This window comes from Vigna radiata, chromosome 8 (genome assembly GCF_000741045.1).
Source record: "Vigna radiata var. radiata cultivar VC1973A chromosome 8, Vradiata_ver6, whole genome shotgun sequence".
Taxonomy (NCBI): Eukaryota; Viridiplantae; Streptophyta; class Magnoliopsida; order Fabales; family Fabaceae; genus Vigna; species Vigna radiata.
The window spans coordinates 30,923,454-30,982,949 of record NC_028358.1 but is presented as its reverse complement, the minus strand read 5'-3'; the positions used below and the strand labels follow the sequence as shown (position 1 = coordinate 30,982,949).

At 32.0% G+C, this 59,496-nt stretch overlaps 5 protein-coding genes, 1 non-coding gene and 1 pseudogene across 14 annotated transcripts; 4 read left to right on the top strand and 3 right to left on the bottom strand.

The window, feature by feature from the left end:
• The first annotated feature begins 2,545 nt into the window (after nt 1–2,545).
• On the top strand, nt 2,546–6,564 carry LOC106769807 (nuclear envelope-associated protein 2). Of its 3 annotated transcripts, none has more exons than XM_014655575.2 (6): nt 2,546–2,735; nt 3,314–3,574; nt 3,803–3,910; nt 5,083–5,544; nt 5,693–5,794; nt 6,049–6,562. In XM_014655575.2, exons 2-6 carry the CDS (start codon nt 3,380–3,382, stop codon nt 6,220–6,222), a joined length of 1,041 nt encoding a protein of 346 aa, XP_014511061.1. In that variant the 5' UTR covers nt 2,546–2,735; nt 3,314–3,379; the 3' UTR covers nt 6,223–6,562. The 3 variants fall into 3 exon arrangements, with proteins under 3 accessions (XP_014511061.1, XP_014511059.1, XP_022640834.1); XM_014655573.2 differs by having other exon boundaries at nt 2,547–2,735; nt 3,284–3,574; nt 6,049–6,561; XM_022785113.1 differs by lacking the exon at nt 2,546–2,735 and having other exon boundaries at nt 3,439–3,574; nt 3,789–3,910; nt 6,049–6,564.
• Nucleotides 6,565–8,779: 2,215 nt separating this feature from the next.
• On the bottom strand, nt 8,780–11,821 carry LOC106772809 (actin cytoskeleton-regulatory complex protein pan1). The gene is made up of 4 exons (XM_014659406.2): nt 11,448–11,821; nt 9,709–11,154; nt 9,320–9,491; nt 8,780–9,225 (listed from the first exon to the last, which is right to left on the bottom strand). Exons 1-4 carry the CDS (start codon nt 11,506–11,508, stop codon nt 9,036–9,038), a joined length of 1,869 nt encoding a protein of 622 aa, XP_014514892.1. The 5' UTR covers nt 11,509–11,821; the 3' UTR covers nt 8,780–9,035.
• A 21,884-nt stretch (nt 11,822–33,705) lies between these two features.
• On the top strand, nt 33,706–38,946 carry LOC106772304 (probable receptor-like protein kinase At5g18500). Its single transcript, XM_014658629.2, has 9 exons — nt 33,706–34,209; nt 34,491–35,178; nt 35,286–35,390; nt 35,591–35,713; nt 35,813–35,983; nt 36,101–36,230; nt 38,047–38,259; nt 38,508–38,617; nt 38,711–38,946. The coding sequence occupies exons 2-9, from the start codon at nt 34,511–34,513 to the stop codon at nt 38,751–38,753; spliced, it is 1,563 nt and encodes a 520-aa protein (XP_014514115.1). The 5' UTR covers nt 33,706–34,209; nt 34,491–34,510; the 3' UTR covers nt 38,754–38,946.
• A 136-nt stretch (nt 38,947–39,082) lies between these two features.
• LOC106770514 lies at nt 39,083–41,280 on the bottom strand (annotated as a pseudogene).
• A 675-nt stretch (nt 41,281–41,955) lies between these two features.
• TRNAI-UAU lies at nt 41,956–42,029 on the bottom strand. The gene has a single exon. It is a non-coding gene; the product is annotated as a tRNA-Ile (tRNA).
• Nucleotides 42,030–42,884: 855 nt separating this feature from the next.
• Nucleotides 42,885–54,221, top strand: LOC106772111 (protein transport protein Sec24-like At3g07100). 4 transcript variants are annotated; one of them, XR_001376554.2, is made up of 15 exons: nt 42,885–43,287; nt 43,522–44,538; nt 44,626–44,764; nt 45,328–45,518; nt 46,449–46,556; nt 46,655–46,858; nt 47,494–47,725; nt 48,176–48,325; nt 48,447–48,603; nt 51,377–51,504; nt 51,601–51,923; nt 52,011–52,187; nt 52,777–53,020; nt 53,680–53,723; nt 53,805–53,955. XR_001376554.2 is itself a non-coding variant. In XM_014658288.2 (14 exons), the coding sequence occupies exons 2-13, from the start codon at nt 43,591–43,593 to the stop codon at nt 53,011–53,013; spliced, it is 2,994 nt and encodes a 997-aa protein (XP_014513774.1). In that variant the 5' UTR covers nt 42,885–43,287; nt 43,522–43,590; the 3' UTR covers nt 53,014–53,020; nt 54,069–54,221. The 4 variants fall into 4 exon arrangements, 2 of the variants coding, with proteins under 2 accessions (XP_014513774.1, XP_014513771.1); XR_002669183.1 differs by having other exon boundaries at nt 43,470–44,538; XM_014658288.2 differs by lacking the exons at nt 53,680–53,723; nt 53,805–53,955 and adding an exon at nt 54,069–54,221.
• A 1,248-nt stretch (nt 54,222–55,469) lies between these two features.
• On the top strand, nt 55,470–59,195 carry LOC106771043. 4 transcript variants are annotated; one of them, XM_014656926.2, is made up of 4 exons: nt 55,473–55,879; nt 57,272–57,369; nt 58,632–58,791; nt 58,991–59,195. In XM_014656926.2, exons 3-4 carry the CDS (start codon nt 58,644–58,646, stop codon nt 59,131–59,133), a joined length of 291 nt encoding a protein of 96 aa, XP_014512412.1. In that variant the 5' UTR covers nt 55,473–55,879; nt 57,272–57,369; nt 58,632–58,643; the 3' UTR covers nt 59,134–59,195. The 4 variants fall into 4 exon arrangements, with proteins under 4 accessions (XP_014512413.1, XP_014512412.1, XP_022640832.1 ...); XM_022785111.1 differs by having other exon boundaries at nt 57,269–57,369; XM_022785110.1 differs by having other exon boundaries at nt 57,259–57,369.
• Nucleotides 59,196–59,496: the final 301 nt, after the last annotated feature.

Here is a 59,496-nt window from a genome sequence, read left to right as displayed (position 1 = left end):
GTTCCCTTGAGTTTTTGCTTGTTTTCCTCCACTAGAATGACTTCCTATTCATTTATTTCACACACTCAAACATAGAGATTAGAGGTAAAAACAAACATATACTAAATAAAACACAAGAAAACTATAAAACACACTAAACGTGAGGATAAAACAAGGTAAAAACTATGAAGGAGTTGATTTGTTCTCAAAACATACATACACAAACATGTTAAATCAATCGTTATCAGCTGTGAAGGAAGAGAACCCAAAATTGGAACAAAGAAGGAGAAAGATTGTGATTAGGGTTCTCTGAATCTTCCATGGGAATTAACTAAAGCTTGGAGAAGAAATTAGGTGTTTTGATTTCATTAATTTTTTTTTTAAAATACATAAATAAAACAAATCCAACTGAGCACGTTACCTCAGTAAAAGTTGATAATCTCACCCAGTCATGCACACTCAATTTTAACGCCGTCCACCTAATTTAACGGTAAGCCCTTAATTGATCCAATTTTTCATATTTAAGGACTTAATCAGGATATTTTACAAAACGAAGACCTGATTGAGAAAACTACATAAATAGAGATATTCTAAATGATTAAACCTATTTATTAGAGAATAATGGATACATCTTACAACAATTTAATAATTATTAGATCACATAATTATAATCTAAAATATTTAAAGTTAAATTACCCATAATTTTAAATATAGGTTATAAACCATTTATATTTTTAAACACTTGTTTAAACTATCCACAAATTAAAAAAATTGTGATTTAAACTATTCACATTTTAATAAAGATGGTCTATATTTATCTATATTTTCTATCTTTTTTAAACAAACAATATTTTTATCATACATTATTTGTAAGTATATATATATATATATATATATATATATATATATATATATATATATATATATATAATGTTATATAAACTCTAGGAATGAATTACTTCCTCCCCTTCCATAAACCCTAAAAAACACTCACAAAGATATAAAACATAAACAAAGTTGATGACACATAATTATAATGATAAAATGATGGTTTATTTTCACAAATTTAGAGTAAATCTCGCAAATTCATTTTCACCCTCTCTCAAATAAGCACATTGTAACACAATTTACAATTTATACAATAACTAAATAACTAATAAATTTCTTTGTGTAAACACAAGTAAAGTAAAAAGATAAATTAATTCTGAAACTTAATTAAGTAAAATTTTAAAACATATAATTAAGCATTGTATGATAGATTTTTTTTCTTTTGAAAAAAATTATATCTAAAAAAAGAAGATGAGGAAAATAAAAAAAGAAAAGAAAAAAAGTAAAAATAGAAGCAAAAAGAGAGAAAAAAGAAAAAAAAAATTCAAGACTTAACCACTTTTCATCATCTATATTTTTATATTAACAAAATTCTTAAATTTAAGATTCAAATTATATTAAAGAAAATTTATATTCACAACAAAATAATAAAATATAATAGAGATATCAAAATTAAAAATTGATTTTCACAAAAGAAAAGCTAAAAATTAAATTAAAATTTAAGTAATGAGAATTAAGAAATAAGTAAAAGATTATAGAAAAGTATAATTTTTTCACTTAATGGCAGAATAAAATTTATGAAAGTAGTGACTTAAAAATAATGTCTTTTTATAGTTATTTAAAATAAGATATCATGTATATCTTTTTGATGAAATTCTTATCAATGCTACTGTATCTTATTTCATTTTATGTGGTTCTATTACACTAATTGATCTTAATGAAAATCTTAGCATTTTAAAATTTTGTAATTACATCTCAATTTTTCAAAATTTTAAAAATGATTTTTGTTTTTATTCAAAGTTTTATTGAAAAACAAAAATCTTAAATTTCACTATACATTCCCAACAAAATCACCTACAATATTAAATTCTTGAACTCATCAACCTGTCACACACTGCTAAAAATACGAGTTTGAATTTGAAAATTCAAAACCTTTAAATGCAGTTTCATAGTTTAGCGTGCATTCCCGTACAAGTAAAATCTATGTACAATAAAGCTCACACACATCCACGCGTTTCAAAACCCTAAAATTCGTATTTGCCGCGCTCACCCTCTCAGGTCAACACAATCAATTATCCATCCCAGCTTTAGCTTCGGAATTTGTCAGCACCCCAAACCTCACCTTCGGAAACTCGAACCTAATGTCTAGAAACACAAATACATTTATTAAACATTTTATTTATTAAATTAAATAATTAATAATTCAGTACTACTATTTACTAATGATTAATTATTTAATATATCCTTTAATATTTTGTAACATATCAATTAATATGTATGAAATACTTAATCTAATATAACTACTCTAAATATCATCATTCCTATACTTTTTTATTTGTAAAATTCATTGAATAACCTGAGTTTTTCTTCTTTGGCCCCTTTTCCCAATTCCTATTATTTATTTACATTTACATATAATAATAAAGAAAATCCAAATCCGATCCTAAGATGTTTCATGCGTAAGACGGAGACATGTCGCGAAAACCCAGCCAACTATTACTCGCAGATGAGACAAGAAACAATTTAAAAAAAATTATTAAAATATAAAAATAGTGAAGTTGCGAGATGACTCTTTGATTCCATTACTCAAATCGTTGCTCAACTCATTCATCTCCTCGTTCTGTTTCTCCAGCTTTTACTATTTCGTCCCAGATCAGAACCAGATACAGTTTCTGCACAAGCAGACCAAAGATTGAACTCAGAATCTGGTAAGTTCGTGTTTTCTTCTTGAGTATACCAGTTCGTTAAATTTCTCTTTGTGCTGAGAGCTGCTGTTTAATTGGATATGATGGTTTTAGGATTTGATTCAAATTATTGTGAAACTTTGTTAGGAGTAGCAGACACAACAATTAATTTCGATCACGTCTCTTCCCTGATCCTATTTATTATTATTACAATTATTATTTTTTGGACAATGACAGATAGACCCATGGCGGGTCACTGCTTCTTCTTCTCTCTCTCTTCTCAATTATGGAGGGAGGAGATGCCTGGTGCAACCACTGTCAGAAAAAAAAACAAATTTCTCGAAATTTCACTGGAACCAAGTTTTAGAGCATTGCATTGAATTTGAATCTTGTGACCTTTTCGTGAAAAACAGATCCAGTGCTTTCTAAACCACTTTTTATTACTGTTTATTTTATTTATTGACCTGTGTCATTTATTTTCTTTTCTTCCTTGTGTATGGTTCTTATTAAATTAAATGTTCAACTACCATGTTCACATGGAGGAATGAAGTTTTAATTGCTTTCATTTCAAGGACTTTGAAGTGCTTGTCCCTGGTCCATAGGATCTGATTTGGGCATACTACGTAGCACCCTTTCATTGCCAGAAACTTTAAAAATATTGAGCTTCCATGTCGGAGAAACCATCTTCATCGTCGACATCATCTAAAGCTGTTCGAGAAGTTGATCCGTCCTTACAGGATTTGAATGAAAAGAAGCAGAGTTTTAGACGCAACGTGGTATCCTTAGCGGCAGAGTTGAAAGAGCTTCGTAGTCGTCTTTCGTCGCAGGAACAATCGTATGCCAGAGAAACTCTAACAAGACAGGTACAATATTTTTGTCTTTTTGGATTATTTCATCTGTCTTTTTACTTATCTTCAGTATAACCATTTTTTTCTTGTTTTTTTTTTCTCTCTTTTTGGCCGTGCTAGAAAAATTAGAACTTTGATATCAATTATTTTTACTCTTTTTTTAGTGTTTGAGGTCGTGGGGTCCGGGAGAAATCATTGAATTTCTTTTGGTCCAGCTATTTTTTAATAGATTTTCTTTCACAGGAAGCAGAGACAAATGCCAAGAATATGGAATTGGAAATTGGCAGGTTGCAGAAGAGTTTGGAACAAAAAGACCAGCAGCTTCAAGCTTCAGCTTCCTCTACTGAGAAGGTTTTACACTTTCTCTAATGTTTACCTTTCATTATTATTATTTACCATTATTAAGTAGCATATCTTTTGATTTTATTTAGTGGCCTGATCAGGATTGTTATCTTTTGCTGCTTATTTTCTTTAAATATTTTCACCATTCGCTAAGTGTGTCATTTGCTTGCCTTTATGGCCGAATTGGTGTTAATTTTGCTAGATTTAATGTTTTCCTCATTAAACAGTATACACATGATGTCCATCTTTTAGGATTTTTTTTACTGGTTGACTTCTTTAGTTTTAGCCTATCTCACCGAACTATTATTATTATTATAGCCCCTTTCTGCCGTGGATTGTTCTTCAATATTTTTCATGCCACATTTTTCTGCAGTAAGACGTATGTTTGTACCTTGATTTGAGTGAAAATTAGCCATAATCACTTCTCTAACTAGTAATGACAACAATTTTATGATTTATAGTGAATGTTTGGCATAAATCACGATTGGTGTAGTTCAGCATCTCATTTTATATAAATTTAATTACTCCATAACTTCCTAAATTATTTGAAAATTTTAGTTAGGTCTTTATTTATTTTTAGTTGTAGCCTTAAACTTGTATTTTTCTTAATTGGGTCCTTCGGTGTCACTGTTGTTACATAAAATAAATTGCAATTACCTAACTATAGATCAGTCAGAGAACTTTTACTTCTAAAAGTGTGTTGTAAGCGCAATAGACTTTAAGAGTATTGTACATGGTTTCAATCTCTACAGATGAACCCAACCCAAGTATTCTTCCACGTAGTTCAACCCAACCCAGACTTCATCCAAAAACAACCTTGTAGAAAACTCTTATAATAACTCACATGAAAAGCAGTTATCATGGACAACACGAAAAGCACTGCATATTGATTATGCCTGAACCTCCGGTGTATTCTCTAACGAATCACTGATCATTAAAAGATGCTAAGTAACTTCATGGTTGGCACTCATTTTTTGACTGCTATCATACACCCTTTTTATATATCCTCAAGTATATCTCATGTCTCTGATTACTTTACAAGCTTGTGTGCTGTTTGATAAATATATTCTAAAATCCGTAGATTATGAGTGATTGCTTATCTCATAAATTTGAAAGTGAAACCATTCTGGATAGTAGGCTGAGTATCATTTACTCACAGCATATATGTAATCATGATACAGTATCTGAAGCAGTTGGATGACCTTAGATCACAGCTTGTAGCAACGAGGAAAACTGCTGATGCAAGCGCTGCATCAGCTCAATCAGCTCAGCTTCAATGTTCAGAACTTGTAAAAGAACTAGATGAGAAAAATGGTTCACTGAGAGAGCACGAGGCTCGTGTCCTAAGGCTAGGGAAGCAACTGGACAATTTACAGAAGGATCTTCAGGCAAGGGAATCTTCACAAAAGCAATTGAAAGATGAAGTTTTGAGAATTGAGCACGATATTATGGAGGCTCTTGCAAAAGCCGGAGAGAACAAGAACTGTGAACTGCGGAAAATCTTAGATGAGGTTTCTCCTAAAAATTTTGAGAAGATGAATAAGCTTCTAGTTGTTAAGGACGAAGAAATAGCAAAACTTAAGGATGAAATCAAGATCATGTCCGCTCACTGGAAGCTCAAGACTAAGGAATTAGAGTCACAGGTAACAACTATCTTGGTTTGCCGGTGTGATAGATACTCATTAATTTGTTCAGTGTTTCCTTGTTATTAGAGTACGTACTCTGATACTAGTCTTTTCTTGAGGTGCTTGGCTGATGTATTTAATGGCATTGATGTGTTTTAACTTACAGTTGGAGAAACAGCGGCGTACTGATCAGGAGCTGAAGAAGAAGGTGTTGAAGCTGGAATTCTGTCTACAGGAAGCTCGTTCCCAAACACGAAAACTCCAAAGGGTAAATTTATCTATTGCGCAAAGTGTGTTTGTCTCAACTTATTGAAGAAATAATTGCTTATTTTCTGCTTCGAGAGATACTTACTGTTCTTGTTTTGTACAATAAAACAAGTACTTGCACTGAACCATGAAAGAGCTAAACGGGATATCGAAGGAGATATGATTTTTTATATACTAGTGGACCATTATTCACGACTTTTAATGATCTAATATTCTGTTCAGATCTCATGTTTCATTTTATGGGTTTGTGAACAGATGGGTGAACGACGGGACAAAGCTATTAAAGAACTGAGAGATCAATTAGCGGCAAAGCAACAAAGAGAAATTGTGGGTGCAGATAAGCAGAATCAGAATTTCTGGGACACGTCTGGATTCAAAATCGTGGTCTCTATGTCCATGTTGGTCTTGGTGGTATTTTCAAGGCGTTGAATCCAAAACAATTCTTGTGTATAGAGTTACCTATATACTTTAGCAGACTAGAGAACTTGTAGAAGCCTTTTTGGGTTGTAGAAATGCAGTTTTATAGATAAACTAGTTTTAGCTTTAGCTTGTGCAGTATGTACTTGTAGCATTAGCATTAGCATCACAATTTTTCCAGTGCTCCAGAAAATACATCGCAGACAGTAGTTGCGTTTTCTCATATATTTATGGCCCCATTACTACTATTGTTGTGCTGATTGAGCTTAGTTCATGCATTTCTCAGAAAAGAAAGTGATGTGATGGTTCTTTAACGTGATCATAATGTTACCATGCTGATGATGGTGGTTCACACTCATTTCTATAGAAAAGAAAATTATGTAAAAAAGCAACTTAATAATGCGCTTTAGGTATTGCCCTGCTGGCAAATGTCTACTCTGCTTTGGATATTAGAAAAGTGGCTCACATGCGTCGGTTTAAAAGTCAATGCGTTTGTAAGATTTGCCTCATTGCTGTTTTGGTGTTTACTCATTATTTTCTTGAACGTTAGAATTGGTATCCAATGGAATCATGATATTTTAACAATTATTTTTAATAATTTTTTGTCAGTAGGATACGTTTTATTATTTTATTAGTATTTTTGAATTTATTTTTAAAAAATATTTTAAATGGATTAATTACGTATTATGAAGTTGTCAAAATATTATTAAAAAAAATTGCTAAAAGAAATTCCTTCTCTTAGATGTCTTTGACTTAATGGCTGACTTAATTTTCATTTGGGATTCAAGTTCAATCTGTGCTTTCGGTGTAAGTTATTTTCAAACCGATTTGAATGTATATGTTGTTCAGTATAATTAAGTTATATATATATATATATATATATATATATATATATATATATATATATATATATATATATATATATATATATAACTTTGAAATACATAAATATTACATTAAAATATGGTGTAACAATGGTAACATAGAGTTGCATAATATTTATTTTATAATTCTTTCTTTGGGGTTCAATTAGTTAATGAATTATGTTTCAATAAACTCTAGGTATAGGACGTTTCAAGTATTATGATACTTTTATTTGTTTAACATTGTTCAAAATATTATATTAAAAATTAAAAATGTTATTTAATATTTTAATTGACTTAATAAGTTTTAAGTTGTTGATAAATTTGGATATTTTTAATTAAGTGTATTAAATTATTTTGGTTTGTTAAGTATTAAAGTTTATTCCTAGTTTAATTTTTTTAATTAGGTGACGTGATTATTATCTTATCTTTGTTGTCTTTGTTAGTTGTCTTTCTATACTTTTTTATGTTAATATTTAGTAGTTTAGTTTTATAGTTAACCTAACACGTGACTTTTATTGTTAGATGAGTATAAATCGAAAGAAAGAGAAAAGTAAAATGAAAATCTAAATACGATGGTGGTGAAAGTTCGATTAAAGAATTGTTTCTTACTAGATAACCTTCTTTGATTGTTATGTTTGTTTGAAAATCAAAGTTGTCATTTGCATTGACTGATGTATTATCTTGGATTGAGATGGATAATTTTATTTTTTAAGAAAATGTTTTTTTAATAATTCTTTTACAATTGTTAATGTGATAGTTTATAATTGATCCGTTTTAAATATACGAATCATTAAAATAGTAATACAAATTCTCTTATTAAAAAATTATTAATATATCACAGTTTTTTTTTGTAATTATTGTATTGTGAGTCGATTCAAGTCTACAACTTATCTTGTCAAATGAGTAGTATTTTGAAGTGTCCATAACTTCACACAATTTGAGTTCTTGATTTTATGTAAGACAACCTCTCCTCCAATTTTCAACCTTGATTTTATAAAGTTCACATGCAACTCCAATCCCACAATTATTTCATAGTCTCCCAACATAGTATTTAAGTTTTCATTTTGTTTTTTTTTTTCCTTTGTTTTCATTTATCATTATCCAACAATAAAAGTCACAAATTACATTAACTACAAAATTATGTCGTTTAATATTAATACAAAATAAAATATGAAGAAAATTAAGAAATGTAACTTAACAATGTAATCAATCACATCAATTAAAACCCACGAACTCAATTGAAAAATATAAAGTTTTTTAATACTCAATAATAAAGCAAATAAACTTAATAAGAACACCTAAATTTATCATAAATTTGAAATTTAACTAATTTAAACTTTTAAATTTTCAAAAGTTCCAATTCAGTTTGTTTAGTAAAATGTTTCAACAACTGATATGTGTTCAATTTTTAAATTTAAAAAAACCTTCAACTACAACTATAAAAAAAAATCAATGAGCTGCCTAGTTTAAAAAATAGTAATTAACTTTTTCTCATTAGTAGTTAATAGTATATGAACTTACTAATATGCCATTTTTTAGGTTAGTAATATCGTAATTTTACAAATGTACAGCAATGACTAGTTGTGTGATAGAAATGATTAATTTTATTTATTTATTCTTAATCACTCAAACAGTACCCCATTTACGAAGACCAATTTCAAAAACAACTAAGCAATTTACACAGGACTACAAACTGCATACAATGAAAAGAACTACAAGCTTTTAAAAACTATGTACATGACTAATATTACTTATAGTTTGTTGTACAACCTAGATACCATAAAGCAGCAATTATTTTCCCTATTAAAATTTCCCTCACCTAAGCTAAATTCACTACATCACTCATAATCACTTAACCTTATTTTGTTCCGTTCTTACTCTAACATCTTTCTGCACCTATTATAGAATGCTACATTACAACTCCAACGTACAGCTACAGATACTATTGAGCATTTCATTCTATGGATGCATAGCAAGTCTCATAGTGACATATGATACCATCAGAAGAATGTAGCCAGCAGAAGGTCTCAAGCTCATAGAATGCGAGGCTGATGTTGTATTTACAACAGGAGGGCTTTCAGATCCAAAATCTGGCATTGTACCTGACGCGGGGTTGCTTGAATTTAACACTGAAGGTGGGGTGCCATACCTGCAAAAGGGCAGTGTTATAAAGGATCATTACTAGTGCGCTTAATGGAGCATTAGAGTTATTGGAACCATGAAAAACGTGCTATCTCCCTTACCCAAATGGGCCTGTTACTGATGTTGTTGGTGGTGCTGTTGGAATTGATGTAGGTGTTACTGGACTTGGTGGTGGTAGTGTTGGACTTGATTGTGTAGGTGGTGTTGGGGGTGATGACTTTGGAGTTGCTGTTGTTGATGACGATGAGGATAGGAAAACGCATGAACCCGAACCTATTCACAGTTCAGAAGAGCTTATTGAAGTAATATGGAAATAGCTATATGCATTTCGTAAGCTTTTTTTGCTCATAAGCTCTCTCAAATACTAGTGTAAATGATTTCGTTATAAGACTAAGTTTCTGTCTGGATAAATTTCTATGTGGTCTTCCAAAAGGATCTTGGAATAATAAGAAAAAGGGTTGCTAAAACTATTAAGAATTTAAGATCTTACTTGGATTTGTGTTAACTAAGGTGGCAGTCCCTCCAAAGTCGCAGCTTGTTGGAGCTGGATTCTTTTGATAGTAGCTGTTGAAGGCAAAAGAGGCATGGTTCTGCAATGTAACTGGGCTGTAACAATTCCCACCCTGCTGAATTTGAGAACAATCTGACCCACCCATTCCACAAGCATAGTCTAGTGCTGCTTGAAGAGAAGCTTCAGGAGCTCCTTGCTTTGCCACACACCAACTCTGTCCCTGAATGACTGGAGCATTAGTGTTTGCAGGAGGTGGTTGAGGTTGGGGATTTGTGACAGGAACATTTCCTGATGAAGGTGGAGAAGTCACAGGGTTGGTTGTTGGGGGTGGTATCCCTACAGGAGTTGTTGTAGCCGGATTGCTCACTGGTACTGGTGTATTGGCTGGATTTGTGGGAGGAAAAGTCACAGGTGTGGTAGAAGGAACTGTGACAGGCACTCCAGCAGGATTGGAAGGGGAAATTGTGACAGGATTTGTGGCAGGAACTGTGATGATGGTTGGTGTATCTGGGGGTGTGATTATTGGAGTGGATGATGCTGGATTTGTGGGGAAAACTACGTTTGTTGGACTGGTTGTATCATCTAATAGACTTCTCCTTTTGTGGGATTCACTTAGCATCTCTCTGCGGGAGACAGGAAACAGTTCTTCCTCTTCCCTTTTTAGTTCTTTACTTGCTAAATCTTCTGTTCTATGAACCTCTGCATATAATGCAGCTATTCTTTTTGTAATATGAGCTTTTGCTTCTAGATATTTGGATACCCTCTCACTGAATTGAGCTAATTCCATTGAAGTGGAGGCAACTATGCTCTTCATTGTTAAAACAATAGGAACATCTTTGCAAGGAAGAATGGAAGCAGCAAGAGTGGCTCGTTTGATTATAGCCTGATCAAAGTGACTCTCCATGCTTAATTCTCCATCAATGCTGTCTTCTACCATGACAAAGGATTTCATTTCCCTTATGAATGAAAGAATTCTGCGAATACTATTTTCATGCGATGTGTTCAACTTTTCTAAGTATGAAAGTGGAAATGCTACTGAGACTTTTACCTCCCTCCCTATATGAAGCTCTCTGAGAACTGAACTAATTGATTTCAAAGCACGTGAGAACAAAGGCATCTCATTTTGTGCTAAGCACTCATTGCCACAGCTAGCGATGATGCTTTTGATGCGTGAATGTTGGAGAAAGTTAAGTAGATGGGCTTTTAGTTCGGAGGGTTTTGAAGTAATTAAACTTTGAACTTGACTTCTATTCAAGTACAAATCAGTTGGCACGATGGAATTGCTGAGACTGCTCAAAATCCTATGATCTGTAACAAAAATTCGAATCTGAGACATGGAAACGTTCTTTTGCTGGAGGAACGATATGGTTTTAGCAGAAGTTGAAGTGTCTCCCCTCTCACGGTAGGAAAAACCCACCAGAGATCCTGCAAAGAGTGAAACAACAGAATCACGATATTATGAAAAAGTCCAATTTATTTCTCACTTGAACTTGAGCTCCCTCCACTGATTTTGCTACAAGAGCAAAGTGGAGCACTCCAAAAACTGAAGCCAAAAAATCCAACGTATTGGAATGAATATAGTCACTAAGTGTTGCAGATTCAGAAACCAGTTATCAAGCAAAGGAGAAAGGGCTAAGTTTGGATTTGTGCCATGAATACTTACAGGAATAAATACGATTACTATTCTGAGATATTATATATCAGTGTCGGTTACTCACCAGAACAGGAGATAATGAGGAAGAAGAGAAACAAGACGCACAGAGAAGCTTCCTTGGCCATTATCAGAGAGTGTAACTGGAAAGTGGAAGAACGATCTGGTTAGGATTTCAGTGTGATTCAAGCAGCACCAGTGCTTTAAAGACATGTAAGTATGTCAATGACATAAAACATGAATAAAAGCCCAGAGAGGCGGGGGTGTTGAAGATAAAGGTGATGAGTGAGAAGGGGAGAAAAAGGTGTCAAAAAAGAAGGACGACCAAAAAGAAAAAGATATCATAGTAAATTGGACTATGTTACTTTGTCTCGAAGGATTGAGTTGGAAATCTTTGGGTCTGATAACAGTGTGGAGAATCTATATATCTTTACCAAAGCCATTACATGAATGTGCATGGCCAAAGCTAGGACACCATACCCTTCAATTTAGATTATGATTTATGCACATGTTCCTCGGTAAGGGCTTGTGATATTGGATTCCATATTTCACAAAACCACGTGTTGGGAGCAGTGGATATTATATTCTGGCAAGAAAAAACCATGCTGCATAAAAGACTTAACTTTGCAACAAAACAAAACCCATACAGATTATTTTGGATCACTTGTACAAATTATGAAAGTATTGTTTAGAGGGTAACAAGAAAAAGAGAGACAAAAGAAAATGGTTTTGCTTTAATTCGGATGAGATCAAATATGGATTACTGTGAGCTTTTGATATTAAGGATTAAAAGTTGGTGCGGGCTGTATTTTTACCAAAATCATTCTTCGTCGGGTAGCAAAAGATGAAACTGCTAAGAATTTATTCAGAGGTGAGTAGGACCAAAAAAGTTTATTTTGGTTGCTGGTTTTGGAAATTTCTTTTTCACATAAAGTATATGCTATGTACCAGTGATATGCAACCCTGTTCAATTTTCCAATATTTAGACAACATGGGTGGGACAACCCATGTGGCATAGGATGGTCTTAATCGTAATCTGCCTTCTCTCCTTTCATGTTTGGACGTAATCAAAAGGTTTGTATGACTAGGTCTGCAGCCAAAAGCAAAGCACATTAGAGAGAGAAATAGAGTGGTTGCACAGTCACCATTGATAAGGCTGATGCAAAAGGCATCTCTTCTAAATCTTTAAAGCACAATAAAATACAATAAAATGGAAGAAAACGAATGCTAGGTGAGCTTTGAGCACTGCCTGATCATCTGGGGAATGTGTATTCAATTCATTCATGAATTAAAACTGCTGATAAGTGATAAGAGAAAGGTAAAGAAACAAAGAGTAGTGGTGTTTGTGCTGACAGTGCAATGAAAAGTGGTGTCTGCTATTACATGATAACGGAATCACGGGAGATTGGGATGAGTTGCAAGTATTCAGTTGAAAAGTGAAAACACATCTAAGCAAATTTTATCATGTCACAAACTCCAATGGTACTACTTGTAGTGACCTAATAATGAAAGAAACACTCACCAGAATAACAATTCTTTTGCTAATATTCTTAGATGTCATGTGGGAGAATACAAGTCTGGAGTGCTTCTCCATGCATCTCAAGGACTTCTTCTTAAACTTCTAACTCCGGAGGAGAATTTAGAAATTGATAAATGATAATTTAATATACATAAATTTTTTTATATTTATTTGATATTATTTTTTTATTATTTTTTATTCTCTTCCTTCTTAAAAAAAGTACAAAAATTTATTTTTTATGATTATTTTATTATTATGTTAAATGAATATAAAAAGATGTCATATTATTATTCCTAAAATTTAGAATTTTTTTTCATTCTCACATGCTTTTTTCAAAATGGAATTTTTTCAAAAATAAATAGAACTGATTCATAAATAATGATCAAGTTAACACCTCTTCTCGTCTTTCATTAAACTCACAGTTTAATATATAAAAATATTAGAATTAATTATACTTTCTCTTTTATTTCTATTATATGTTTTTAATATTGTCTCTTCAATTTTCGTTTCGATTAAAATATCATAAGGTTGACGTTATTTTGTTTCTTTGATGTTGACGGATTTCTCTTATCTTAGAACTGACGTGATTATGTTTTTGTTGTTATTATTAAAGTTTTTATTTGGTATATATATTAATGTTGTTTTTCTGTCAGTCAAGATTCTTCTGCTACTGATTTTGTTAATGTCTGTTTTTTTTTTGTCAAACACAATTTTTTCATTTGATATTAGAAAATTATTTTTGGTTGGGTTAACTTTTGTACTAATATATTGGTGAAGTTATCTTTTTTGTTTTTGGCTAAGTTTTTGTGTTTGGAACAATTTTATTGACAATAATAATAGATAAAAGTGGAAAATTACAAAAATGTTTTTATTATTGAAAGTTATAACGTTTTAAAAATATAGCATAATACTATATAAAAGAGTCAATATAAATAATATTGTAAGACAGTTACTTGAATTAAAATAAGATTTACAGATATTCTAAAATACCTAAGAATTTAAAACTTTACAAAAGATCATCAAGTTTGATAAAAACATAGGAATAAACCGAACGGTTCTACAACTACATTTAAACTGAACATTGGTATGAATGTATCACATACCGAACAGTTATACAACACTCTGTATAAACCGAGCGGTTTACAAAAGATATACTGAGTCTGATGTCCGAACGATCCTAAACTAAACTGCAGGGTTCTAGCCTTCCAATGCTTCCAATGAACACTCATCACCTTCTGCTCACATCCACAAGATGATAATTGCAAGAGAAAAGGTGACCGAACGGACAACATAAGACAAGACATGAAAGTAGGGTAAGTTGGTGTAATTTAATTAATCATAGAAACATACACAAGTTCATAATCATTTATTCACCCGAGCATTTATAACATACAACCATCATACATACATTTCAGGCAACGACCGAACATATCATACATGCAATGACCGACCACTTGACTTGACCATCCAGATTGTATAATATGTAACTTGTGGCTGTTCTTGCACCCGGGTGATGTAGTAACTAGGATGCCCACAATAGCTGTCACCCGATGTTAGTCCGTTATACCTCACCCAGATCTCCTCTGGACTAGGACCTCCTGCCATTCTCACACCATGACTTACCTATCTCTACTTGAGAATTAGTAATCATTAGAATTTCAGGATGAACGCCGTGAATTTCACTATCCATATTCATACTTTACCAATTCAATAACCATTCATCGAGACATTCCTATTTGAAATTCTCTTTCATACCACTTGAAATATAATACCAACGTATTTTCTTATCCATAATGTATTTAAATAAAATCAAATCGAACAGTAAAACAATCACAACCCTTGAATGCGACCGAACGCAAAAGCTTATCATAACCTATGAATAAGATCGAACGAAAAACTACTCCCTAAATGAGAACATGATCGAACGATCATGTAAAGAGTAAGACTCAAGCATGAGCCGAACGTCTTTGAAACCAAACACCATAACAACCGAATTCTAAAGCTAAACCGAAACTTGAATCTTAGGTCGAACTCTTATGATCTAGAACGAACACTATTGACTTAGACCGATCACTATTGGCTTAGACCGAACATTATTGGCTAGGGCTGAACACTATTAAATTGGACCAAACACTTTAGAGAAATCGAGTGCTAGTGTAAGATTAAGCACTACTAAGAAACGTAGTGTTAGTACAAGACCGAGCACTACTAAGAAATTGAGTGCTAGTGTAAGACCAAGCACTACTAAGAAACTGAGTGCCAGTACAAGACCGAGCACTACTAAGAAACCTAGTGTTAGTGCAAGACCGAACACTGCTAAGAAATCGAGTGCTAGTATAAGACCGAGCACTCTGAAATAATGGAACACTATTTACAAACTGAGAATAATTATAATATCGAAGACTTAAACTATATTAAATACCTAATCTAGGCTGACTACTGACTAAAAATAGAAAACTATACTTAGATCGAACACTATTTTCAATTATACACAATATAAGACCGATCGGTCATTAACTGAAAAAGTCTATAGAAGGAGAATTCAGTTAAGACCGAACACACTGAAAAGATAGAAAGGGTCACGAATGACTTTCGATGACATGTAAAAATTCTACATAATACTGCATAATTATGATCAAACCTTATTCTTACCAATTCACACCATTTATCAACATCAACACAACCAGATCAATATGCAGAAAACTTCAACATTTACAATATCAACCAAACATCCAAACATACCATAATTTAAAACATGCAACCATCCACACACAGAAGAATCATAATTAAATTACAAGTTTTTCTTACCTTTTTAACCGAACATCTACTCAACCAACAACAGAATACGTCCACCAAACACCAACGCTTTCTAGAATACTTATAACCCAGCGATCAAGAAGGAAAAATCAACCAAAAATCCAAAACATGATCAGGATTTGTGAAGATGAAATTGTTGAACACATGCAACCAGAAATTTGGCTTGCATGTGCCCGAAAACAGGTTTCTTAGGAAGAGAATGAACTTACCAACTCTAAACTTGAATTTGATCAGTGAAGGTGAAAGATTTAACACTCAACCACTATTGATTGATGATTAAAAGAAGAAGAAAGTGAGAATTTTTAAAGAGAAGGAAGATAATTGTAGAGATAAGAAGGAGAAAAGATCTTCAGAAAATTTGGAGAGAAATTACATACAAAAAGTGGCACGAGAATTTAAAACATTCATTTATATACTACCACTGAAAACTACTCGGTCCATTCAAATGCACACACCTATCTTCCACTTTCTCTGAATTTCTTGTTCGTGACAAAAGTAATACAAAATAAAAATTTGATTAGTTTAAATTAATTTAAAAAATATTGATGAATAGTTTTAAAACAAAAAAAAATTAATAAGTGTAATAAATAAAAAATACAATGCACTTGATATAAAAATAAATGTTAAATATTTGTGATTAGATATTGTTATGAATTCCTTTGTGATGTATTTACTTTATGCTTGCTTTAGTAAATGTCTTTGTATATATGTGAAGGCACAAAAGGAAAACCAATAACATGCAACACCATCATTATGCATAACAATAGCACATGTGCAACACACAAGAAAAGTTAAAAAAAAAAATGATATTATACTAGTTTCAAACTTCTTGCATATTAACAAAATATTTAGTCCATGACATTAAAATTAGTATATGAGTGCTTAAATTTGCATTTATAAAATAAATCTGGTTTTATTAGTAATGCAGTAATGAATTGGTAAATTGTGGGTAGTGAAAGGGTTTGAAATGGATGTTGGGGAGAAATGAAAAGTATCTGACAAAGAGGTCTTTTTCTATGACTGGGTAGAGATGGTGAACATATATGCGTTGTTGCTCCTTGCAAAGGGTGACAGGACTATGTGTATGTCAGAAAAAAAAAAGTGAACTTAGCCAATTCTGCATATATATTGGACTTAATATTCTTATATATTTTCTAAGTGCATATATTGCACTTATCTTTTAAACCATTTTATATTATTAAAAAATTCATTCTAAACTGTTTATATATCCTTTAATTTTATTATTTAGAAATCATTTTAAACTACTTTATATATACTTCTAAATTTGATTATTTAAAATGTTAAGACTTGAAACAATCTAGTCCATTACAAATACCATAAGTCTAGGAGATTTTGATATTGGGAAAATCTAAATAAATGTTGAATTAATGATCTTACATTGGTCTGTGTCTTAATTGTATAAGGTTTATATTATATTATATTATATTATATATATATATATATATATATATATATATATATAATTAGCAATATAAAGTTGTGACTTAGCAATATATAAAGTATTTCACAATTAAAGTAAATCTCACATTTAAAACAACAAATATCTCATTATCTACAAAGATAAAGTAAATCACAATAAACAAAATCCAAAAGTCTTATTACATATATTTGATAAAACACAATTTAATTTGAACTAAATAACGGCATAGAGTCCAACATATCTATATTATTTTATTAAATATTCAATAAATTCAACAATAATTATATACACCTTACATTGGAGAAATTCATATAAAATCAATTCAAATATTTATTTTTTATTTTTTTTGTGTGAGAAATCATTACTATATTGATAAATTAATTGCTTAATTTAATTTTTATCTATAAAAACATCATTAATAATTCAATGTTTTATCTTCATACATTTACTTAAAAAAATCATATTAAATATAATTTGTCATGTTTCATTATGTAATTTTTACAATGAATCAAATGTAGTCCTTATATTTATTTTTTTAATTTAATAAAATTTCATATGATAGAATATTATTAGTAAACGTTTAAGTATTAACATAATTAAAAATTAAAAAATTCATATTAATATGTAGCATAATTTTGAAAATACTAAAATAAATAAATGGAGACACAAAAATTATATATGTCATTGCAAATTATTTTAGTATTTATACTACACATGTGGAGAATGAAATATAACATTGTATAAGAAGACACAAGCAAACCAAAATAATTCTACACAAATTATCTTAAAGATTATATTATTAGAATTATGAAGAATATATGAAGAAAATACTGCTCAAATAAAATTCATTTCTAAGTATACTATGAATACAAAGACACTCATCAGCAAAGGGAAAATCAAGTTCATCAAATCTTACGTGTAGTATTTTCATTCTTTATATTGCATTTTTTTTATCTAATATTTATAAGGAGAATATGGTATATATTCTTAGTACTATAATGAGATTATAAATTAGTCAATTATGAGGAAGTAAATTGTATATTATTTAAGAGAGTAAGCTTCTTAAAACACATTATATAGATTTTAAGCTAAAAGTTACAATAAAGAACATTTGAATTGTTGATGACAGAAGAAATTTAAAATAGAGAAACATATATAACTCAATAATTGAGGTGATATTTAGGGTTAAATATGTTTTTGTCCCTTAATTTTTAGTGAAAATTGGAATTAGTCCCTTTTCAAAATTTTGGCCTAATTTACTTTTTCAATTTTAGAAATGTATGAATTTAGTTCTTTTAACTAAATTTTGTTAGATTTATTTGATGTTTCAAGCACGTTTCATGATAATATTTGGATTGTTTACACTGTTTGACACATTTTTGCTTTAATATTAACTGACAAACGCGTTTAAAATAGTAAATAAAGTTAACAAATTTTGGTTAAAAGGACTAAATTCATATATTTCTAAAGTTAGAGGACTAAATTAGGTCAAGTTTTGAAGAGGGACTAATTTTAATTTTCACTCAAAGTTAAGGGACCAAAAACATATTTAACCCTGATATTTACTATGCTTTCTTTTGACACATGTTTTTCCATAGTTAGTCTAATCTCTTGTAAAAAGAAAATTTTATGATATTTTTCAAACCCCTTTTTATATTTTATATCATAAACTTTATTTTAGACGACTTTAAAATTTTTTTAATTCATGAAAATGAATTTGGTAATGAAAACTTAAGAACAACCACATGAGAATAGACTTCTGAATGTTAAATATATATATTATGATGTGTAACTAAAATTCAGCTTGCATATATTATCTTTTTTTAATTTATTAACACTCCTTCATCTCTATCCTTGTTAGTAACTTTATATTTTTCGTAAGAGATTAAATCACCCTTTATTTAAGAATACGATTTTGTTCATGGTTTGCTTTATGGTATTTTTCTTAAAACAATAAATCTTATAAAATTCTCAAGAATTGACATTATCCTAGTTAAAGTTAGAATTTAATTACTAAAGAATCATAATTAATATTTTTTATCAATACCCCTGCTTATCTCCAGAAAATCTAAATGCTGAGCTGTCTGTGTAACCACATTTTTATTTAGTGTAATTTTTTTCATTTATTAAGTTAAATTTAATATTCTATAATTTTTTTTTTTTATAGAGTAGCATGTGTTAGTATTTGAATAAGGAAAAGAGATATAAAAAACAATGTATAATAATGGTAAAAAATTAATATAACAAATTAAAAAATTCTAACCACTTCGCAATGTCTTTAAAATTGTATAATTAATATATAAAACATTTTTTTGAATTAAAAATATCGAAATTATTTTATTTTCTAACAGGAATTTTTGCAACTAGTAAATAAATAAAATATACACTAACAAGGGGTATCTAACTTTATTGTGATGTATTATTTCTTACTATCTCATGAACAACTTCCATGATCACCTCTTTCTCCCTTTGTTTCTTCATTCATGTTTTACTTTTTCTCTCCATCTTTATATTTATGTTTTATCCTTCAGTGTAATTTTAGTGTAATTTTATTTGTAGGGTTAATATTTTTTCACTTTTACTTACTCCAATTTCCTACATATGCGATGGTCTGGTTTATGTTTCTTTCCATTGTTATATCTTTTGAATTTTTTGATTGTTGTATCTTTTGAACTTTCTGATTGTTTATCTTATCAACAACAACAATGTAGAAAGAGTTAAACAATCTCACATAAAAAAATGTTGATACATGAGGAAGAAATATATATTACAACGTGTCAAAAAAAATTGTAAAGGATAATTAATTTTTTATAAAAAAGTTGAAACATTTTATATAATCATTTAAATAAAAAATTAGAATATTGAAATTTTAAAACTTTAAAAGATGAATTTGATCATTTAAATTTAGAAAATTTTAAATCATTTAGAATTTTTTTATCAATGTCAATAAAATTATTTTTTTATGATGTTAGTCATTAAATATTCATTATTGTTAATAATGAAATATTCATTATTGTTTAAACTGCTGCACCGCCCGAATAATCACTACAAACATCATGCGTTGCCGCACCACGAAAAGCCACACTACCGCAATACGAAATCAAACGGATATGAAGAAGAAAAGTAAGAATTGAAAGATAAGAAGAAAAGAATCTGATGAGAGTTGGAAGGGATGGGAATCTGAAAAGAGAGAAGGTGAAACTTGAGAGAGTGGAGATTCATTGTTGTAAACTGCTCTGTAATTGTGGTGTTTCTTTTATGTTCAAAACAAATAGGATGTGAGTGGTTGGGTTGTTGGTTTAAAAAGGATGGATGAGTAAAAACAGGTTGGAATTTAGGGTTTTAGAATAAAGTAACTAAATAGAATTAAAAGTAAAAAAAATGTTATTTTTGTGATTAAAAAAAATTGTAGAGGGTTGGAGAGGTGGAGGGAGAAGTAGTGGTGGTGGAGGGAGCATCACCCAACACTAATTAATACCATACGTAAATGGCCCAAAAATGTCGACCTGAAAGAACTATTGCTTTCTGCACCCACAATTATTAATTGTAAGTCCAAATTATGGGGAAAAAAAATTCAAATACCCTTTATTACTATTGTTGTCACCACGACTGTCATCATTACCGCTATTACAAAAGAAGAGTGGAAGCACGTTCTAAGGGAAGAAGAAAGAAAATGGAGAAAAAAAATTCATTCCAAGAAGCCTTTTTTGGAATGCACATAACACATTATGAAAAGCTTATTTCGAAATATACTTCAACCATTCCAGAAAGTTTAAAATAAAAATTCTAAAATCCTCGTTCGAACAGTTTCAAAACATATAATCTTGAAGGAGTGTGCAAAGAAATTGGGAGGGTGCAGGAAGTAAAAGACCTTAAACTCTGTAATAGAGTGGGCCCTAAATTGTTAGCCCATACAAAGATTAATGTATCAGCACTTTTGAATAATTTGTATAAGTATGAAGTAGCACTCGCCAAATTACACTATTTTTTTTTTAATAAATTTGGATTGATAATGAAAATACATTATAAAACACCTTAAAACTAATTATTTTTATAATTATTTTATTTTTATATTTTATGTTAAATGAATGTAATAATATGTCATCCAATCTTTATTCAAATAATTAATTAACTTAAAAAAAATTAAATAAAGAAAAAATGGTACATATTAGGAGCATCAAGTGTTGCGGCTTGCGCCTAATGATTGCAATTTCTGTTATGAAAATGGGAATGCACCTTTTATTGGGGGCTCGTGACTCATCACTGTAGACCAAGATACATCATTAATTATTTATTGTAATAATTATGACCCATTACCATATTTAGGTAATTTCCATAATGTTCCTTTAACTCCCAAACAGCATTTGGTTTAGCAAAACCAAATAAAATTTTGTTTTAAAATAAATTGTGTTGGTTTTTTATGGAACGATTTACATTTTTTTTTGCTTTATGATTTTGGAATGAATGGGCTTATTTTGGTCTAAATTTGCTAACACAGTGCAAAAAAGACCGATTATCATATCAATCTAATTCATTCTTGTAGCTTTCTAAGTGGAAATATTCAGACCATTCAAGTCGCATCCTTTTGACTATCGAGTTCGATTCTTCATACCATAAAGTGTGAGATTAATATTTTACATGTCAAACAACTTTTGAAATTCATTATAATTAAACCTAAAATTAATTAAAATAATTCTTCAGTTTACATATATGAATCTCTACAATAATAAAATATTAAATCTTTACTGATATAAAACTCATGTTCATCTCTTATTTTATTCAATGTGAGACTTTATTTATATCTAACACACATAAAAAAAAATGACATGCTACTAAAATTCGAAAATCACGTAATACACATAGTTGTTGTTTATGTTTACGAGATATTGTTGATTGTGAAAGATGTTTTAAAAGATGTCTCTAGGTATAAGAAAAAATAAAAATATTTAAATTATTTAAAAATGGATTCAAATTATTAAATATAATAATAAGATGGATAGTGAATCCAAAAAATGTGGGTCCAAATGAACATTATATATGAAATGCAGGAGATGAGATGAAGCAATAATTCCAAATTGCCAGCAACCACTTCTTTGGTGTATAGAACACAGCATCTTGATTTTGTATTATTTTCCTTTTGTTTGAAAATGATTGTAGGTTGATTTGTCAGGTATTGCATTGTTAGAGAAGTGTTGTTTTCGCAGAGTATTATTTTATACTCTTTTTGACGTAATTATCGCTGAAAATGTAAGTAATTATTGAAAGTTGAAAAGAATGGGTAGAGTTGTGAAAGAGACCAGTTTTTAGGGAATAAATATATGGATAAGTTATGAGTCAGTGAGTGGCCAACTGTTCAATTATCCTTTTCGTAACTAATACGGATATTCATATTAATTAATTCTCTTTAATTAATATTAATTTCGTGGTTTTATGGAACTGAAACAACGTCTCAACCAAATTCAGAATCTCTCTTTCACGACAATTTCGATTTTGTAATGTATTTTAAGCTTACATTAGTTTTGAACTTTGTAATTGGTTAGGAGAGTCAAAGTTGTGGTATAATTTGTACATTAGGCAAATTATGTATTATGTAACTAAACTAGATTTCAAACTTGTTCGAGTAGTTAAATAGAAAAAAATTAGATTTGAAAAAATGTTTTATTTTTAATTTTTGCATATTTTTCTTTTTTTTATATCTTATTTAAAGATCGATATGTGTAATGAGAGTCTATTAACTTAAGTGTATACTACTTTTACTTGAATATTTGGTTGAAAACTCAAGCTTAAATATTTTTTACTTAAGTTGTAGTATACAAGTTAAGCTAGATAGACCACATTCATTCTCTTTCAATTAAGACCTACGTCAAGAGATCAAACTCCTATGTTTTAGTATTATTATGCTAAGCAATAAGACTTATAACTCATGCAATTTATGGTAGTTTAATATAGAGGACTAAAAAGAATTCTTTGTTTTGTTTGAAAATATCAATTAAGTGAGATTATCTCATTTGAACAACATTTTCTTACTTTCTAAAACATATGTAAACTTAATTAAAAGATATTTATATGTTTATTAATCATTGGTCGTATTATATTATATAACTTTTGTTTTGATTCAAATTCGTTGAGATATCACTAGGATCAATCATCGCATCTGAGGTATTGTCCCCTTTAAACATTGTAGCTCTGTTACAGTTTTGACCTCAAAAAAGTTACCTTAAAGCATTAAATAAGAAAGAGATATTTAAATTGTACTTGACCTCGACTCCTAACCGATGTGAAACTATTGGTGTACCGGAACAAGCCCCTAGTCAAGGCAAGGAGAGTTTTCGTTCCCACAAACGACTCTAATGCTACGATCCAAGTTTTTCGAGACATTATTGGGACTAATCACCACATCCGAAGTATTGTCCGCTTTGAAGACTGAAGTTTCATCACAATTTTATTCTTAAAAGATGCTTCAAATGGTGGAAGGAAGAAAAAATATTTAAATTACGATTGACCTTGACTGTCAAATAATGTGAGATTACTGAAAGTACCAGAACAATTTTGATTTTTTTTTTTAAAAAAAAATGATAAGTTACTTGTACATTTATACATTTATATATATTTGAAATTTTAATAACTTACCCTTCTGAAGTGATTTTTGCTACAATTGTATGTAATGCATAAGTAGATAACATTGCATGTTATGCATGTAGTTATAGTTAAACTTAAACACTTTTATCACCTATATTTATACAGTTACATTTTTTTGTAGTATTTTTTCTATAATATTTTGATTTCATAATTTTTTTATTAGATATTTGGAATTGAATTTTGTATACATACGTACACATATAGTTGAAACAATATGAATTGTTAGCATGTTATACATTTGAACACATCCCAATCATCCAAATATAAGTATTATATTAAATCTCCTAAATCGACATATATTTGGTCAAAATCAAGAAGAAATTACATGGATCATATTATTGAATTGATAAATTATGATTAAATTAATAGTAAAGAATTAAAGCAGGATTAATAAATAATTAAGTTATGTGATCCATAATCATCTAAATAATAACCCATAAATAGTAATATAAATAACATCTTTTACGAGAAATATTAATTGTGTTTATTATTATTACACGTACTTGATTGACTTATACTCTCTCTTTAAAATTATGAGATAATAATGATATTTGAAGACTTGTGGACATGTTAAAAATTAAAAATTGGAACTCAAAAGAACTAGTAAAGATCTTTGCATGATATAGTTGATTCAACAAACACAAAAGATAATGACAGTCATGCTAGTTGATCAAACCAGTAGAAAAAAATAACAAAAAGGTTAAAAAATTGAAAAAAAAAAAGGAGAAAAAAAAAAGAGAGAGTAAAATGTCTTTACTTTGGTTCATATAATCTGATGTAACGAAGGACAAAACATGACCATAAAATTTTACAATATATTTCTAGCAGTTTAATTTTGAAAAAAAAACGGTATAAAATTTCATTTCTAACAATGTTTTTGTTGCATTATTCTCATATTAAAATTATAATTTTCCCTAATAGTTCACAGAATTAAAAAATACACATTATAAGTCGAGAGTAGGTAAAAATAAAATTCCATAGAACAATCCTCAAAAACACTGAAGATTTAATTTTTGTTTTATTATAAATAATTTCCATCAATATTAAAGAAAATGGAAGGATAATAACTTTTCTCTCTTTATTTGCCCTCCACGCCTCTCAAATTTTCAAACTCAGGTGAAAAAAATTGTTCTGAAACTTTTCTCATGTTTTGTATCTTTCAATTAAACCGAATATTAAGTTCTTGCTTTTATTATTTTAAAAAGAAAAAGAGAAAAACTTACGAGGTCACAGTGTTAGTATTTTTTTTGTTGCTGTCTAAGTCAGCGCTTTAAAACAATAATAATTTTATATAATAAAAATTACTTGAAGAGAATGTTTGTTTTATAAACGTGCTTGCAAAATAATTAAAAAATTATAATACACTCATAAGCATTTTTTATAACGATTTTTTTTCCTTATCGTGTGCGTGTGATATTTTAAGCAATATAAACAATTAATAAAATATATTGAATATTTGAAGAAGTTTATTTTGCTGGTACGAAAGAGTGTAAAAGTAATTTATTAAAAAAATATTATATATTTAACTTTTGTAAAAAATTTGATGCTGGTTTGGAAGTATTTGGGTTTGCGGGAGGTAATTTCATTTGACAAAGAGATTTATGAATTTGTTTTCTTTTTTAGAAGACATGTTGAAAATTTTAACTTGAAACTTGAAATTCTCTTCACAGGAAAACTTAATATTGGATTTGTATTCATGACTTTCCTTTATCTTGGGTTTAGATGAATGATTTTAACAATTTCAGAAAATTAAAATATATAACATTTGAATTACTTATCTTAATTCCTTAAATAGTTTGTTTAGATGAAGTAATTAAAATATATTAGATTTCAATTTTATTGTTTGGATAAAACAATTTAATTTCTAGGTTTAACCATTCTGATAGTTCCTATTTTCGGTGATTTTTTTCAATTAGGTCCCTCATTTTTTCTTTTTTTCAATTGGGTTCCTATTTTTGAAAAATTGAAGCAATTAGGTCATTGTCGTTAGTTCCGTACTAACAATGTTAAAAAGGATGACACGTGTCAGCTCATGATTTTTTTGAATTTTTTAAATATATTTTTAATTATTTTTATTTTTATTTTTTATTTTTATTTTTATTTCTTTAAAAAATAAAATTTGCCACGTGTCAAGTTGACATTGTGCCACGTAGCAATGACAGTGTGAGGTGGCACTAAGAGTGCCACGTGTCACTGTCAAACCACGTGTCATTGCGTTTGTTTCAATTTGGTCCCTGTATTTTTATTTTGTTCCAATTTGGTCCTTGTATTTTATTTTGTCTCAATTTAGTCCTAATTTTTTTAAAAATTGTTCCTTCCCAAATAAAATACGGTATGTACATTTTCCAAATTTTTGTCAAAATCAAGAATTTGTTTCTGTTAAGCAAATTATTAGTAATGATGTATTTCAAATCGAAATATTTAACTCTATAAACTTTTTATGAATTGTTGAGGAAGTATTGAGACTATACTTGTGTTGACATATCCTTGAGTTCAAGTTGAATTAGTTCAATCTATAATCTAAAAGAACTTGTCTTGACATTCGGTCTAGGTAGGCTTCCGAAGATTTCACCTCCATAGACTGGTTTGGATGAATGATTTTAACAATTTCAAGAAATTAAAATATATAATATATAACATTTGAATTAATTATAGTTGAATTTCCTCCATTTCTTAAACAATTTGTTTTGATGGAGTAATTGAAATATATTAGATTTCGATTTTATTGTTTGGATAAAGCAATTTAATTTCTATATTAAAACCATATCCTTGAGTTCAAGTTGAGTTAGTTCAACCTTTGATCTATAAGGACTTGTCTTGACATTCAGTCTAGTAGGCTCCCGAAGATTCCACCTCCATAAACTAGGTTTAACCTTTAATTGATTTGTCTTGACCTTCAAATAGGATCGATTGATTTAAACCTTCAGCCTATGTCGACTCAGTTCGACCTTCAGTGTTAGTCTAGTCAACTCAAACTTTGACACAAGCTTACTCAACTCGATCATAGGTCCAGGCCAACTTAATTTGAATTTCGACTCAGTCCTACTCAGCTCGACCTTCGACCCAGGTCAACTCAACATGATTATCGACCCGAGCTAACTCGGCTAAACCTTCAGGTAGACTCGACCTTCAGTCGGGATTGACTCGACTCAACTTGTGGTCAGAATCAACTCGACTCGACCTTCAGCTTGGGCCAATCCAATTCAACCTTTGATCCAAAAAAACTCGTCTTGAACTCAACATAAGTCGACTCGATTTGACCTTCAATCCACTCAATTTGACCTTCAAGCCATTTCGACTCGATTGCACTTCGGTTTGGGCTGACTTGGCTAATCTTTCAGCCAGAGTCACTTGGCTTGACCTTCTGCCATGGTCGACTCAGATTGACCATCAACCCAAACTAACTATGTTTACGTTTTGACCCGGGCTGGCTCAACTGTACCTTGCCATGGTCGACTTAGATTAACTATCAGCCCAATCTAACTTTCTTTTAAGTTTTGACCTAGGCTGGCTCAACTGAACCTTCAGCTCTACCAATGGGGCTCGACCTTCAACTGTGGTCAACTCATATCAACCATCTACTCAGGCCGACTTTGATATACTTTTAACCAAGACCGGTTTGGCTTGACCTTCCACGACCTCCGGTCTAGGCCAACTCAACTTATCTTCGATCGGGGTTAACTTAGCTTGAATTCAACGTGAGTCATCTCAGCTTGACCATTGGTTTAGACCAACTCAGCTTGACCATTGGTCATTAGTTTTAGTTGACTTGGCTCGACCATTGGCCTTGGGTGACTCGTCTTGACCTTCATGTCTGACAGACTCTACTCAACATTCGTTTTGGGTCATCTCAGCTCAACCTTCGTTAGTAGAGTGATAATGAAGTGAAAAGGAGTGAAATTTCAATTTTTTTTTATAATTTTGAGGATATTTTAAATTCTTTTATTAATTAATTTGAAATACCTTCCAAAACTCCATAAATTTGAATTTCTTTCTAATTATTTTATCAAAATAAGTCATTTTAAATTACCTTATTCAAACACAACATCAAAGTATTGGTAATCAAAAGTAATTTTCTCAATAGCACGTGTAATTGGTACTTTTTTTATCTTTAGATGATTAAAAGAAGAATAAGTCTTTAGGTTTCTTTGCATGTGTCTTGTTTAATGTTCATTTGTTACTTGATTTGCTTGATCAAATTTTGGTGAAAAAGCTAAGATTTGCATTTACTGTTGATGTCGAGTATAGAAAATTGTCTTTATATTATTTAAATTGTAAAATGATTGGTCATGATTTATCTAATGGTAAACAATTACAACATGATGCTAATATTATTTGTGGTGGGAAGAAAACAATTGGTACAAAAATACAACAATGTCATCTTTCAAAGGTGATTGATCCACAAGATGAGACTAAGGACTCTTTAACTCAATTGGTGTAACCTATGGTGATACCTGTGATGGATTTTATGGCAACACCTGTGGTAAAGATGCAACCTATTGCTCAGTCATTGCTTGAATTGGGCAAGCATGATGATAATATTAATGTTGTAAATGGATATTTTTTTGTTAAGAATTTAGATAGTGATGTGTAAGTGGAATTTGATTCCTTTCTTAGTATGGAAGATGTTACTTCCAATGTGATTAGTTTGTAGAGTTTACAACAATTAAATTCAACTCATTGTAGTAACAATACCTAATCTTTCGACATATAAAGAAATTCGTTTTTTAAAAACTTATATGTTTGATGAGAAGAATATTCTAATACTAATGAAGAGAATATGTCAATTCAAACTATAAGAAAACATAGTAGGAATAAGTAAGAGAAAATTAATATTAAATCATCCAAAGTAAAAATCTTTAAAAATTAAAATCGTATTTTGAAATTTAAAAGAATCAAGTAATGATATTGAAAAATTTGTTCTTTTTGTAGTATATAAAGAGTTCAAAATATGAAATAATTTTTGTGAAAAAAAATCGTAAGTTTTTTTTTATATAGTAATATAATTTTATTATAAATTTATGATAATTTTATTATAAATTTATGATAAATTTATTTTAAATTTAGTATAATTCCGATGTTTTTTTTTCATTTTTTTAATAAAATCTTTATGTAATAACGGCAATGTTTATCATAAATTTACTTATTTAGAAAATATTTTAAATATTTTTACTAATGTTCGTGAACAAGCAATATAAAAACCTTATAAAAAAAGAAAGAAGCATATAATTCATCAAACTAAATGGCTCTTACTTTTTTATGAAAAAATATTAAGTCAAATTTATAATGTAATATAATAGTTTTAATGAACAAATAATTAAATAAGCTATATGAATTAGTGTAATAAGTTGGTAACACTTTAGAAAAATAAGAGACCGAAAGTTGACTAACATGAACTCTCAAGTAGATCAAAATGTAATAAAAACACACATATATATATATATATATGCTAATGTTTTTTACAACCGAACTACGGTTATGCGAAAATTACTACATACTTATAGTTTTCTATAACTATGTATAGAAAATAAAAGTTTGCACTCTCAATAGGCAACTATGAAAACCGTTTGACCTAATTATTTTAATTGCAGATTTGAAGTTCCTAAAGAGATAAGGGAAAAGACGAATTAAATTTAACTTATTTATCCTAATTTAGTCTAACAACTTTTTCTTAACCTCAAATAAAAACTCACTTGTTTTATTAGTCTATTTCTTAGACCTACCTTTTAAAAGTTAAGCTTGACTTTTTTAACTTAAAAAGTTTAGTTTAACTTAGAAATATATAAAGTATTTTATAATAATTTATTTTTATTGTGACAAAACCTTTTTGGTTTAAATAAGGAAATTGGTCTATGTTTTTTAGAAATCAATGGAATTATATCCTCATTGTGTATTTTGTATATATTATATTAACGTGTGATTAACAATATTTAAATAGATTCTAACTATAGGATATTATATATATATATATATATATATATATATATATATATATATATATATATATATATATATATATATATATATATATATATATGGAAAGGGCCAAATGATTAATACCATTAAATATTATTCAATGAAGATCATAGGTAAATGTTGTTTATTAGTTAATGGGTTGTGATTAAAAGTCTTTTAATTATAAACTCGTTTTAAAACTTATAAATACAGGTAAAAGGTAAGAAGATAGATAATTACACTGTGAATTTAAGATTTTACTATAACTTGATTGTTTAAATCACTGACTTGAATATCAGATTATCTTTAACAAAACCCATTCGTATGGTTTGAAATTCAAATATCAAAAAAGCTGAAAAAAATTAATCAAAGTATTTAAAATAGCCTAAACTGAAAAAACAAAATGCAAATGAGTATTTTATAAAAACCTATGAATAAAACTGTTATAAATATAACCTCCCACTAAATTAATTCAATATTTACTCAATATATCTTTTTCACTGTTATAAAAAAATATAACTCAGACCCTCAGTAATTCACAATCCACCTTAAAGAAATCTTACCCAAATTTAACAAGAAAAAAAAAATACTAAGAAATTAACCTATATGAGGAGTAATTCATTATACACTTATTGAATTGCTATAATTGTTTTACTTTCCATTAGCGGGAGAATACTAATGAACTTTTCATTACTTTATACTTATTTATTTATATCATTTAAGTTATTAGTATGTTTGAAAATCTTATTATGAATACTTATACTGTATTATAAATAAAGTTATGTTGTTCTCTTAGTAAGCATAAAATTCAATACTTATACTATATTATAAATAAAGTTATGCTGTTCTCTTAGTAAGCATAAGTATATCCTGTTTTAAAAACACTTCAAAATTACTTTAAATAAAGTAAAACCTTCACTAAAATTTAAGAAAATAAGTTATATCTACTTATACCACACAATTATGAAAGTTAAACTCGATTCTACATTGAAGGCCAGAGCTTTCTAAAAGAATAAAAAGATTTTACAAAACTAATATCCTTCAATTTTACCGATGAAAAAAAAAACTATTTTCTTCTTCAATAATAATTGATAATTTCACCTATTAATATCTCAATTGTTAACTTCTTTTATAATTATTTTATTATCCAATCCTTTTTATTTAATAGATACATATATTGTTTCAAAAAACACTTCAATACTAAATAATTAAAAGATATGTGAAATTGAAAATTGTAACATCTTAAACTCATAAAAATATTCATTCTCTCTCTCCCTCTTTTATATATATATATATATATTTTACTTGGTGCTGAGTATATCTTGTGAAGAATAATTTAATGGACTTTCTCAATCTTCCATATATAAACTATTTTTTTTTTTCTGTAATCGTCCTTTCACAGTTAAATGAAAGTATATCTATAAAACATACTTTGATGTCCAAGTTAGTCACGTGTGCAAGATAACAGTTAATGTTGTAAATATCTAAGTTATTTACATTGATGGTTGTATTGTTTACAGGATATGTTTCGGTTGAATTTGTTCAAGAGTCGTACGTCCTTCCTTGCTATGCTCTCTTTTGATTTTCAATCCTCTCCGAGAACTCATTCTACCCCGATGAATTGTTGACCTGCAGAAGACACTCTGACGCTTAAGTCAGATATGTTTCATAAATAGGTCTATATTTAATTAGGATAGAAGATCATCAAGATATCTATACCTGGATACCAATTGTATATTTATAGGGCCTGTGACAGCTAAGCATATTGATTAACCATTAGTACAATATATTTTTAGGCAATCAAACCCAATAAAATATTTTTAATACCGTATATTGGTAAAGCGTAAGGTAATCTGACTTATTAATACTTGATAATTGCTCATGAATGACCATTAACTCCGGTATATTTCAAATAGTACAAGATAATTATGAATATTGTGAACCCTCGCCTATAGGGACTAGAGTGAGCCCGATATCCATTTACCTCATTATCTAGTCCTTTGATCCACAATATGCTAAGTTAAAGAATAATACGTTATTAGATTATGACATAATGATTTATGGTTGGGTAGGAACATGATGACTATGGCAGGGTAGAAACGCGTTAGCTTGTGACCGGGTAGAAACAATTCAACTTGTGTTTGGGTAAAAACAGGTCAGCTTGTGACCGGGTAAAATAAGTTAGCTTATGGCCAAGTAGCATTGGCGAGTAGAACAGGTCAGATTATGGTCGAGTAGAATAGGTCAGATTTTGGTCAAGTTGCATAGGCCAGGTAGAATAGGTTGACTTATTGTCGAATAATTTATCTATAATAACCAGCTATCTCTAAAGGACATTCTGTATATATATATATAATTAATACAATTATCTCTAAAAGTAAATAACTATATACATAAAATGTATATAAGTCCTACAGAGAATAACTACTACAAATCGAATAAACTACTCCATGTCATCATTATCTTCCACTAGAGGCACATCAACACTTTACCAACTATGATTGTATTTTGTGTTTTTAAGGGAACTTATACTTGTGCAATAAATCAAAATGGTATTCCTTTCTCAGTGAATTTGTACCAAAATAGTTTTAAACATGAAAACTTGTACCACTTGACCAATTGTCCAGATTATAAATCTCTTAAACTCACAAAATCAAGTCCAAACTAGCAAGACTCGAGGATCAAACATTTAAACCACAATTTTAACATGTCATAATATTAGCATATCAACCATATAGTCAATTCATCATACAATCATATGATCAAAATTTTCAAGTATTTATAAGTTAAAAAACAATGCGATTAGTTTCCCTTACTTGAGATGAACTTGCTCTAAGGAATCTCAATCCTTTCCAACTTAGAGGGTGTCCTATTTATATCTAGAAACAATACAAACATGATTATGATACATTATTTGAATCATTGATCAACACAAACTCATAAATGACTAAAAAGACGTATGTAAGTGAAAAAAGACTTACATGTAATAAATAATAAACAAAAAAAAGACAAAAAGAAATTAAAACTCAACTTAAACGAACCAAAAAATTAATTAATTTAAATCGAAAAATTCACTTTAATTATGAATCCTACTGTTTCAATTATTCAATCAAACGACTATAGTAAAAAAACCCCTTAAAAAATCATTATATTAAAATTTTTAATATTAAAATAATTAAATTCAACTATTTTTAATTCATTATATTTTTTAAATATCATTTTTATGATTTATAATTATTTGTTTTGATGTCCATGTCTTTATTCAAGTAAAATTTTGTTAACTTAATGGTTGAATAATCATAACACTAAAAGAATATTTTATTAAATATTTAACAACTTTAAATAATAAAAACAAATAAAATAAAAAATGTTAAGATAAACATCTGATTACCGATAGTTTATGAATACTTTTGCTTTTATATTACTACTATTATTATCAACGATTATACTGACAGTTTATCTGAATAATACAGTAGCTACAATAATAACTTGGAAGGATATATATATATATATATATATATATATAATCACAGCAGGAAGGAGTCTTCAATTTAATTTCATGGTGGACTGAATCCTTGTTAACTTTCATTAGAAAAAAACAGTGATTATTATTATTATTTATTTAATTTAAATTAAAATACCATAAATGATCATTATTAGGCCAGTTTATTTTAAATTAAAATTTCCATAAATATCGTTAAAAACACCATGTTTTGATATTAATAATGGTAATAATAATAATTTAATACTATAACATGATCTTATCTAATATTTATTCAGACAATAAATTTAGTGAAAAAAAAATACATAACAATATGTGGATAATTGTGTACGGTAATTTATGAGAGAGGATCAGTTACGCAGCATAGTTGGAAATGAAGGAGAGTAAATAAAGAGGTAACAATGGAGTCAAACGGAAGTATGAGAACAGAATAAAAATGGAAAATGTAAAGGACGAGGGTGAATTCAATTTTTGATACTGTTAGTCAGTAATGTTTATGTTCGTAACCATGCGATGCCATGAGAATATCTAATCCATTGCAAGAGGACTCACTTCAGAGATATATCACAATCACAATTGCATTGCATGCTTCTGTTCTCTTCTCTACTCTTTCTTTTACTGCACTGGAAATTTTGAATTGGATGTATCTGTATGCGTATCCCTTCTAACGCATCTATTCCCTCTCACTCATAACTCCACCCTTTCTTCTTATCACCCCTACCCACCACTCCCATTCTCAACACTGCTTAGATTTTCCCTCACATTTCCCCAACCCACTAAGGCTTTTCAATTTTCATCACTTTTTCACTACTGGGTTGTCAGGGTTCCATCTTTTTGGGCTTCTTTTTGGTCAAAGATCTGGCCTTTTTCTGTTTGGTGTTCCTTTTTTGAGATGTGGTGATCTGGGTTTGTGGTGCCTGTCCTTGTGAATCTCGCTCCGCAATCCACGTCGATAGGTAATGCTTTGAAGTCCGTGTCTTTGCTTTTAGGGTTCCTTTCTTTGTTTTTCTTGTTGTCTGTGAATGCTTGTTGTTCTGAAATGCTTGTGCTTTTGTATTATCAACCAATCAAGGCTGGTTTATGGTGCGGTGAATATTCTGTTTGCTTTTTGCGTCGTAGTCTAGTGGTAACAGATACCTGCTCATATTCCTCATACATAATGCATCGACAATTTGAATATTGATGTCGTTTTTGGGTTATAATGCAGCTTACCTCTTTTATTACATGTATATTGCAGAGCTCAGGGGGTTCTAAGAGATGGGTGCTGATCTTAAAGAAGAATTGTCCGTGAAAACTCCTGTTTTTGATCTTAAGGTTTGGGAACTGATTGGAATTGCGGTTGGACTGTTTATCATTGTCATCCTCTGTGTGCTCTCATTCTGCCTTACTTCAAGGAAGAAGTCTAGAAAAGCTAGGGATAGGGTTCCTGTTAGTCATATACCTGCTGTCTCAAAGGAAATCACAGAAGTGAGAGTTGAGCAAGTGCCGGCGAATGGATTTGTTCCACGTGAAGGAATACTTCTGACAATTCATGATAAATCCAGTGACAAAGAATCAGACAAAGTTATGCTCCATTTAGGTGTTGGGAAGAAGAAGCATGCAGATAGTGGTAGTCACTCGGATTCGTTTCATTACTTGGAGAAAGATGGTGGAGGGTCACAATCAGGGGAGGAGATTAGCTCTGGCTCGGTTGGAATGTACATGCCATCTTCTTCATACCCTATAACAGCTCCTTCACCTCTCTCTGGTCTTCCAGAATTCTCTCACTTGGGTTGGGGTCACTGGTTTACTCTGAGGGATCTCGAGCTTGCTACAAACCGTTTTTCAAAAGAAAATGTAATTGGTGAGGGTGGCTATGGAGTTGTTTACCGGGGACAGTTGATCAATGGGACTCCAGTGGCAGTTAAAAAGATACTCAATAACATGTGAGTTCCAGCACAATGTCTAAGGCATTGAAATTATTTGAACTTTTGTTTTTAGTCCTCATACTTCTACCAAACTTTGACTACTTTCTCTTCCCTCTGTTCTGTAGTGGTCAAGCTGAGAAAGAATTTAGAGTGGAAGTTGAAGCTATTGGTCATGTCCGGCATAAAAATTTGGTTCGACTTTTGGGGTACTGCATGGAGGGGACTCACAGGTACCCAACTTGTCAATTATATTGCAGTCTCAACATGCATAGTCTCAATAATTTCTTAGAGGAATTGAATTATAACTGCCAAAATCATAAAATTATGAAAATACCTTTATGAGTTGCATATTTGTCAGGTCGGTCTCAAGTTCAACATAACAATTTAAGTATCTTAATTATATTTTCTCCCGTATGGTGGAGTATTTCAGGATGTTAGTCTATGAATACGTCAGTAATGGAAACTTAGAGCAATGGCTTCACGGAGCTATGCGACATCATGGATATCTTACCTGGGAAGCACGTATAAAGATTCTCCTTGGCACAGCTAAGGGGTGAGTTGCTGTGTGTATGCTTCTTCAGGCTTCTGTAGTCCTCATAAAGTTCTTCAGGTTATCACTTGGTTCTAATTTAGAGCGACATATTTGTTTCAGGCTTGCATATTTGCATGAAGCGATTGAGCCAAAGGTGGTGCACCGAGATATCAAGTCAAGCAACATATTAATTGATGATGACTTTAATGCCAAGGTTTCTGATTTTGGCCTGGCCAAGTTACTGGGTTCTGGGAAGAGTCATGTTGCAACACGAGTTATGGGAACCTTTGGGTCTGTTACTTATTTGCTCTTCAATATTTCCTTTTTCCACACTCAATATTGTTGACAAACTTTGATAAGTTGGATCCTTATGTTTATTCTTTCTTTTTTGCTCCGTACAACTGACAGATATGTGGCCCCTGAATATGCAAATACTGGTCTTCTAAATGAAAAAAGTGATGTATATAGCTTTGGTGTTGTGCTATTGGAAGCAATTACTGGAAGAGATCCAATTGACTATGGTCGCCCAGCACAGGAAGTGAGTAATCTTTTATGTTGGGAGAAAATCCATCTTGAAGAACTTTCTTGATAAAATTTCATTCAATTCACCACATAATCGTAAAGCATTACCTTTTGAGTTTGACTTGTTCATCCCAAAAAAATAATGTGGTTTTTTCTTAGCATTAGTATTGCAGCTCATATTTCGATATTTTCTGGCCTATGATCTGAACATATGTTTTTAGACATGTAACATTACTTTATCTTACTGAAAAATGTAAGCAAAATACTCCTTTACTCGTTTTTTAACTCTTGTTTTATCATTCAGCAAATTTTTATGTGCACCTCTCCCGGTAACAGAGTGTCAGTAGTTTGCTAGGCATTTTTCCTCCCATATTGTAGCCAACTTCAGGATAAAATTATTTGATTCCTAATTGGGTCTAGTTAGACACATTTAAAAATGAACCTATTTTCATGCACTCAGGTCTACTGAGTACATATACCATAGCTTGTACTTTTTCTGTTTTGATGTTCTGATGCATAGCTAATTTATAAAAAATCTTTGTAATTGTTCTTTCCAATACTATAGATCTTGTTCACTTGAGTGGATTTGGAGGAGAGTAATTGAGAGGATTTCAAGATAATTTTTTTTATTGTTTATTTAAATAGATTTAGAAGTAAGTGAAAGTAGATTTGGAAGTAAAATTTGTCAGAATTAGTGTAGGATTTTATTTATGTGACAGATTAAAAAAATTTACTTTCAAATTCACTCTCACTTACCTGCAAATTTATTCAAATAAACAACAAAAAAATTTATCACCAAATCCTCTCAATTACTCTCTCCTAAATCCACTCAAGTGGACAAGGCAATAAGAAAAGCAATTCATGGGTCATTATGGTGAAAAATTCAGTTACCAACTGAAAACATCTAGAGGAGTTGCTATCGACTTTGGAAGCTATAGTCAATGAAAAGTTTAAACATTTTTCAGAACGCGAGCAATTTTATCTATTGCATCTATGGGTCCTTTGGTCCTCTCTACCAAACTTATTACCCTGCCCTTTATAAGTCATATCCATGGCCTTAAAATGCTCTAAACATCATACACCATTGGCTAAATTTTATGATATAAAGTTGGAGTGCCTGATCACCTCCACTTTAGCTGTGCTACATATGAACTCCAGCTGGGTGCATGTAATAACTATTTGTGGATTCTATTGATAAACATCATAATTTTTGGGGAATTAAGTAGGTCCCCAGACTTTCAAAATTCTAGAGCGGTCTATATTTTCGGTAAATTCAAAAACCTTTTCGAGGCAGTCCCTAAGTCTAGTTTATTGTTAGATCACCGTGCTATAGATCCAACGGAAAAAGTTTTTAAAACAATGTCTTCATTCCTTTTTTTATCACTTGAACTTGCCTTGGACCTGACTGATGCAGTATTGATGAATCAGTTCTATATTTCTCACATTTATTTCGTGAATGCAATGATAGTTGCTGCTGTAGTATCGTATACGACTATGATGCCGAATTTAGATGGCTTGTTTATTTAGGCTTTCCATACGGGAAATAAGGATTTGAAGTTAGCAGGGTTTTAATTAAGGGTTGTAATTCTGATAAAAATATCAGGAGTTGCAACATTATCAGCTAGGGATTTACCTTCCCAGTTTATTATTTGTTAGTTTTTACCTTATTCTCGGTGATTAGTTTCTACATCTTGTGCTTGATTTTTAACAACAAAAAAATTCAGATGTTCTTTGTTTTCTTCTCAGTTGGTTATTTTCTACGTCAGTTTGTTATGACAAATTCTGATGAAGGAATTTTGAGTGACATTTACGATGAACTACAATGCCCTCAGGTTAACATGGTTGATTGGCTGAAGATGATGGTTGGAAACAGACGATCAGAAGAAGTGGTGGACCCAAACATTGAGGTGAAGCCATCTACCAGGGCTTTGAAACGGGCGCTCTTAACTGCTTTGAGATGTGTAGATCCAGATTCAGAGAAAAGACCCAAGATGGGTCAAGTTGTGCGTATGCTTGAGTCAGAGGAGTACCCTTTAGCTAGAGAGGTTTGTTATGCTGTCACCATTTTTCTAAGTTTTTTTCTTTTTTTTCTTTAATTGTTAATACTGCCATGATACTCAAAAGCCTTTATGGTCTCTTACTAATCTTGGGTCAAGCTGATTGGACCTACTTCAGGATGTGGATCACTCGGCATCAACCTTTCAGTTTTCATACTAGATCATAAATGGATTCATATATTCCCATACTTAAGGGACAACTAACATTTGATTTATTTCATTTGCTGGATACTCAGGACCGTAGGCATCGAAGAAATCATGGGGTTAACTCAGAAATTGAATCCCATAAGGATAGTTCTGACACGGATGGGAGTGACATTCAAGGTTCTAGATCAGAAAGTGGAAGGTAACTGCAGGCATGAGCTAAGAGAATGAGATTCTTTTTTAGGATCAGTGGTGTGTATAAAGTGAGTGATTTATTTTATTTTTGTCTGGTTAGATTCTTGGATTTGCCTAACCGAGATGGCTATGGCAGAGGCTGAGCAGGGGATAATATTAATTTTTGTGTTTTCTTTTCCTTTATTTTGTTGTAGAAGAATAGGTATTTGTTCTAGAAGGATATATTGTTTGTGTATGAAGGTGGGTGTTATTTATAAAAACCCAAATTATTTGGGGTATGTACAGAATCCGATAGCTTTTTACTAGATTTATTTGATAAATTCGTTGGCCTTGTCACACTACAATAGTTACTTCAAAATTCCCCGATTCTTGTAGTCCCTTCATTGACTACTATATTAGGAGGGTAGACATTGGATTGTAAACTTGTTATTGTTATTATTGGTGGACTAAAAACAAGGAAGAAATGAAACAATGAGGCCACTGTAACATGTGCAAATATACAATCACCGTAATTTTTCCCTATCATATAGTTAACGGGTAGCGATCGTAAAGAACACATACTAAACTCATCTATGTTTTCATATGAGAAAGATCTAATAAACACTGAGGTGGATATAAGAGATGATATTTTTTTCAAGATACAAAAGTAAAGGCTAAAACACCATGGATAGGTATGAAATCGGCTAGAGATATAGCATATTTTCTTGGCAATAAGCTTTATTCATGTCGCTATTCCCACTTAAGACTCTTCACTTCCCATGTGAAATCCGGGTCATCTCTTGCAGAACGGCCAAAAGCAGCAGTTTTCAAGAACCTGACGTGTTCACTGTTGAGCTCCAAATTAATGGTAATCATTCGTGGCCTGAAGTCAAAGTTTTCATTCACAGGCTTGAAAATGTCCTTGTCATGAATCTTTCATGTGCCAAAAGTGTCAACAAACAAATAATGTATCAGCAACAGCAATTGCGTATGATATCTGCACAATGCACCTTCTGGCAAGTCCATTGGCCACATTTCTCTTGGCAGCCTGTCTAGCAATATAGACTCTGCTTCTATCCACTTGGTAGGGTTCTACCCAGAGAAATCCCCATCACTATGAGCTTCCAACCACCATATGTGTCAACAATGATTTTGCGCCCTTTGACACCTGCATAGCCACGTGGACCACCAATCACAAACCGACTACATGGATTCGGACGCAAATTTGTCTCCTCATACATGTACTTGGCAGCGATAGCAGGCTTAATAACATGCTCTTACAGGTCTGCAACAATCTCATCATTGGTAACTCTTTCATCATGTTGAGTAGATATGTATGAGAACAATCGGGACACGCACTGGGACCATGGCACCATGATCATTAGCGTACTCAACACTGAGTTCAGTTTTTTCATCACCTCTCCAACCAAGGATAGGTCTCATCTTCCGCACTTCCATGACTGAGAGGCGTAAGCTCAGGTGTTTCATCTGTGGCATAGCCAAACTTGTGACCTTGGTCACCAACTCCTATGTCTTCTGGTCGCTTGATGAGGTGGCCAGGGACCCCCTTGCAGTCATCAGCATCAAGCTAACATCATGGGACACGAACATGTTCGCTTTTGTGGCGATCTCGCCAAATACCATGACCAAGTTAGTCTAGGTGCATCCCGCACTGCATCAGATATATGAACAGAAGGTGTTGGATTGAAGATGTATAATTTAATGCTTCTTGCTAACATGTCTTCTCTGGTTGACTCAAATAAAACACACAGAAACTTCGGACATCATCATGCTCAAACATGGCATGGTGGACATTGAACTACCAAAGATACAAATTCAGAACATGATTGGCTCAGAATCATAAACCCATAAAAGGGACCATATTTGTGCCATGCTAACACATAAACTGTATATAATAGATAAAGATCTATCTGATCTGATGGATTATAATTTTATGTAGTGATGATTATTTATATCAAAATTTCTTAAAATTAAATAACAATATTAATATGATCGAATAATTTATATTTTATATTTATTTATACAAACAAGACATGAAATAATTTTATACTAATATAAAACTTGTATATATATGTTCTCTGATTTATTCTTAGAGTTTTTGCCGTGACCTCTCTCATCCGTACCACCATCTAAAGTTAATTTTGAGAAACAAAAAAATTCATAAAGTTTATATAAATAAAGTGTAGCATGCAAGAAGCTACATACAGATACACTCTACCATAGTAGTAAGACCAGCCACATAGAAACTCATACATAACAATACCTAAGAGACTCATACATAAATCAAAGCTTAAACCAGTTTTACAGTACTTTATATTACTTAGCAACAGCATTATGGTCTTCTTCTACCGTAGCCAACAAGACTCTCATATTTTCCTATGCATGTGGTGGCACCGGTACTGACCCTCCAACACCTCCGGGAAGAGTGGGCAGAGTAGGGGTACAGCCACCAGGGAAAGTGCAAAACCCGTTTGGGCCAAAGCTCACACCGGTGAAGCTGAAACCTGGGCTTGGGCTTGGAAATATTCCTCCAAAACCCCCGGATCCAGGGAAGTTCTGGGGCTGTTCCACATTCTCCTCCTCCTTAAGTAATCTTCCTCCTTCCACATTGGAAGCACTCACCAACACTACCATGGCCAACATCACCAACACCTTAGTCACTCTCTCCATTTTTTTATATCCTAACTCCCTTCTTTGCATGATGAAATTGCTCGCATTTCTCTCCCCTTTTATAGTGCCAATCCTTCTGGCCTTTGCTTTTAATGCACTCTCCCACTATTAAACATTGTTATCTTCAACTTGAAAAGAAAAATACTAAATTTTTAGTTTTCAGACAATGTTTTAAAATTTTACTATCGAAATTTTTCAAGACATGTTAATGTTTTTACCTAATATTAAATAGTTCTGTTAAGCGTAGTTGAATTTAAGGGGCAACAAAAAATTTTCCACCCAACATTTTTAACTTTTTATTAGCTGTAGATTTGCTGTTGGAACATCTTCTAAGATGCACTAGGCCATGCTAACTATAACACTCTTTAGTTGTAAAAATCATGTGGCTGGTGAAGCAGAAGATAGAATTTTAAGATCATTTATTAGTATTGTTGGGAAATAATGAATTTTCGCAACTAACCAAAGTTGGGAGGTTGAAACAAGGTGCAGGCATCCTTAAAAATCTCTGGACATTGACAGAGGGATTAAATACGTTTCCATGTTCTTGTTCACATCTACACATCTCAGGTCCAAAAACATTGTGAGTTCTAACACATTTTATGTCTGTCAGTAGTGCCATTGGTTAAACTGCATTATCTGTTTAAAAATGCATGGAACACTGAAACAAACAAAAAGTGGTCCCGGCGGGGCTCGAACCCGCGACCTTCGGCTCATAAGACCAACGCTCTAACCAACTGAGCTACGGGACCATGCGATCATAGTTTCTAAGTAATATTATACGATTTGTATTACTTTTAGTCTAAATTCAGCTTAGGGAAGACTTGAACTCCAACCAATATGAATTCCTTGAAACTTCGTGAAGCATTTGCAAGCATATTCCATAACCAACACAGATTATGATTGATGGACGTGTCTATGTTCCATAATAAAAAAACATCATTTTATGATAAAAAAAATAAATTAGGGAAAAAAACACAACGGTTTCAACGCCCACAACATCTCGTGAAAGCTTAACGGTACACTTGTAGTGGCATGAGAGTTTAATGGCCAAATGTAGACTGTGTAGTGTAAGAGTAATGAAATTTTAATAATTCTGTTTAATCATATAATTAGATTATAGTTTCATATAACTTATAAATTATCTATTTATATTGTTATATTACTATAGCATAGTTATTAAAGAAAAAAATTCTTTTACCAACACTTTTTTAACAACTTTTTATAATGTATACGTAGCAGTTTATGATTGGTCCATTTTAAATATTTTTTTACATGTAAATTCAAATAGACTAATAAAATAATAACACGTATTCCGTTATACCGTTATAAAAAAAGTTGTAAAAAATTGTTCTTAAAATACCATCATCCGTTATTAAATGGTTGTTTTAATAGCTTATTTTTCATGTCATAATGTTAAGGTTTTCACAGGACGTTTGTACCATTTATATAGATATATTTTGTTTTGTTGACAATGAAACTTAATGAAATTTTGGTCAATGTCTTTTATTTAATTAATCTTATTAATTAAAATCATTGTTGATGTCCATAAGCTCACTTGCATTGCTTATGTAGATTAGAAATCTAACTATTCCTTGATTGGGTACAGAAGTTGGATCACAACAAATGAGTATATTTTTATGTAGATTGACAAAAAGATGATTTGTTCATATGCAATGCAACCACTGACATAACATCAAAGTGTCTGGAATTTTGGGTGAAGTAGTTTTCCTCTGCCATTGATTAGCTTCTACTATATAAAACAAAAGTTGAAGCAGTGATATTTTGGTGAGGTTCAGTGTGAATCAAATAAAGCGAAAAAGAAAAATGAAATGTGATATTGTGAGAATGTAGAGATTGGAGAGCAACGAGAATGGTGTGATCGTAGGGTAGGGAGAATGAGACAGTGGAAGAAGCATTGAGCAAGTGGTACAGAGGATTGAATATTTCGATTATGATTCAGCACATGCGTCTCCGATTTAACTCCTCTTGCCTATTGCATCACCATCGGTAAGACTCTCATTCTGTTCTTCCGCGATCTCCATTTCAATTTCACCTTTCTCGATCCGTCTCTTACTTTAACCAATTCGTATTCGATTCTCCTCATTGCTGTTTGATAATTCATTTCATTTGTTGTCATTTTCCTAAATTGTTTGAGATGTTGCTTTGCTCTGAATTCTATGACTTGTTAGACGCTTAGTGGCTTTTTCTGCATCAATTGTATCGAATTGCTTTCTCTGTCAGGCTTGGTGACGACGGAGCCGAAGCTATGAATTAAGTGGTTCGATTGTTGTCATTGTGTTTGCGTAAATTATGGGGACAGAAAACCCTGGTCGATCTTCCTTTCTTTCTAGACCACCCTTTGATGCAGCACAGGGTATGGCATCTTTTTCGTCAACTGCTACCATGGTTGAGTCAGAGCCTCCTTTTTTCAGACCCACTCCTCCTGCTCCACCCTTGGCATCCACTCCATTTTCATTATCTGCGCCACCGGGCCATTTTAATGGCCCCTCAGTGCCTCCTCCTCCTCCTTCCAATTCCCCACCTGCTGCTGGACCTTTCCCGCGTTTTCCGATGACACAGTTCCCCTCAAATACTAAAGCACCTCCCCTGTTTCCTCCACCCATGGGACAACCAACATTTCAACCTTCTGCGGATCAAACTCAATCTTTTCCGGCTTCTCTTCCGCCTCAGCCGCACACTCCTTTTGTTTCAATGGGGTCTGCTCCTCCTGCACTTCCAGGATCAACTGTTCCTCCTCCTGCGTTTCAGCCATCTTTTCCTGGATATCCGCAGAAACAGGCTGGCGCAGAAATGCAAGCTTCCCCTGTGCATTCCTCTAACCCTACAAATCAAGGAAATTATGGGTCTGTCCCTGCACCACCTTTGCCTTTTCAACCTCATCAAGGAGTTCATGTTTCACAGCCCCCAATGGCTGCTTTGTCAAGCGTCCAGCCCATGCAACAACCGGGATCTGGACAGCCTACAGTTTCCATTAATGGCTTGGCAGAAGACTTCAATTCGCTGTCAATTCAAACTCGTCCTGGACTCATGGAGCCGTCCATTGATGCTAAAGAATTGCCAAGGCCATTGGAAGGTGATGAGGAGCCAAAGTCTTTAGCTGATATGTATCCCATGAACTGCAATCCTAGATATCTACGACTAACGACCAGTGGAATACCTGACTCCCAGTCCTTAATTTCAAGGTGGCATCTTCCTCTTGGAGCAGTTGTATGTCCGTTTGCAGAGCCTCCTGATGGGGTTAGGGCCCCACTATCATTTTCAATTATTTGTAACACAGAGGGCATGCTATTTTTTCTTTGTGCATTGATTTTTCTTTGATTTCAGGAAGAGGTGCCCATAGTTAATTTTGCTGCAACTGGTGTCGTACGCTGCAGGAGATGCCGCACATATATAAATCCCTATGTCAAATTTACTGAAGGGGGAAGAAAGTTCCGGTGCAACGCCTGCTCCTTGCTTAATGACGGTACCATCTACATTCAAACGTTTCACAAATTTAAAATAATATAAGAAGGAAGTTGACTTAATTAAATCTCTAATGAGAAAAATGACCTAAACTTCAGTCCATTTCATTTTGAAAGAAGAGCATGCTTTATGGTTCTTATTAAATTGAAGTAATGTACATTTTTAAAGGAGAAAATTGAAGTAATTAAGGCTCTGTTTAGGAGATATTAATATATTATATTATTTGAAAGTGACCAGACTCCAATCCATCAAATTCTGAAACAAGAACATGCTTATTGGTTCTGAAAATTCATTATTTCAGTATTATTCCCATTTTAATTCCGTAAGGTCACTTGTTACTTTTACAAGGTGGAGTTGTAATGTTAGAGACCATGTGATTGGTTTAATTTCTTTATTAAGATGCTAATATATTGAATCTTATGGTGTCAATCCAGACTTGTTACCTCCATGCTTAATGAAAATATTCTGTGATGGAAGTTGTTTGTTTGTCTTCACTGTAGCTTGCACATTTAATTGGTTTAATACATCTTTCTGAAGATGGTCATTTATTGGCCTTGTGTACAGTTCCTAGTGAATATTATGCACAACTAGATGCCACTGGCAGAAGAGTTGATTTGAATCAACGACCTGAGCTTACAAAGGGTACCGTAGAATTTGTTGCCCCAGCAGAATATATGGTGCGGCCTCCTATGCCTCCGGTATATTTCTTCCTCATTGATGTTTCCATATCTGCAGTTAGAAGCGGAATGATTGAGGTAAGTACTTCACTTGGAGCACTTTAAACATTAGTAGGTTTTGTTGTTATATAACCTTGATGATTTCATTCTTTTGAGTGGCAATTTTTTTTATTCATATGAAATCTAGCTTATGCACAACTGAAGCTTGGAAGCAGTGTATAATTACTGCATTCTATGAATTTCTTAATAAGATCGAGGGGTTTTCAGGTCGATTTAAGAAAATAATTGTAGAGGTATGCAATACTTTTGTATTTGTACATGATTTGTATATTTGAAACTTAGCTCGCCTGGTGCATGTGATAAATTTCTTTCACTAACCTGAACAAAAAGATTGGGCTATAATGTATTGCCTGAAATGTTTTTATTTACAGTTTAGACAATCCAGTGATCTGCTCATTAAAATCTGGTTAACTTAGGTTTTCATAATTTTCTATATTACCAGCTATATTGTTCTGCTTTTCCTTTTCCCTGCCTGAAAGTTCACTTTAAAGAGTTTTTAGTATGTTAATTAAAGTTTTTGAAGTAAAAAACAACAGAATCTATAAAATGTCTGATTGAAAGTTTATTTGAAATGTTTTGAGCAACTTCTAAACAAAACTGTAATTATGAGTACCTCTCAGAATAGACGTATTTTTTTTTTTTTTGTAATTGTATTTAACCATAAAAAAAAACACTTTTCATCAAATCTTTAAGCAATAACTATTTTTTTACAATGTTGGATCTTGGGTGCCCACCTAGTTGAGATTCCACTGTTTTGTAGACTTAGGTCGTAATAAATGTTTTTTATGGGCAACTCTAGTTTGTAGACCTATATTTTCATTTGGGGATTAGTTCAACCCGAAATTAATTTCTTTTGTGCAAGATAAAGTTCAGCTTCAAGTGCATTCTGGAGTTGTTATTCCAACTCACACCATTCTTTGTTGTTGGTTCATATTGTTCTTATTCCAGGTTGTGGCCCAAACAATCAGGTCATGTTTAGATGAGCTCCCTGGCTATCCACGAACACAAATAGGGTTTGCAACTTTTGACAGTACAATACATTTTTATAACATGAAGGTCTGCAGTACTATTAGTATTAATATTGTTAATATATCTCTATCTTTGCCTTAATTGGTTCAACATTTTACTTATTATTCTATGTTAAACTTTTCCAGTCATCCTTGACTCAACCACAAATGTTGGTGGTCTCAGATCTGGATGACATATTTGTTCCCCTGCCAGATGATCTTCTTGTCAACTTATCAGAATCAAGAAGTGTGGTGGAAACTTTTCTTGATGGTCTACCATCCATGTTCCAGGACAATGTGAATCTGGAATCTGCTTTTGGTCCTTCTCTGAAGGCTGCCTTTTTGATTATGGTATATTAGTCCCTTTTTGCCTTCTACTTTGAATTGTTTTGTTATTATTATTATTATTATAGGTTGTTGTTTTGGTTGCAACTCATAAGTAGTTGTGAGCTTTTTTGCACAAAATTCATTGAACATGGTATCTATTAATTGAAAGTTAAAACAATGCTACAATATGATTTAAAAGATTATTTTTCATGCTAAAGAGTGAGATGTTTAATGCTAGACAATGTGAATGCAAACTTACTAGTTATAATTTTCTATTATCTGTGTGTATTGTGTGCGCTTAAATGTATTTCCTGGGATCATGGCAGGAAAGTCTTAACCCAGCTCTAGATAATTCATTTAACATGGCAGTTGTTATTGAAATATCTTATTTAAGTTTTAATATTCAATACTTTGTTCAATTGCAAGGATGGGCCTTCTATTACTACTAGGCACTCTAAATAACCAAATGTCACTGAATAAATCTGGTAGATCATAATAATGAACCAAGTTACATGCACAGAGATGGAACCCATGGTTTGCTAAGTTTAAAGGAGGGTCCATTTCAATTTGTAGAATTTTAGTGCAATTTGTCCATCCCTTTACCAAATTATACTTTCCTATGCATTTCTGTTTTGTGAATTTTTCCTGCCTCTCTATAGAGTCAACTTGGAGGGAAATTGTTAGTTTTTCAAAACACACTCCCATCTCTTGGTGTTGGTCGGTTGAAACTACGTGGAGATGATTCTAAAGTCTATGGCACAGATAAAGAACACCTGTTAAGACTGCCAGAAGATCCCTTTTACAAGCAAATGGCTGCTGAGTTTTCTAAATACCAAATCTCAATAAACATGTATGCATTCAGTGATAAGTACACCGACATCGCATCCCTAGGTAAATATTTTAATTTCTTTAACTTCTCCATGGAATGGATACTTAGGATGATTTTCTGATGAAATAATGTTGCTTACCTATGGTTTTCTTAGTTCTTTGTAGATTTCATTTATACTTTTGAATACTAAACTAATGAGTACCGTGTTTTTACTCTCCTGTGGTGTATGATAGTGCTGTGTGATTAAGGATGGGTGAATGTCAACTAAAAGGGACACTCAAATATGTGTCTACCGAAGGGTTATCTCCCTTTCCTTGACTGCTTAGTTGCCATTGGCCAATTATTTGGTGGTGCACATTAATTGGCCGTGAACAAATTCATGCATTTTCTTTCCCTGTAATTCTGTTGGTATAGTATAAGTGGTCTTATTATAAGCACATACTCTTGCAGCTAACAAACTTATATTTATAGGTGACAAAGTGCACTATATGCTTACAATTTATTATTTATAGGAACTCTGGCAAAGTATACTGCTGGTCAACTCTATTACTATCCAGCTTTCCAATCAGTCATTCACGGGGAGAAACTAAGAAATGAGCTAAGGAGAGACCTTACCAGAGAAACTGGCTGGGAAGCGGTATTGCGAATTAGATGCGGTAAAGGTCTGTGTTGAAAATTTTGACCTTGCTTACTTTTTGTTTTTCTTGTTGCTCGTGCTGCAAGTATTCAGTTATATACAAATATCTACAATATGATAGTTGTCAAATGTTTTTGTGCTTCTAGGTGTCCGTTTCACAACTTATCATGGAAACTTTATGCTAAGGTCCACAAATTTGTTAGCACTTCCAGCCGTGGATAGTGATAAAGCCTTTGCCATGCAGTTATCACTTGAAGAAACATCACTGACAGATCAGACAATGTATTTCCAAGTTGCATTGTTGTATCCTTTCTTCCATAATCCTTGAGATGAGTTAAAATTATAAATCATCTATATCTTCATCTTTTTCTGATCATTTTTAATGATTTGTTTCATAATACTGCCATTTGTGAGATAGATGTATAAGTTCATTCTTGCAGCATAATCATCTATGAATCATGAGGCCTTTCTCATCCATCACGTTTTCGAATTAAGCGTATGTTTGTCACACATTAAAACCTCATTTCTAGGAATACGAACTTGGGAATGTAGATTCCTCATGTTTGCTACTAATTAAAAACGTCCTAGGAATATTAACTTAGGAATGTAGATTTCATGCGTTTTGCTCTGAGCATTGAAAATGTATTCTTAGGTATTGTTTATTCCCTAGGGACTGTTATGCCATGAACTAAGTCATTTATATTGGAAAGACAAAATAAAGTGAACTTATTTTATCTTTTTCATTTTTGTTTTAGCACATTTTATTGTGTATTTTTATTGTTATTTTGATAGGATATAATGTGATAGGTTATAATAGGTAATGGGTGCAGGACAGAGGAAACAGTTTAGGAATTAGTTGTTAGTTTGGTTAGTTGGTTGGGGGGCTTTTATAAGAAGGCAGGGAGCTCTTGTGTCAGGGCACTTTTGGATAATCTTGTAAATTGAACTTTGGCTCTTTGTGAAGGGGAAACCCTCGGAGGAGTGAGTGCTCTCCTATTTTGTATTTTATATAGTCTATACAATAAAGAATATTACTTTTTCGTCTCTTTTCAAATCTGGGTTCCTATCAATTGGTCCGATGTGCTAAATCAAAGGTTGCAGATCAAGAAGTGATCAAGAAAGGGTGGAAGCATGGAAGGAAGAGACAATACCTTGGAGAGGAGGATCAGCGAACAGTAAATGAGCTGGGTAGAACCGAAAATGAGCATGGCAGAATGGAGAAGAAATATGTAAGAAATGCTGCAGGAAATCAGGATTCACTTAAAGGGCTCAGAAAGAAGTGATAAATCTATCATGAAACGAGGGAAAAATAGGTAGGTATGTTGTGAAAGATAGTCTGCTAGACATCAAGAAAACCAAGAAATCCTCATATGAAGTAGAAAATTCAACCAATAGGGAGAAGAAAAGAGAAACGGATATTAGTGAAGAGGACAGGGTTGACCAAGACCGTGAGGGGAATGTTGTTACCATTACATTAAGGAGTGGAATGTCAGAAGTTGTTGTTTTGAGTGTTGATGGTTTTGCAAGAATTAGAGGGTAGGATAGGAGAGAAGAAAATATATGTGAAAAGGAAGGCAATGGCGAAAGTTGTGATGGAGACATTGGTGTGGCTGTCGTTGAGAAAGTTACAAAAGCTTTTGTTTTTAGTGGAGATAGTGTGGTAGGTTGTGGTGTGTATGTCAAAACAGTGAAGAAGGGGGGAGAATTGTTGAGACCAGGGGTTAAAACAGTGGTTTCAGGAAGCAACCCAGTTGAGTCTGTTTACAAAGCAAGAGAGGAAAGAAGAGAGGAACTTCTGCAAGACATCAAGAAAGCAAAGAAACACTCAGGTGGAGGAGAAAATTCAATCAATTGGGAGCAAAAACGAGAAGAGAATGCCATTGACAATAATGGAGCTAGGAAGGGTGAGGAAAAACCAGTTTTTTCGTGGGTGAAAAGAGAAGAGTTGACCTCTTATGAAGGGACCGACACCCAAGGTCAAACAACAGGGGCAGCAAATGCTTCTGAAGTTCAGAACACCAAATGAGCAACAAAAGTACACCCAAACTGCGAAGAAAATGTAGTCCAGGGGTTCAAGACCTGGCACCAAAAATCCAAGAACCTTTCTTGAAAAAATCTTGCAACAACTCTACTAAGGATAGTTGAAGGGAACAGGAGAAGCATGCTATGTGAGAGTTGGGCAGCAGTAACACAGATTGGGAGTGTAGCAATTTTATGTGAGAGTTTGAAAGTAGATGGAGGTAACCTAGTGAATCATTCAAATCTGGTTGGATCTTCATTTAGTTTTCCTAGAACTGGATTTAGTAATGATATGTCGTTGAAGAAAGTTTTTTGCTTTCAGCCACTCTCTAGTTATACTGTTAAATCTAGTTTTGTTGGAAATAAGGGAGCAGCTGCCAAAAGTGTTGTTGCTACAAGAACCGATGAAGTCAAAGATGTGATTTTAAGGATTTCACAAAATTGGATTAAAATAATCCAAGAAGAGTCGAAGTCATTGGAGGAGGATATCTCATATCGACCACCACCCAAGCCTCTAGATCTAAAATTGCAAACAGTAGCAGTGGCATATGATAACATGTTGATAAAGATGACCCATGAGATCAAGTTTCACGGTTCCAACCTTGAGGACAAGGTTGTCTTGGAACGGGGTGTAATGATAAGATATAATGTGATAGGTTATAATGAGTAATGGGTGTAGGACACAGGAAACAGTTTAGGAATTAGTTGTTAGTTTGGTTAGTTGGTAGTTTGGTTAGTTGGTTCAGGGGGCCTTTATAAGAAGGCAAAGAGCTCTTGTGTCAGGGTACTTTTGGATAATCTTGTAGATTGAGCTTTGACTCTTTGTGAAGGGAAAACCCTTGGGAGAGAGTGCTCTTCTATTTTGTGTTATATAAGTCTATACAATAAAGAATATTACTCTTTTGTCTCTTTTCAATTCTGGACTCCTATCATATTTCTTCTAAGCTTTGCATCAACGTAGACGTCTGTCATGCTTGTTACTCAGTTAAGGTCATTATGGGAGTTCAATTAGAATCTGAAACTTCTTCAAGAATGGTGTCTTCCTTAACTGAAATAGGTATACTGCATCTTGTGGAGAAAGGCGTATCAGAGTACATACAGCAGCAGCTCCAGTAGTTAAAGACTTGGTGGAGATGTATCGCTTGGCTGATACTGGTGCAATTTTATCTCTGTTTAGTAGGCTGGGTAGGGTGACATGACTTCTATTCTAGTTACATGATACGTATGGATCATAGATTCATAGTTTCTTTTATCTTCCTAAGCAGTTTCTTATATTTGCAGCAATTGAGAAAACATTATCCCATAAACTTGAAGATGCCCGGCGTGCTGTACATTTAGGAATTGTGAAAGGCCTCCGAGATTATCGAAATATCTATGCTGGGCAACAGCGGTTGGTGAATAGGATGATATATCCTGAGTCATTAAAGTTCCTACCCTTGTATGGTTTAGCTCTTTGTAGATCAGCACCTCTCCGTGGTGGATATGGGGATGTTTCACTGGATGAACGGTGTGCAGCTGGACACACAATGATGACCCTAACAGTAAAAAGGATGTTGAAACTTCTCTACCCTAGTTTGCATCGACTTGATGAATATCTTCTAAATGTATGCCTTTACTGCCTCTGAAAACTTATGGCAAAAATGGTTTAAATTTCTGCTCCTTGAATTAATTTTATTGGTGTTTATGTTCAGGCTGATGATTTGAAAAGCATTGATAGAAGGTCACCTTTGACTAGGGAGAGCTTGGATTCTAGGGGCCTTTATATATATGACGATGGCTTCCAGTTCATTTTATGGTTTGGTAGAGTGATTTCACCTGACATAGCTAAGAACTTACTTGGGTCTAACTTTGCAGCTGAGTTATCAAAGGTACTGTATATTCAATAAAGACTAGGAGAAAGCGCAGTACATGTGTCTATTATTCTTGTCATTTTTAGTTCTTTTGTTTCTTAAAACTTTCGTTTTTATCTCATCTTTTTTCTGATTTCTTCATAAGTGTTTTTTGGTTCTTCATTAAGGATTGTTAATGTTCAAATTATTCTCTCTGCAATCTGATGCGTGCACATGTATATATAATTGTTGAATTATAAACAATCATTATTATATCGAGCTTGCTTGGTAATTTTAGAATAATTGATACTTGAACAAATTATTGATGTGTTCTTGCATTTGAGCTGAAAAGTATATCGTATGTGAACCTTGAGATACATCACGGGAGTGTTCAATACATAAATTTAGTATGCATTTCTCAGTGCTGCAGCTTCATGATCAAAAAAATGAATTCATAGTTGATTTTGTGTTAAATTTGTCCCTTAGATGGTCTAGACTTACGCCAGTGTTAATTGATATCCTATTTAATAATTTTGCAGACTTCTGATGTATTCCTACCCTGTTTCTCTCGTTCAATAACATGTGGCATCTATTTTCAGTTGTATATATGTTTTGTTTCCTTGAACAGGTTACTCTAAATGAGAATGAGAATGATACTGAAATGTCCCGGAGGCTGATAAAGGTACTTGAGAAGCTCAGAAGTACTGACCGTGCATATTACCAGTTGTGCCGCCTTGTGAGGCAAGGTGAACACCCCAGAGAAGGATTCCTTCTTCTTTCAAACCTGTTTGAGGACCAGCTGGGTGCTAATAATGGATATGCTGATTGGATGATACAGATTTCCAGACAAGTGCAACAAACATAATATAGAGGTACTGATTCTAGTCTTCTGTAAGGAAGCTTCAATTAAATTTGGTGGTTTTCATGCGGGCAATCAATAGTCACCATCGATTTTTTCCTTGATGAATATTTCTCATCCTCTGGTAATTGTCCCTCTTATAGTGCCCAGTCATAATCAACAGTGCGTAGACTGTGAGGCAGTTTACATTATATATCCTTTGAATGAAATTTGGATCACCTAAATCTCGTCTAAATGGAAGCAAATTCTCAAAAAATACCGAGAAACAGGATCCTTTGATGTTTTACATAGGGGGAGACATTATATAGAATTTAGTACGAAAGAATTGTAGTGTGTGTATGTAATGTATGTACATACATTTAGGCAGCTTAATCAAGTGAGAACCTGAGAAGTGAGAAGAGTTTAATATTAAGTATTTAAACACACATAAATGGTAAAGATTGTTCATACATGAATTCAATATTGGTCATTTATTTGAGATTGAACAGTTAAATTTATTTCCTCTCGGGCTGTCACATGATATATCCTCACACACATTACGTAGTCTCTACCCAATTTGAGATTGATAGCTATATTGACTTGAACATAATCATATATCTCCTTTATGTAGTGATTACCTTGTGAACATTTTCTATGGCTTAATATGGTGGGTTTTTTTTTTTTTTTTGTCAGGATTGTTACGTGTATCGTAATTGAAGGAATTTTTCGTTTCTTCATTAGAAATAAATTGAGTTTATGCATGGGATGCATTACAAGCGTGAATGCTTGACTAGGCTAATTGGTCATTAGAAGGATGTTTCATGGACACTGCAAGTTCGTCCTGGAATGTATCAATTAGGTGAACTGTAACTTAGTGATTAGATTCAAAGTGTTTTCCTTTTCTAGGAATAGAAAATAAAACTCTTTTGGATAGGTTGCAGTTATCTGAGGTATAATTTCATTTTTTAATTCAAATTGTTTTTTGGTTAGGGAGAGTAAACACAAAGAGAGAAGTCAAGTCAAAATCAATGCTAATTCTTGAATTTTGTTTGCTGATAATTTTTATTTATTCTGATATTCAGATTTTGGAACTATTCTCTTCCAAATCATCACTTTACCTTTGTCAGCAAACTTTCGTGGGGGTTGTCCGTGATATTGGCAAATATGAAAAGTAAAAGTTATAAAATTAGTTGGACGTCATTTTGTAGATAAAAATAAATGTTTAGGTAATTATATTTTTACATTTTTAGTTAATTTTAATTTCTTATTTGTTTTGTTTAAAAATAAATATTTTATTAAAAATAAAAATTAGATTGTAAAATCAGTATTATGATTAAAACAAGTATTATAATATTGAGGACGAAATATATAGAATTATCTGTACCATTGTATGATGTATACTCTTTTAATAACTTTCTTTGGTGTTCACTTCTATCATTAGCCTATTAAGACTTCCTAGTTTTCCATGAAGAGTTCTTTCTAAAAGTATTGATGTATAAAAAAAAAAATAACATTAAAAATGTAATTTATTGGGAAAATGACTTAATCAAAATTCAAACCCTGGACCACTCAATTGACTAACTCAAACACAAGTGAGCACCACTTATACTTATTTCAACAACCAACATTGATAAGTTTACATGTATATTTTAAAAAAATCTATTATCAAAAAATGGAAAAATTGGGAAATTTGTTTTGAAAAAAAAAAACAATACCAAAATTACGCAAAATTTCATTTATTATTAGTCAGTATCTTCAAAAAATATACTTGGGTCCTTCCTGGTTATCATTTTCTTATAAGAGATTGATCAATTCTTTTATATGACACTTTATAGTTTCAATATAATACTATTCTTTTCTGATTTGCCTTTATTAAATATTACGAGTACACGTGTATTTTATTAATGAATTATAGAGAAATAATTTTAAAGTTCATTGGTAACGAGTATAAATGTGGTAAATTGGTATCAGTAAAAAAAAAACAAATTCCACATAATTAGTGTTATTAATATTAGTGATTCTGTTAAAAAAAATGTATAGTTGTCATTAAGAACTAGAAACACTATATTCTATATGAAAATAAATCTTAATATAATGTCATCTTAATTTTTTTTAAATGTATCTTAATTTTTATCTCTTTCATTTTAGATTTTTATTTGTTATTGCTAAAAAAATTATCCTATATTGTTGAATTTTAAACTTAAGTATCACGGTTTTTTAAACTTAAGTATTACGAGATATTATTTTATTATTCGACATTTTTTAAACAAAATTAGTAAATAAAATAGTAAAAACGATTTATGTTTCATGTCACCATCTTTTAACACATGAAAACAAGAACAAAATAACAGAACAATATAATAGTCAGGTTACTTGAACAACATATACTCAATTGTAAAATTTTAAAAATTTAAATACTTTATTAGATAATGAATTTAAAATGTCAACTAATAGAGTGTCCTCAAACACGAACAACGACGCCACAAACGCATATCGGAGAAGGAAGAAACAAGAAGCTTGAGCGCGGTGGGAACGACGTCGTTAAGCTTCCAAATGAGTTGCCATATCTCTCATCGATGACAAACACGTGATCTTCTTCTTCAACCCTTTTGCTAACACAAAAAATGAGGGGACAGTGGAATAAAAGAAAAAGGGTGATTGGTGCGTTAGTATAAAAGGTAGTTTAAATAGTAGCTTCCTAAAAAGACTTATCAAGTTAGAACAGGTCTAAAGAAAATGGGCCTATACATCTGTATCTGATTTTGAACTCAAACCCTCCCATCAAAATAGAGGGAATAAAGATAGGGTTTATGGCTTTCAGTGAGATATCATCTGAGACTGCTGCTTCACTCTCCACTTTCACATCCAGATCTTATTCCTCCTCGTAATCAAGGTATGCTGCTTTTGCTTCTACTCTTGGTTTCTTCCAGATATCTGCTTCTTTTGTCTGAATATGTTCTACCGTGTGTATTTCTGCAATTGATTCTGGACATTCTTCTTTCTTTGATGAGGATCTGATTCAGTTCAAATGATCGTTTTTCTAGCCATCTGTGTGTCTCATCATTTCTATTTGTTTTGCACTTGATTTCCCAAATAAAACCTTGCTCCTTCATCTGCTTCCAATACCGGGCTTCTTTGACCCTGAAATATATGCCTCTTTATTAGAAATATGCTATCGCTTGCAAGCCATTCGTCGCGGTATCAAACTCCATCACGTTATCCCAACATCTATGTTGCATAGGAATTTTGGCATCTCTTCCAAGCTTCTTAGGTTGTATGCGGTGTGTGGATATGTGGACGATGCCCACGAGCTGTTTGATCAAATGTCTAATAGGGACACGTCTGCATTTCCCTGGAATTCGCTCATCTCAGGGTATTCCCAAATGGGCCTCTATGACGACGCCATTGCACTCTACTTCCAAATGGTAGAAGAGGGTGTTGAACCTGACTTTCAAACGTTCATGATGATCATAGTTTCATCTATGAGCATGTTCATTATTCTTGTTTCCTTCTCTTCATTTTATTAGATGAAAAAAATACATACACACAGAACCTAAGATGTCAATTAAAAGTTGATTAGTAATTGTTACCAACGGGTATGCTTCTGTTTTCTGTTTTCTGTTCTAAAGAAAATTTAGAACTGTTCTATGGGTTTATTGCCTACTATTGATACCATTTATAAACCAACAGATTTTTCTTTTTATTTATATTTCACATTTAATTCATAAACATCGACCTCTTTATGTTTAAATGAAAAATAAACAGTGGATTTTTTTAATTCTGTCTCGTTCAAATAAAAAGTTGGGAGGAAGAAAATAAAGATAACATATCCAAATAATCTTTCAAATATAAAGTTGTTAACAGCATGTAAAATCTCGTATATGAAAGTTCGACTTGGTTCACATTCAAGTTATGTAACTACTGTTGTTTTTATGTTTTCCTTTATGCTACCTGAAGATCAAAATAAAAGGCATGTTTGAAAAGTTTTTTATTGGGACTTTAAAGAAAAATAAAGACAATTTTTTTAATGAGTTAAGATTATTTTATATACACATTGAAAAGTAAAAATTTATATAAGTCACTGAAGAACTTTTTCAAATTAATTTGAATGTATGTATGTTAAAATATAATGTGTATATATCTGGTGCATGTGTGCGTGAACTAGAACATGGTTTTTCATGCTTTATTTTAGAGTTAGAAAACAGTTCAAAAAACAAGTATTTAATGGGCTAAAGGGTGGGCTATCTCTTAACTAACCCCGGCCCATTTCAGTCNGNCCCAGTAGCTCTTCAAGGCACAATTCGCATAGAGGCGCCTTCTTCCTTGCAGTGATTAGGCAGCAAAGTGACCTTCTCTCTGACTTCGGTGGCTTTGTATTTTGAGGTAATTTTCTTTATCAGTTTGAACTGAAGCTTTAATTCAACTTCACCTTCGTCAATGCCATAATGTAACATGTTCTTGCAATCCTGTTTCTGCTGAAATTTTGGAATCTGGTTTTGTCTTTGGTTTGATTAGTGTATGACCTTGCATTTTGGGTGTTTGATAAAATGACCTCAAGGGAGTTCACACCACTTTGGTTGAGACATAATATATTGGTAGCTTCTACTCTCGGTTAAAGAATAATTAGTGTAGAAAACTGGGAATCTCAATAATATAGAGGCTTCTCATATTGTTCTATTATTGAGAAGTCTTCGTACTTTTCGTTTTTCTACTTTGTTTGGATAAAGGGTCTATAAAAGCATAATCGGTATGCAATTTACTGTCTTTTGGGGAATAACGTCCAATTCGACAAATTCTTCTATGACGCCTATAGGAGACACAAAAAATAAAAGGTGAATTAATTGAGCTTCTTCTGTGATAACTGGTTTAGCTTATAAAAGAAACTAATTCGTTTTGCATTTTTCTTTTATTCTATAATTTTTTATGAAAGCAAAAATAATCAAACAGGACATCAATTCTAATTCTTATAATGAGACAATACCTCCAGGGTAGTCTGAAATTGGACTTTTGAATTTGACTCTTTAAAGAACACTATAAAGCTATTTCACAGGGAACATGAGACAAATTTCTCTTTTATAAATTCTATCGGATAACATTTGTAACTAACTGGCCTCACCCTGCAAATGCTGCACTATCAATATGATCTGCTACAGCTAAAGTTTCTGTTGCTGCATTATATTTGTGTAATGAAGCTACTATTTGTTAATTTTTATGGTTGAAGTGCATAACATTGTATAGCAAACTAGTCTCATATATTGGGTGGCTATTTTTTTAGTTTATTACTAAATTAAAAGTTATTACAGGCGAAATTCTAATAAAATAAAACTAGTTTTCACATCCTTTAATATCAGTAGCATCAACTTTATAGTTTTCTGTGCTTACAACGAATATTTGTTTTATTCTATTTGATTTTCATTTTACATCAACCACTTTTAAGTTTAATATTGACATTTTTCATGTGCCGTCTAACTGTTAAGAGTGAATTCTGCTTGCATTGCAATCACAAGCACGCTAATGCATAGTGACTTTGTGATATACTTACTGTTATATTGAAGTTGGAGGTATTCTATCAGACATCTTTCTTATCACAATTGTCTAGTATGTTGAGTATTAACTCTTAACTACCCGGGGTTGTCTTTCTGTAGGTAACTAACACAATGTCGCTGAGGCGTTTCTTAGGCTTTTCTGATGGTGAGGTTATGAGGTCTGATGCAAAACCTTGTTCTCGGCTAATGAGGCACACGGCTGGAATCTATAGTGTTGGGGGCGCATTAGGATTTTGGATCCTTTGTCGACTGCATTATGGTTTGTTCTTCTACCTTTTAATCTTGCTTCCTTCTTGTTCTAGCAGAACTTTGCAACTGAATTGCTCATAATATTGTTTTCCTGTGGATGATGATTAAATTCTGAACAGTTTGAATTTTTTGTATCGCTTGAATATCAAAAATTGTGACATTGTAACTCATCCTTCTAGACTCTCTCTCAATCTTTGTTGGTCATGCAGGTCCTCGAATTACAAATCCTAGGAGCCTTCGTTGGGCAGCATGTGGAGCTGTAACTGTAAGCTCAAGCACAGCTTTACTGGTTCGTTTATTTAGTCCTGAATGTGAGCCCCAGAATATAGCTGCTTACGACAATAAAAAGTAACACTGATATTCCTTTTCACTCTTAGTTAATATAAGAAATTGAAAATTATGGGTTTTTGAGAACCTTTTCTCCCCAGGAAATGGACCAACATACTGAAATAAAAATAACCTACAAAATAAATAAACACTCTCATCAATTAAATTATAAAAATTATTTATACTTATTTTTATAATTATAATTTCAATATTTCTTTTTATAAAAAAAAAATAAAACCCGCCTATATATTTTCACTAGTTTTATTAATATTAATCGTAAAATCCAGTTTTTCTATAACTTTTTATTTATTTTTAAATTAACCATTGAGTATTACTTTGTTTCTTGGAGGTATAATTCTCAATCCAATATTTCAAACGTTCATGTAAT

What these genes read in the sequence shown, in the direction of transcription:
- LOC106769807 (XM_014655575.2), top strand. Translation starts at nt 3,380, where the DNA reads ATGTCGGAGAAACCATCTTCATCGTCGACATCATCTAAAGCTGTTCGA. An exon ending in CAGCTTCCTCTACTGAGAAG is followed by an intron (nt 3,911 to 5,082) that starts GTTTTACACTTT and finishes ATCATGATACAG; the next exon opens with TATCTGAAGCAGTTGGATGA. An exon ending in CTAAGGAATTAGAGTCACAG is followed by an intron (nt 5,545 to 5,692) that starts GTAACAACTATC and finishes TTTAACTTACAG; the next exon opens with TTGGAGAAACAGCGGCGTAC.
- LOC106772111 (XM_014658288.2), top strand. Translation starts at nt 43,591, where the DNA reads ATGGGGACAGAAAACCCTGGTCGATCTTCCTTTCTTTCTAGACCACCC. An exon ending in TTGCAGAGCCTCCTGATGGG is followed by an intron (nt 44,539 to 44,625) that starts GTTAGGGCCCCA and finishes CTTTGATTTCAG; the next exon opens with GAAGAGGTGCCCATAGTTAA. An exon ending in TACATTTTTATAACATGAAG is followed by an intron (nt 46,557 to 46,654) that starts GTCTGCAGTACT and finishes AAACTTTTCCAG; the next exon opens with TCATCCTTGACTCAACCACA.
- LOC106771043 (XM_014656927.2), top strand. Translation starts at nt 58,644, where the DNA reads ATGTCGCTGAGGCGTTTCTTAGGCTTTTCTGATGGTGAGGTTATGAGG. An exon ending in CCTTTGTCGACTGCATTATG is followed by an intron (nt 58,792 to 58,990) that starts GTTTGTTCTTCT and finishes TTGGTCATGCAG; the next exon opens with GTCCTCGAATTACAAATCCT.
- LOC106772304 (XM_014658629.2), top strand. Translation starts at nt 34,511, where the DNA reads ATGGGTGCTGATCTTAAAGAAGAATTGTCCGTGAAAACTCCTGTTTTT. An exon ending in TGCATGGAGGGGACTCACAG is followed by an intron (nt 35,391 to 35,590) that starts GTACCCAACTTG and finishes GGAGTATTTCAG; the next exon opens with GATGTTAGTCTATGAATACG. An exon ending in CTCCTTGGCACAGCTAAGGG is followed by an intron (nt 35,714 to 35,812) that starts GTGAGTTGCTGT and finishes TATTTGTTTCAG; the next exon opens with GCTTGCATATTTGCATGAAG.
- LOC106772809 (XM_014659406.2), bottom strand. Translation starts at nt 11,508, where the DNA reads ATGGCCAAGGAAGCTTCTCTGTGCGTCTTGTTTCTCTTCTTCCTCATT. An exon ending in CCTCATTATCTCCTGTTCTG is followed by an intron (nt 11,155 to 11,447) that starts GTGAGTAACCGA and finishes CACTCTTTGCAG; the next exon opens with GATCTCTGGTGGGTTTTTCC. An exon ending in CTTAGTTAACACAAATCCAA is followed by an intron (nt 9,492 to 9,708) that starts GTAAGATCTTAA and finishes AACTGTGAATAG; the next exon opens with GTTCGGGTTCATGCGTTTTC.